General features: G+C 42.2%; 1 protein-coding gene and 1 long non-coding RNA gene across 3 annotated transcripts in view; both read right to left on the reverse strand.

Annotated features, from left to right (window-relative positions):
- Nucleotides 1-7,060, reverse strand: part of lgi3 (leucine-rich repeat LGI family, member 3) — a 14,303-nt gene extending 7,243 nt beyond the window's left edge. The window contains exons 1-3 of one of the 2 annotated variants that reach the window (XM_061985824.2): nt 6,735-7,060; nt 4,517-4,588; nt 4,009-4,080 (exon numbers count right to left, since the gene is read on the reverse strand). In XM_061985824.2, coding sequence (XP_061841808.2) covers nt 4,009-4,080; nt 4,517-4,588; nt 6,735-6,934 — 344 coding nt within the window. In that variant the 5' untranslated portion in view covers nt 6,935-7,060. Of the gene's footprint in view, nt 1-4,008; nt 4,081-4,516; nt 4,589-4,771; nt 4,914-6,734 lie in introns of those variants that run through there. The other variant, XM_061985825.2, reaches the window with a different exon arrangement.
- Nucleotides 7,061-35,428: 28,368 nt separating this feature from the next.
- LOC140679220 (uncharacterized) lies at nt 35,429-50,930 on the reverse strand. The gene is made up of 3 exons (XR_012050732.1): nt 50,666-50,930; nt 35,624-35,726; nt 35,429-35,491 (listed from the first exon to the last, which is right to left on the reverse strand). It is a non-coding gene; the product is annotated as an uncharacterized lncRNA (long non-coding RNA).
- Between the last annotated feature and the right edge of the window lie 17,483 nt (nt 50,931-68,413).

A 68,413-nucleotide genomic window follows, 5' to 3' on the forward strand; every position in this document is an offset into this window, starting at 1 on the left:
AACTCCCCTGACCTTAGCCCCATAGAAAATCTGTGGGGTATTGTGAAAAGGAAGATGCAGAATGCCAGACCCAAAAACGCAGAAGAGTTGAAGGCCACTATCAGAGCAACCTGGGCTCTCATAACACCTGAGCAGTGCCAGAAACTCATCGACTCCATGCCACGCCGCATTAACGCAGTAATTGAGGCAAAAGGAGCTCCAACCAAGTATTGAGTATTGTACATGCTCATATTTTTCATTTTCATACTTTTCAGTTGGCCAACATTTCTAAAAATCCCTTTTTTGTATTAGCCTTAAGTAATATTCTAATTTTGTGACACACGGAATTTTGGATTTTCATTTGTTGCCACTTCAAATCATCAAAATTAAATGAAATAAACATTTGAATGCATCAGTCTGTGTGCAATGAATAAATATAATGTACAAGTTACACCTTTTAAATGCAATTACTGAAATAAATCAAGTTTTTCAAAATATTCTAATTTACTGGCTTTTACCTGTATATATATATTACACATATATATATACACATGTATATATATACACATATATATACACATATATATATACATATATACATACATATATACATATATATATACACATATATATATATATATATACATACATATACATATACACATACATATATATATATATATACATATACATATATACATATATATATATACATATATACACATATGTGAATGTGAATGTTGTCTGTCTATCTGTGTTGGCCCTGCGATGAGGTGGCGACTTGTCCAGGGTGTACCCCGCCTTCCGCTCGATTGTAGCTGAGATAGGCTCCAGCGCCCCCCGCGACCCCAATGGGAATAAGCGGTAGAAAATGGATGGATGGATGGATATATATATACACATGTATACATATATACATACATACATATATACATACATACATATATATATACATACATATATATATATATATATATATATATATACATACATATATATATATATATATATATATATATATATATATATATATATATATGTGTGTGTTTGTTTTTTGATACTTTTCAAAATAAAGGGTACCACAAACAATTTCATTATTGAATTTATTTTAACAGAAAATCTTATGATACATTAAACAAGATAGTAAACATACTAGACAACTTCTGTTTTAGTAGTAAGTAAGTGAACGGGTTATAAAGCTGTTAATTTGGCTGCTGACAAAGTCATTAACATTTTGTGTCATTTCCCATTGTATCATTTTGGCAAAATGATGAGGGACAAGCATGAATTGATTATTATTCTACTTGTTTATTTAACATTAATATCTGGTTACCTCCTGTTTTAACATTTTCCATCTAAACTTGTCTTGAGATGTAATAAGCAATTATTATTCCGTTGTTTGATACTACAAATTTGGGTATCGCTCTGATACCAAGTAGTTACATGGTCATACATTCGTCAAATCCTCCTGTGTCTACAGACATATTTCCTGGCTTTATAAACAATAAAAAAGACAAAAGATTTTGTGATTGTAAAAAGTAATGATTGTAGTATTGACTACGTACAACTCTTGTACTTGGTATCGTTACAGTCAATGTTGGTGTAGATCCAGTCCTTTGTTTACATTCAGGAGAGCTAGCTTGCTGTTAGCGGTTAGCTATTGTTTCCTCCTACGGTGTGTAGTGAAGCTTGTTTAACTATTCCTCGTCATGAAGTGATAATGATACTTGTCAGAAATGTAGTTTATTGGTCTCCATGGAGGCAAGGATAAGTGGTTTAGAAGTAGCTAAAACATTGTGTGGATGGACGTTAGCCACTAGCTAGTAGCTAGCCACTAGACTATTTGAGATTTCATTTGATTTCTTTTAAATGCCTCGCAATCGACTGACACACCCGCCGCGATCGACTGGTAGCTCGCGATCAATCTAATTGGCACCACTGCTCTAGAATTTCACAGGCTTTTTTGTGATTTTCTTGGCCCAAAATGCCTGAATTTGCGGCATCTTCTTCAGAAAATTGCAGCAAAATGCAATAACATTGAAACAACTTGTGATTTTTGAGAATTGGTTGTTATTTTTTTAAATGTTCCTTGTCACCTTAACCTCAACAAGCACATAATTACAAGAAAAATTGGAAAAAACATACTGCATTGATGTTTTACTCATTTTATACCGCACAGACTAAAAAGTAGTCACGAGATGGCAGTAAAAGTACATACTCATGGCTCATTGTAAAATGTTTGTTTTAATTCCTTAGAACTAATATTTGTATTAACAGAAAGAAACTTATGTAATAGTTTATTTGGTGCTCTGACGCAGCTCACACACGGTTTCAGACATTCTTTGTGTTTGTTTTACGCTTGAAAAATGTCCACTTTAAACATTTTTGTTTGTTACAACACATTTACCCGGCATGTTAAGAGCATTTGTGAACTGTTAAAAGCATTCTGTAGCGCACATTGTTGTTGATGAATGAGAGACGATAAGTTATTATCATCACACTTCAACATCTCTAATAGGTAAATTGCTTTTTGCCAGGTCAGCATTGTAAATGACAACATGTTCCTCATTTCCTTATCCTGGATAAATAAAAGTGAAGTAAATCTATAAATAGGAAGTGAGGATGCTGGTGTGTGATCTGACTTTACCCAGAAGGCTTAGTGCTGTAGACAGGAAGTGGAAGCAGGTCTGAACTACGCAGGAGAGTAAAAATGTTGCAACAAAAAGTTGATATATTGTTACATTTTCTTGAAGAAACAAACAAACGTTTTAATAACCAGTTGACGTGCGTGTTTAGAGACTAATTAATTTGGCGAAAATGACACTGATTGGCCAAAAGTTTTGATCAGGACACAAAATCCTGGAGAGAGTGACTTATGTCTCTGGCCCAGCATGGGAACATTACATCTTATCACCAATTATGTCCATTGGAGGATCACGTCATTTATCTGAAATGTCCAGGTGGTTGTTCAGTATCAAATCAAATCAACTTTTTATGAGAAAGAAGGATTCCATGAACATTCTCAGCAGGCAGCACTGAACATGTGATTTCTCCAGGAGAATATTCATCTTTATCACCCTGTTTACATTTGCATCATGACAGGATTCATGGTCACTTTTTATTACAGATTCCTCTACTGCAGAGGTGCCAAAGTCATTTGAGCTCAGGGGCCGCATTGAGGAAAATCTATTCCCAAGTGGTAAAATCATGGCATGATAACTTCAAAGTAAAGACAACTCCAGGTTGTTTTCTTTGTTTTACTTTGGCCAAAAATAGAACGAGCAGAGTTATCTCACCTTCTGAGTAGCCCCTGTTTTACTAAGGGTTTCTAATGTTGTAGAATAAATATTACAGTTCAACATTTCTGTCAATGAAGATTTGCTTCAGCCTGCGACAGTCATTTTACCATCAATCAATCACCGACTTAAACAAGTGGAAAAACTTATTGGGGTGTTACCATTTAGTGGTCAATTGTACGGAATATGTACTTCACTGTGCAGTCTACTAATAAAAGTTCCAATCAATCAATAGTAGACTAGTATAGCTAATATAGACACTCACGTCATGTGTTGCCTTCATTATAACACTTATATACGGCTTTTCATTTTTTGCGGCTCCAGACAGATTTGTTTTTTGGTCCAATATGGCTCTTTCAACATTTTGCCGACCCCGCCTTAGACTATCAATCTGATGAACTCTGAAATAACTCTGAAACTAATTAGTCAATGGGAAAGTACTTACTCATGCTCACCTCATCTTTTTGCTTTGCTCTATTCACCACTGCACTATTATTGCTTAGCCTTGTATATATTAGGTAAATACTTCTTTATCATATTAGTGATTCCTTTTTTTTTTTTTTTACAATGAACAACCAAGTACAACGTACCAAGTCAAATTCCTTGTGTTTTAACATATTTGGCCAATAAAGCTGATTCCGGTATTTTTCAAGTCAGATGGCATTTTTGTCGTGACATCACATCCTCAGTCAGTGTACCTTTTACAACATTGAAGGTACTTGCTGTTACTCACAGGTACTGCAGATGAGAGAGACCTGCAAATGCATCGTCAGAAATTGTGGTGAATGTGTTGGAGTTTAATAGCCTGCAGACAAAATGAAAATGATGTGATTTTTTTTGCAGTTTTGTTACAATGCACAAACTCCATCCACGCACGGTGGAATATGACTGTAATTATTATTATTATTATACAATAGAGGACAACAAGTCGTCTATTCAATTCAATCCACTGAGCCATCAATGGATTCCAAAATATTAGGATGGATTGAATGACAAGTTGGAGCAAACAAATGCAGACTTGCACACAATAATGAGAGCCACATTGATGACAAACAGACTTTTGTCAGAGCACAATGGAGGGAGTCAGTTGGAGACGACACCGACACTCTACTCGCATTACTGCTACGTCACCACTCTTTTTAATCACCATTCATTTCAAGTTGCAAGTATTACAAACAATTAACTATTAACGGATATTGAAAAATGAACAAAGTGATGTTTGCTGTGGTCAGAATACTCACAAGAATTGAAGCATGTGAAGGTGTGAGAACGCTCCCTCGGGGATTGTGGTCAATGCTGCGTTTACCATCGTCCTGCGCAGTAAAACAAGGATAGGTGTTAGCATAAGTCCGGGCCGTCTCAAGTGTTTGTTTTTAAATCAAATAAACCTGACCCCAAAAAAACTACATCGTAAAAATGGGGAAAATTGAGCAAATAAGCACAAAGTAAAGAGAAGAGACTGAAATGTAGATGCTAATAATCAATAGTTGTTTAACCTTCCATCCATCCATTTTGTACTGTTTGTCCCTTTTGGGGTCACAGGGGTGCAGGAGCCTATGCCAGCTGCACTTGGTTGGAAGGCAGGTTACACTCTGGACAAGTCGCCAACTCATCACAGTTGTTGAACATTTCTACAAAATTAAACAAATATGTAAAAACATCAATGTAGTAGAAATAGCTTAGCTATCCTTGACTGGGAATGGGTACCTTTCAAATGTAATTGGATACTGTACCAATTGCTGCTACCTGGAAACCAATTTGTGCTGCTTTTGTGTGTGTTCAAATGTGTTAGTACATGTTATTGTTGAAAAAAAAAAAAAAAAACTTTTTGTTTTTATTTAACATTCAACCAGCTGAGCTGGACTGTTCAGTTGTTAGATTGTTTTCTTACACTTCTGTGTCTCATTTGCAAGTGCTGTACTGTACTAAGTAGACTTGTACTAAGTAGACTTGGTATGCAGTTGCAATTCTAAGACGTTAGATGGCAGAAGTGTACAAAATGTTGCCTTAATCAGATGAAAGTCTTTGCTATTAAGTCTTTTCATTTTCCATCCATCCATCCATTTGCTACCGCTTAATCCCTTCGGGGTCGCTGGAGCCTATCTCAGCTACAATCGGGCAGAAGGCGGGGTACACCCTGGACAAGTCGCCACCTCATCACAGGGCTCTTTTAATTTTAAGTATTGTATTTATTACACACTAGCTGTTTAATTGTAACGTGCATCCTCTGTGTTTTATTAAAATCACTTTTGCTAATTGGTAGCATGTCTAAGGCAAATCCAATGTAAATTAGCATCAAGCTAGCACATTTTGAAAAACAGTCCCCCTGTACTTTTGAGCTTCTTCTTGCTTTGTTGCATAGAAAATTGCAACATTACCCTGAAGCTCTGAGTACTTGTTTACCGGCCAAGTGCTTGAGCCGTTGCTAAAGCTGCAACCCGACGTGACGTAACACACAAAGTATCGAACAAAATATGGCACTGTTTCATTCATGTGAATGGATACCTGGTAGTACCAATGGACTATGGTACCTATAAAAGTCATGAATCTAACATACGCTCTGATACAGATTGTACTGACTCTACAAGTGTGATGTCATAATAGCATTAAAGGTAAAAAGTGTTTCAATCCCAATAGAATTGTAGAATGGTTAAGATATTAAACTGTTTCTTTTGTCCTTGTAGTTTAAATGTCAAAAAGATTTAGGTATTTTTTTTACAATTTTACAGGGTCGGCCGACTCTTGTCCAGGGTCTTCCACCCGAGTGCAGCTGGGATAGGCTCCAGCCGCCCCCTGCGACTCCGAATTGATATCTCAACCAGGGGCAGCACGGTGGAGCAGGTGTTAGTGCGTGTGCCTCACAATAAGAAGGTCCTGGGTTTAATTCCCGGGCTCTGGGTCTTTCTGTGTGGAGTTTGCATGTTCTCATTGCATTATGACTGCGTGGGTTCTACTCCGGCTTCCTCCCACCTCCAAAGACATGCACCTGGGGATAGGCCCCTCCCACCCCCAAAGACATGCACCTGGGAATAGGCCCCTCCCACCTCCAGAGACATGCACCTGGGGATAGGCCCCTCCCACCTCCAAAGACATGCACCTGGGGATAGGCCCCTCCCACCTCCAAAGACATGCACCTGGGGATAGGCCCCTCCCACCTCCAGAGACATGCACCTGGGGATAGGCCCCTCCCACCTCCAAAGACATGCACCTGGGGATAGGCCCCTCCCACCTCCAGAGACATGCACCTGGGGATAGGCCCCTCCCACCTCCAAAGACATGCACCTGGGGATAGGTTGATTGGCTACATTAAATAGTCCCGAGTGTGTGAATGTTGTCTGTGTGTGTTGGCCCTTTGATGAGGTGGCGACTTGTCCAGGGTGTACCCCGCCTGAATGCAGAAAGCTAATCTAATGCTATTGCGCTGACAACAACAAAATGTTGTATAAGTGCAAAACTCACAGAGAAATGATCCCCGGTGGGAAGGTCTTTGGTATGGCCTTGGTATCCACACAGAAGGCACTGTCTTTGGTGCACGAGCAGGTCGCAGGACAACGTGGCATCTTGGAGGCCTTTTTTGTGTTGGAGGATCCTGGCTGGGCGAGAGAGAGACACAGAGCCACCAAGTAGATCAGACGGAACCATTTCGGTCCAAAGTCCATCTTTCAGGAGGAAAAGAAAAAGGCAGGCAGTTGGAGCAGCAGAGCAGACGATGAACACACAAGCCTGAGACCAATGTCGAGAGCAGAGTTGAGAGAAAGGGAAGGGTGAGGGAGAGGAGCAGGGAAGAGGTTTCTCTGCAGATTCAGCGGATCTGTGCTGTGTGCTCCAACAGAGATTTAAAGGCAGGAATGATGAGAAAGGATGTTTCTTGCTTGCACATGAAGCATGAAGGCAGCGCCACTGACACTCAATTATTTACCATCACTCTCAGACGGAGGGCTAAGAGCTGCAAGTATCAGTTTAGTTCATGGTATTAAAACCACATTTGATTGGAAAACAAATCAGAATCCACTTGCCAGCAAGCTAAATTCAGCATTAGTAAAAGAGCTTAGGCAAACATCCAAATGCATGCCCAGCGAGCCTCACTGCTGCAGCCAAGAGATTATTCATCACAATCACAATCACAAACACTTTAGTAATCCCACAGAGTTTCAGCACAATCCCATTCAAGATCAGACAAACATTACAGGGAGACATAATAGGATCAAACATTACAGGGAGACAGAACAGGATCGAACATTACAAGGAGACAGAACAGGATCAAACATTACAGGGAGACAGAACAGGATCAAACATTACAGGGAGACAGAACAGGATCAAACATTACAGGGAGACAGAACAGGATCAAACATTACAGGGAGACAGAACAGGATCAAACATTACAGGGAGACAGAACAGGATCAAACATTACAGGGAGACAGAACAGGATCAAACATTACAGGGAGACAGAACAGGATCGCTGACGGCTCTGCCAACTTCCGGCGCCCCTTACAAAAAAGGTGAGAAACAGGTAAACGCTGGGGGGAAGGGGGATTCAGTCTAAGCCTGGGCCCCTGGAGAGGGGGTCCAGACTGAGGCCAAGGAAAAAAAAAAACATATACACTGTGGTGGCCTCTGCGATGTTCCACGTCATCGTCTGCTGGGGTGGGGGGAGCATGGCCAGAGACAGGAGCAGACCCAACAAAGCAACCAAGAGAGCCGACTCCACCCTCGGTCGCCCACCAACTCTCGGCCAGTGTCCAGTCCGCATGGATGAGCGAGGATACGTCCAAGGAGACCGAGGTGTCCGATACCTGCTCATTCAGCCAAGACACTGTGAAGCTTGTCCGTCCCGGAGCTCAGCACCAGCTCCGCAGTCCTGTCTCTTCATCCACATCTCCTCCAGTCCCTCCAAACGGACTCTGGTGTGGCAGAGACCCAGCAGCTGGTCTCCATGGCCAAAAGGCTCTCGGGAAGGCAGATCCAGAAGTTCACAAAAAAGCACCGCAGAAGTCAGGAAAGTGCCAGCCCTTGTCACACAGTCCCAAAGGGTCCCCAACCAAAAGGCAAACCCCCCCCCCAAAAAACCCACATGAAAACAAGAGGGAAACATCTGGAACACAAAAGGATGACACCAGAGCACAAAGCTCCTGCCACCAGCAGCCACTACAGAGGCACCATCTTGGGAAAAATCAATGAATAAAATAAAAATGTTCAAACAATGACAATGTTGTTGCATGTTACTGTCCACATGCGGCCTGCACTGAGCTACATACATATTTATTTATATCTATAAACTTTTTCAGCTTTTTTGACAGCCGTGCCCAAACTTGAAAGGGCCAGTTGGACTCAAGAAGGACTCAAAGGGACAACTCCATCCTTTTTCCTTGTGATTTATTGATGTTTGATTTGAAGCAATAAAATAAAGTGGCTTATTGGTGTAAATGAATGGATGAACAGCATGAATAGTCAAATAGCTTGATAACCTTAACCAAACAGAAAAAAACCACACATTAGTGTTTCATAAAATACAACATAATACATGCTTTGCTTTTCTTTCAAATCAATCCAACCAAAATTAATTTCCACTGATAGGGCCTAGGTTGAAGAATAACAATTAAATAAAACATTTCCAACAATATGAATGAAATTCAATGTAAACAATCCATCCTAATTATAAGAATACATTTAAACATCACTGATAACTTTTTAAATTAAACTCTGTCACAAACCTGGGGGTAAAGTTTGACTCAGATTTTAAATTCGAAAAACAAATCAGCAGCGTCGTTCAAAAAAGCTTTTATCAATTACGCCAAATAGCGAAAGTGAAACCGCTTCTATCAAGACATGATCTTGAGAAATTAATCCACGCTTTTATCTCGACTCGTCTTGACTACTGCAATGCCCTGTATGTTGGCATTAGCCAGGCCTCCCTCGCCCGCCTGCAGCTCGTGCAGAACTCTGCTGCTCGTCTGCTAACACAGACCCGCAGACGTGAGCACATCACCCCTATTTTAGCGTCCCTTCACTGGCTCCCTGTGCGTTACCGAATACATTTTAAACTCCTTTTATTTGTTTTTAAATGTCTAAACAACCTCGCGCCAACCTATCTCTCCGACCTCCTTCAGCCTTACTGCCCCACCCGATCCTTAAGATCAGCCGATCAGCTGCTGTTGACGGTCCCTGACACAAGGCTGAAGCTTAGAGGTGACAGAGCTTTCGCCGTTGCTGCTCCCAAGCTCTGGAACGACCTACCCCTGAGTGTTAGACAAGCCTCCTCTCTTCCTGTTTTTAAATCTCTCTTAAAAACATACTTTTATTCCATGGCTTTTAACACTGAGTGATATCCATCCTGCAATGGCGCCCCATAATACACCTGCTGTGATCCTGTTTTTATGTTTTTATGTTTTTATTAATTCTATTTTAATTATTTATTTTTTATCGTGTTCTGTTTGTATTGTGTTGTGTTTGCTCGGTACTCGTTTTATCTTTTAACCTGTTCATTGTACAGCACTTTGGCTACCCCTGTGGTAAATTTTAAAATGTGCTCTATAAATAAATAAAGTTGAAATTTACTTTCAGTCAACTTAAACAATTTGGTAAACATCAGTGAAATGATCTTCTTTAAACATTCTCCTCAGTACAAAACAAACACTTCTCTCCTTTGGTTTCCTCACAAGTTGCATCTTCTGAGTCCAAACAGGAGCTGCCTTCCTTCCTCTTAGCAGCATGTCAAAGACTGACTGACTGAAGCTCAAACATTGAAGCATGTGCTCTGAGCAGGTGAACAGGTGAACAGGTGAATTCAATCAAAGCAATCTGTTGGAGGCAGGTGGAGATGTTCAGCCCTCAGCTCTCACTGTTGCCCCTTCAGGCCTGGAGTGTGCTCTACAAGTCAGTGCTGCTCTGTACTTTGACTTGACATACGCCTTCAGGCTTATCAGGACCTACATAGATATTTATATGCCTTCAGGCTTATCAGGAGCTACATAGATATTTATACGCCTTCAGGCTTATCAGGAGCTACATAGATATTTATACGCCTTCAGGCTTATCAGGAGCTACATAGATATTTATACACCTTCAGGCTTATCAGGACCTACATAGATATTTATACGCCTTCAGGCTTATCAGGACCTACATAGATATTTATACGCCTTCAGGCTTATCAGGAGCTACATAGATATTTATACGCCTTCAGGCTTATCAGGACCTACATAGATATTTATACGCCTTCAGGCTTATCAGGACCTACATAGATATTTATACGCCTTCAGGCTTATCAGGAGCTACATAGATATTTATACGCCTTCAGGCTTATCAGGAGCTACATAGATATTTATACGCCTTCAGGCTTATCAGGACCTACATAGATATTTATACGCCTTCAGGCTTATCAGGACCTACATAGATATTTATACACCTTCAGGCTTATCAGGAGCTACATAGATATTTATACGCCTTCAGGCTTATCAGGACCTACATAGATATTTATACGCCTTCAGGCTTATCAGGACCTACATAGATATTTATACGCCTTCAGGCTTATCAGGAGCTACATAGATATTTATACGCCTTCAGGCTTATCAGGAGCTACATAGATATTTATACACCTTCAGGCTTATCAGGCACGTCATCACGGCCGCCATCTTCAGCAGTTGTGGCGTCAGACAAATACAAAGTAAAAGACAAAGCATCAGACTTGTCCTAAAATGCCAAACTTTTGTGACACTTACATTTCACAGGTAAGAAGTTGTTTTAGATAATAAACTGATATAAATGTGTTGAATTTGATTCATCACTTCAATTAATCAAAGTTTATTTATATAGCCCTTAATCACAAGTGTCTCAAAGGGCTGCACAAGCCCCAACGACATCCTCAGCTCAGATCCCACTTTTAAAGGAGAACTGCACTTTTATTGGAATTTTGCTTATCATTCATCATATGTAAGACAAGAACATGTTTTTCTTTTTTTTATGCATTCTGATTCGTAAAATTGGGCAAGTACGAGGTGGCTAACAATGAAGCTAATGGACATACTCTATTGCGCTCATTAAGCTCTCTAAAAAAAACCTCCAACAATATTTCACTTACATGTCGTGACCTGAATATTAACTAACTATTAGCAATATTGTTATTATCAGCACCAACACAAACTACTTTTAGCGGCGCTGTGATCACATAGAGCTAACTAGCTAATTTTCAAGGTAAAAGCTAATTTTCAAGGCAAAAGCTGATTTTCAAGGTAAAAACTGATTTTCAAGGTAAAAGCTTATTTTCAAGGTAAAAGCTGATTTTCAAGGTAAAAACTGATTTTCAAGGTAAAAGCTTATTTTCAAGGCAATGGCTGATTTCCAAAAATCAACTTTTACCTTGAATTTCAGCTTTTGCCTTGAAAACCAGCTTTTAACTTGTAGGGTTCCACAAGGCTCGGTATTGGGACCTCAGTTATTCATACTTTATTTAATTGATATGATTTCAGTATGTAATAAATGGAAATGTATTATGTTTGCAGATGATAGAAATGTATATTGTTCAGGAGAAGACTTGAAGGAAGTGTTGAGGATAAGTCAATAACATCAACAAAGCTCACCTTTGTGTATTCACACACAGCATACAACATTTGATGGACAAAATGAGACAAAGAAGGAGTGGCATAAAACACGTCTTTCTATGGCAGCGTCAGAGAAAGTTATACATGTAAACAAACTGTTGAGTCACAGTCCACACAATGGTGAGTTCACGGGCTACTGAAATTAGTAGGACAAAAGGGTGCTGGCCAAATAGTGTCATCAGTGCAGCAGACACACAAACATACTCAACTGTGGTAGTTCTAACAATTAGGAAGTTTGTGTCATGTGTGTCCTCCTACAGAAACCATATTACAACAAAAAGTATATTTTTCACCCCATTTTTTTCCATTTCCATACATTTTTGAAAAAGCTCCATGGAGCCACCAGGGCGCCGCTCAAGAGCCACATGTGGCTCCAGAACCGCGGGTTGCTGACCCCCGACCTAGAACAAGCCAATTTTTACATGTAGAAAACGTAAAAAAACCCTGTTGTCTTCCAAAAAAGTGCAGTTCCCCTTTAAGACCCAGCTTTTATCTCAATCAACTGAAATCTGCAGTGTCCTCACTTACGGATTTTTAGTGTGGTTTGCTAGCTGCACTAAAGCCAACCATCAGGCCCTCCAGCGAGTGGTTAAAGCGGCGGGGAAAATTACGAGGACGATACTCCCAGAGATGAGTGCCATGTACACAACTCGCTGCCTAAAGCGAGTACACAACATCCTGAAGGACAGATACCAGCCAGCACATGGCCTCTTCAACCTGCTACCCTCTGCAAGGAGGTATAGACCAGGACCAGCAGAATGTCTCAGTCTGTATCTTCAGGCTGTGAGACTGCTAAATGAACATCTTATTACCTCACTCTGAGTCTTCACCACCTCAATAATTGTGCTGTGGACATTGCATTGCTGCAACATCAACGTAACACCCAGCAGACATCTGACTGTTCTTACCCCCACGTCCCTCTTATCGTGATCTTCCTGACAATGCTAAACTGTAAACTATTGTCAACCTGCACTTCAATGCAGTTTCTATGGCGCTGGACAAAGCTCAAACTAAATCTCATTGTCATGTATGACTCAAGTCTTATTATGACAATGACAATAAAGGAATTGATTGATTGATTGATTGATTGATTGGAACACAACTCTAGTAAACTTGTCGAGTTAATAAAACAGTAAAACTGTAGTTTGTTGTTGTTGTTGTTGTTGTTGTTTTGTTTTTTTACTGCATACTTGCCAACCTTGAGACCTCCGATTTCGGGGGGTGGGGTGGGCGTGGTCGGGGTGGGATGGGGGCGTGGTTGGGGGCGTGGCTAAAAGGGGAGGGATATATTTACAGCTAGAATTCACCAAGTCAAGTATTTCTTATATATATATATATAAGAAATACTTGACGTTCAGCGAATTATATATATATATATATATATATATATATATATATATATATATATATATATTATATATATATTTTATTATATATATATATATATATATATATATATATATATATATATATATATATATATATATATATATAAAATAAATACTTGAATTTCAGTGTTCATTTATTTACACATATACACACACATAACACTCGTCTACTCATTGTTGAGTTAAGGGTTGAATTGTCCATCCTTGTTCTATTCTCTGTCACTATTTTTCTAACCATGCTGAACACCCTCTCTGATGATGCGTTGCTGTGTGGCACGCACAAAAGTGCTTTCATCAAATGCACTAGATGGCAGTATTGTCCTGTTTAAGAGTGTCACAACATTGCTGTTTACGGCAGACCAACTGCTTTACGGTAGACAAAAACGTGACTGCTGTTGTTGTGTGTTGTTACTGCGCTTGGAGGACGTTAATGAAACTGCCTAACAATAAACACACATGAGAAACCAAGAACTCGCCCTCCATCATTCTACAGTTATAGCGTCATTAGGCAGGTACGCTTTTTTATATTGTGGAGGACCTGAGTCCACCTGAATTTCGGGAGATTTTCGGGAGAAAATTTGTCCCGGGAGGTTTTCGGGAGAGGCGCTGAATTTCGGGAGTCTCCCGGAAAATCCTGGGAGGGTTAGCAAGTATGTTTTACTGATTAAATGGCGATTTGTGAGAAAAATTAAAATCTTTTTTTTTCTTCCCATTTTGTTGGTAAATGTTCCACATATTGAAAAACAAATGCTGACAGGTATGCCCTCCCTACCTCCCTCCCTCCATCCCTCCCTCCATTAAAAATGACACATGTCAGTGTTAGGATTCTCCCTTTTAGACATCATTTTGTTCTGAGGCTGTCTAAAATGAAGAAGGGTGACTGGAACTGACGTTTAACAATTGATTCTGCAAAACAGGAGTAAGTACAAACAATAGGGATGAGAAGATGGAAAGAGAGTGAATGAGGTGGAAGAAGTCTCTGTAAAGATGGCTACCTTCTTCATCGTCCTTTTCTATAGAACCAACTAAAACCTGAAGGTGAATCATCAGTGAATTATCAGTGAAGGTGAATTATCAGTGGGCTTGTTAAAGTCCTGGTGCAGTTTGAGGAGGAATTTCCACAAACAGCCAAATAAAATACATGCCCTGTCAGATATCAAAACATAATTGGGGAGAATTGATGACAGAGAATAGTTTTTATTCTTATGTGAGACAAGAACACATGTTTTTCTTTTCTTATGCATTCTAACTGGTAAATAAATGATAGCAAAAGTCAGCCAACAATGGAGGCACATGATTCATTATCATTGTGTCTGAGGAAAACTCTAAAAAAAAGCATACACAAAACAGCAAGAATACTCCATTTGTATCTCATGGCCTGAATAGTAACCTAGTCTTAGAAATGAGCGTTATTACAAGCGCTAACATTAAGCAACTACTTTTAGCAGCGCCGCCAACACAGAAAGAGAACTAGCTTATGCTGCTATATTGACATACTGTTATGATCCGTTAGTTTGACTCCCTCAGTTCTGTTTTCAGCACCCCTGGGTTTGTGTTTTGGTCACCTGCTGAATTTCACCTGCCTCTGATTAGTGGTCTGTGGTCTGGAACAATGCAACCAATATTACATACAGATAATGTGTCATATCAATTAAATACACAGAGGACATAAGTCAAGGAAATTAAATATAGCTACACATGAGGCATAATGATGCAATATGTACACAGCTAGCCTAAATAGCATGTTAGCATTGATTAACTTGCAGTCATAGATTGACCAAATATGCATGATTAGCACTCCACACAAGTCAATAACATCAACAAAGCTCACTTTTGTGCATTCACACACAGTATAAAACGTTTGCTGGACAAAATGAGACAAAGAAGGAGTGGCATAAAACACGTCTTTCTGTGGCAGCATCGGAGAAGGTTGTACATGTAAACAAACTACGATGAGTTCAAGGATCACTGAAATTAGGACAAAACGGTGCTGGCCAAACCGTCTCCTCAGTGAAGCAAGTTTAACATAAACAGTGAAGGTTTGTGTCATGTTTGTTCTTCTACACAAAATATATTCAAACAAAAAATATATTTTTTCCATTTTCACACATCTCCGAAAGAGGTCCAGGGAGCCACTAGGGCGGCGCTAAAGATCCGCGGGTTGCTGAGCCCCGACATAGACAAGTGTGCAGACTGTACACGTTGTAGATAGTGCCATAATCCTGTGTTTATGAGGCATGGTGAACATCACCAAGTGTGCAGACTGTACACCTTGTAGATAGTGCCATAATCCTGTGTTTATGAGGCATGGTGAACATCACCAAGTGTGCAGACTGTACACGTTGTAGATAGTGCCATAATCCTGTGTTTATGAGGCATGGTGAACATCACCAAGTGTGCAGACTGTACACGTTGTAGATAGTGCCATAATCCTGTGTTTATGAGGCATGGTGAACATGCAGCGTCTAGAGAAGTCCCAATGTATCTGTGGCGGACCGCCAAAAAGGAATAAATGTATGAAAACACGGATATACTCACCAAATTAGTCTTTCTCCACCTCCTTGTGTCCATCCATTCATCCATTTCCTACCGCTTGTCCCTTACAGGGTTGCAGGGGGTGCTGCAGCCTATCTCATTTCTAACAAAAACAAAATCCCCATGCATTTAACAAATCCAATTTATTTTTCATTATTTAATTTAAAAATATATATTATTCATACACTGAATTAACATATGCAGAACTCTATATTTTATATTTGATTACACAAATCACAAAGTCCTGAATACTTTTATGTGGATTCTTTATTCCACATATATTGACTTTTTTAAACAAATGTAGTACTTTTTCTCTAACTATAGTCTTCACTTTTGCTCTACTATGATTGATTGATTTCTGCTTTATCTTATTATCTTTGACATCAGCACATACATGACTTATTATGTTTGACATTGGAACATACTGTACATGACTTATTATGTTTGACATTGGAACATACTGTACATGACTTATTATGTTTGACATTGGAACAGACTGTACATGACTTGGAGGCAGTGGTGAGCTGAAGTCACATTACCATGAATTGATTACATGGACCCGACTTAAACAAGTTTATTGGGGTGTTACCATTTAGTAGTCAATTGTAGGGAATATGTACTGTACTGTGCAATCTACTAATAAAAGTTGCAATCAATCAATCAATCAATTGGCCAGCCTGTCTTACCAGCCCGCCTATTTGTCTTGATGAGCCAATCAGAGACGTTGAACCATCAACATCTCTCTGTTCTGTAGTTTTCCCCCTGCATTGCTGTAATGTCTTTAGACACTAGATGGTGCTATTGCCTTCTGAAAAAACGGAACACTTCAAAACTAAAGTCTTGTAAGACGTGCAAGCGGATCCTCAAACCCATTATTTTAGAAAACGACAGAAACATTCATCTGAAACTTCATTTATAAACTACCAAAATAATGTAGACTATAGTTTAATTTCAATCAAACTTAGCTTTTTACTTAAAATTGAATATATACACAGTGGTGGTCAAAAGTGTTCATGTAAAGAACATCATGTCATGGCTGTCTTGACTTTACAATCATTTCTACAACTCTTATTTTGTTGTGATGTAGTGATTGGAGCACATACTTGTTGCTCACAAAAAACATTCATGAAGTTTGCTTTTTTTATGAATTTATTATGGCTCTACTGAAAATGTGAGGGTGAAAAGTATACATACAGCAATGTTCATATTTGCTTACATGTCCCTTGGCAAGTTGACCTGCAATAAGGCGCTTTTGGTAGCCATCCACAAGCTTCTGCTTGACCACTTGACCACTAAATTGCTGCAGTTCAGCTAAATGTGTTGCTTTTCTGACATGGACTTGTTTCTTCAGCATTGTCCACACCTTTAAGTCAGGACTTTGGGAAGACCATTCTAAAACCTTCATTCTAGCCCGATTTAGCCATTCCTTTACCACTTTTGAGGTGTGTTTGGGGTCATTGTCCTGTTGGAACACCCAACTGCGCCCAAGACCCAACCTCCGGGCTGATGATTTTAGCTTGTCCTGAACAATTTGGAGCTAATCCTCTTTTTTAATTGTCCCATTTAAAGCAGCAGTTCTATTGGCAGCAAAACAAGCCCAGAGCATAATACTACCACCACCATGCTTGACGGTAGGTTTGGTGTTCCTGGGATTAAAGGCCTCACCTTTTCTCCTCCAAACATATTGCTAGGTATTGTGACCAAACAGCTCCATTTTTGTTTCACCTGACTAGAGAACTTTCCTCCAGAAGGTCTTATCTTTGTCCATGTGATCAGCAGCAAACTTTAGACGAGCCTTAAGGTGTGGCTTCTGGAGCAAGGGCTTCCTTCTTGCATGGTAGCCTCTCAGTCCATGGCGATGCTTGACTGTGGACACTGACACCTGTGTTCCAGCAGCTTCCAATTCATTGCAGACCTGCTTTTCGGTGGTTCTCGGTTGACTCTTGATCATCCTGAGCAATTTTCTCTCAGCAGCAGGTGATAGCTTGTGTTTGTTTCCTGATTGTGGCAGTGACAAAACTGTGCCATGCACTTTATACTTAAGAACAATTGATTGATTGATGCTTTTGGGACCTTAAGCTGCTTTGAAATGGCTCCAAGTGACTTTCCTGACTTGTTCAAGTCAATGATTCGTTTGTTCAGATCTGTGCTGAGTTCCTTTGACTTTCCCATTGTGGCGTTTGTAAGCGAGTCTAATGACTGCATCACATGAGTCCTATTTAAATGTGCTCGGAGAAGTCAACAGGTGTCATCAATCATAATCACTCACATGAAGTTAAGAGGCTATGCCATGAAGCTAATTTGATTTGATTGTAACTTTTCTACATCACCAAAATTGATCATGTATGTTGCTGTATGTATACTTTTCACCCTCACATTTGCTCACATTTTCAGTAGAGCCATAATAAATTCATAAAAGAAGCAAACTTCATGAATGTTTTTTGTGAGCAACAAGTATGTGCTCCAATCACTACATCGCAACAAAATAAGAGTTGTAGAAATGATTGACAGCCATGACATGATGTTCTTTACAAGTGTACGTACACTTTTCACCACCACTGTATGTACACATTCACAAATGAGAGAAAAGTAACTAACAGATTATTATCATCAAAAAAGCAGTTTTAGATGATGTGTATCATTAGCCTACACATTGTGTTATTTTTTTCACCTTCACTATTTTTCTCATCAAACATCCTCCAGACTCATTTTCTGCTGCAGGAGATCTGCTCATCTTCATTTTCTAACACACACTTTTTTCTTTTTTAGACTAATAGAGAAAAGGTCATGGGAATTTATATCGCTCAGATTTATTTCTGTTTGTTTTCATAAATGATGTTGTCAATGAAAAGAGTGGAAGATTCCCAGTGATAATATGTCAATAATGTGCACATGATCATTTAGTGTGTGTGTGTAGTGGTTCACTCAGCAGCCAGTGTGTAGTGGTTCACTCAGCTGTCTTCTAAGCTGCCACCGTGGATTTAGTTCTCGTGTCAAAAAAACAAGAAAACCAGCCCATGGGAGTTATTCAATTGAAAGCAACACTTAACTCTGATTGTGTAGAAGTCCTAAAAATGGAATTAGCACACACAATTGGAAAGCAGATTGTTCAGCAACAGAAGTCAGCGCCTCTGAAAGGGCCAAGGAAAAACACACTTTTTTCTTCTGATTGTTCCTTAAGAATGTCACCATTGTTGCATACCAAAGTAAATGTACATGATGTAAAATCCCTTTCATTTAACTTTTGTAACACTCTCCAAATTAAACTTAAATGTGTGTCTTTTTAAGACTCTAAATCGGATAAAACACAAATTAACTTCAAATGTCCATTGGCCCATCTCAGGCATTTCTTAATGTTGTATGGAGTTCACTTATTGAATATGACTCATTGGAGGAACAGGACTTAAAGTAACAGGAGTGAGTTTTTATTTTTTTAATGAATCAATCCAACACAATAATACACAATAATACCATAATAATACAATTCCAAACCCGGCCCAGCAACATTCAGAATAGCAATCAAGAGCAATGGAGAGGACACACAAACATGACACAAAACAATCCAAAAGTAGTCAAACAAAAATGAATAATATCAACAACAGTATCAATATTAATAAGAATTCCAACATAGCAGTGATTAGAAATCCCTCATTGACATTATCATCACATCCATTTATTAAAAAAAGAAAAACATTAAAAAAATGACCAATAGTGTCTCAGTGACTTACACTTGCATTGCATCTCGTACATTTGACAACACATTGTGTCCAATATTTTACACAGAGATAAAATAAGTCATATTTTAGGTTCATTTAATAGTTAAGATTTGGGCCGAATAAAGCCAGTAGGGTCACATCATCTGCAAAAAGCAGAGACTTAATCCTGCAGGCACCAAACCGGATCCCCTCAATGCTCTGACTTTGCCTAGAAATTCTGTCCATAAAAGTTTTCAACTGAATCGGTGACAGAGGGCAGCCCTGGGAGAGTACAACCCTCACTTGAAACAGGTCCGACTTACTACCGGCAATTGGACCAAGCTCTGTCACGATCATACAGGGATCAGATTGCCTGATTGTGGAGGTCTGATACCCCGAACTGTCTGAGCACTCACCATAAGACTTCCTGAAGGTCACGGTCGAATGCTTTCTCCAAGTCCACGAAGTACATGTAGACTGGTTGGGCAATCTCCCATGAACCTTTGAGGCTCCTGCCGAGAGTATAGAGCTGGTCCACAGTTCCACTAGTAGGACGAAAACCACACTGCTCCTCCTGAATCCGCGGTTCGACTATCTGGCTTAAGTTCCTCTCCAGTACACCTGAATAGACCTTACCATGAAGGCTGAGGAGTGTGATCCCACAAGAGTTGGAACACACCCTCCATTTCCACTTCTTAAAGAGGGGAACCACCACTCCGGTCTTGCAATCCAGAGGCACCGCCCTCTCCACGCAATGCTGCAGTGTCTTGTCAACCAGGACAGCCCCAATGCATCCAGAGCCTTAAAGAACTGCGGCCGGATCTCATCCACCGAGGAGCTTTTTAACTACCTCAGCAACTTCAGCCCCAGAAATAGGAGAGTCCACCACAGATTCCCTCAGGCAGTACTTCCTCATAGGAACATGTGTAGATGGGATTGAGGAGGTCTTCAAAGCATTCCCTCGACCGATCCACAACATCCCGAGTCGAGGTCAGCAGTGCACCATCCCTAACATACAGGGTGTTGAGAGTGCACTTCCTCCTCCTTCTGGGATGACGGATGGCGGTCCAGAATCCCTTCGAAACCGTCGTTTTCCATGGCTTTCCCGAACTCGTACCGTTTCCGAGTTTATGACCATGCGACCACTGAAGCTGCACACCGCTTGGCCTGTCAGACCCACCAGCTGCCTCCGGAGTCCCACAAGCCAAAAGGATCCGATACGATTCCTTCCTCAGCTTGACGGCATCCCTCACCCAGCAGGTTCTGAGATTACCACCACGGCAAGCACCAACCGACCACCTTGCAGCCACGGCTCCGATCAGCCGCCTCAACAACAAAGACACGGAACATGGTTTTTTTGGACTCCATGTCCAGCGCCTCCCTTGTGACATGTTCGTAGTTCTTGCGGAGGGGGAAATTAAAACTCCCTCTGATGGAGACTTTGCCAAATGCTCCCGGTAGACCTTTACAATGTGTTTAGGCCTGTCGGGTCTGATCCGCATCCTCCCCCACCATCAGAGTCAACTCACCACCAGGTGGTGATCGGTGGAAAGCTCCGCCCCTCTCTTCACCCGAGTGTCCAAAACATGAGATGGCAAATCCGATGACACAAGTACAAAGTCAATCATGGAACTGTGGCCTAGGATGTCCTAGTGCCAAGTACACATATAGACACGCTAATGTTCGTTAGAGATAATCTGTGATGAGCACAAAAGTCAAATAATAAAAACCACTCGGGTTCAGATTCAGGGGGACGTTTTTCCCAAACACGCCTCTCCAGGTTTTACTGTCATTGTCAATGTGAGCAATGAAGAAGGGAATCACCTGGGGGAGCACTCGCTAGTACTCTTTCTAGTCAATCTAGAACTCTGTGCGTGAGCACAAACAACAGTCCTAAATGACATTCAAAATACATCATTCGGTCAAATGGGCATTTGAAGGCTTACAATGAGAAAAATATGTTTTCTGTTTTTATTCAGGACCAAAGTTGTTTTGGAGTTCAAGCAAAAAAGTAAAAGAAAAGATAATGCAAAAATGTTTTGTACATTCTTAACTCCTTGAGGACTTTTTTTCGTCCCACAGTATGGAATGGATTAAACGGCCTTATTCCTGGATGTATCTCGTGTGAGAGTAAGAGGGGGGTTGAATCATTTTTGCAATGAAGTCTGGTGAAAATGATGGAAAGCGCCACTCTACATAGCAACTGAGGCTGTGGTTTAAAGTTGGAATTGCCACAAAACACATTTTGAGATAACATGCCACTGCTGTCTGGCGGCTAAAGTGGATAGGCAAGGCAACTTTATTGATATAGCACGTTTACAACCATTTTTAAATTGGACCAAAGTGCTTTATGGGTTAAAAAGCATAGAGCAAAAAACAAAACAACAACAAACAAAGAACATAAACAATGAATGAGCTAAACAAGATAGTGCAAAAGCAATACAGTAAAAGGGTTCGAATAAAAAGTAAAATTGCAAGATAAAAATAATGAAATAATAAAAGTGCGAAAATTGAAAAAATAAAAATAAAAATAAAAAGTGCACACCCCCAATTCGTCAAGTTTCATGTGTCAGGTAAACCACGACGAATGGCGACAAATAAATTCCCTTCCTACTGTAGCGCTACCTAACTGGGACAAAATGATTTCCCAGTGTATTTGTTGACATCTAAAATAATTTGAAATACAAATCTTAAAATTGAGTTTAAAAAAAACCTGTTGGAAAAAATTCAGAACCATAGTTGTGGCCAAAAATACAACAAAAATGGGTTAATTTGATCAAGTATTCATATATTTTATTTACTGGGACGCAAACGGCCATAATTTGCTTTATTGGCCCTTATGATGTTTTTGTATGAATGATGAGCATTGCAGTGTACTCGTATTGTTTTACACACTTCCTGGGAAAGAAAGGAAGGGAATTAAAACGCTTTAACTAATTAATTGGGGAGAGCAAATCTCCACTGGTGCCGTCTCGTCTTCTGCAATCTTATCCCAGACGGTTTCCATGTCAACTAGCTCTCATTATATTTACCTGGCCCAAGAGACTTTTAGAACAGCTTTTGTATTTTCTACCTTTCACACATTCTAGTAACAATGTTTGCAATTGCTAACTTTTCTGAAGTAAAAGGAGCACAGAACTCTGTCATGTCCACTGTGGAATTCTGTTGTGTTTAGTAATACACATCAACACCAACTTCTATCTCTCCTGTTTGATGAAGCCTGTTAGAGGTCTCCCCTGGGTGATATATAGGTATAACCCTGGGTGATGTATAGGTATAACCCTGGGTGATATATAGGTATAACCCTAGGTGATATACAGGTATAACCCTGGGTGATGTATAGGTATAACCCTGGGTGATATATAGGTATAACCCTGGGTGATGTATAGGTATAACCCTGGGTGATATATAGGTATAGCCCTGGGTGATATATAGGTATAACCCTGGGTGATATATAGGTATAACCCTGGGTGATATATAGGTATAACCCTGGGTGATATATAGGTATAACCCTGGGTGATATATAGGTATAACCCTGGGTGATGTATAGGTATAACCCTGGGTGATATATAGGTATAGCCCTGGGTGATATATAGGTATAACCCTGGGTGATATATAGGTACAACCCTGGGTGAGGTATAGGTATAACCCTGGGTGATATATAGGTATAGCCCTGGGTGATATATAGGTATAACCCTGGGTGATAGATAGGTATAACCCTGGGTGATATATAGGTATAACCCTGGGTGATATATAGGTATAACCCTGGGTGATATATAGGTATAACCCTGGGTGATATATAGGTACAACCCTGGGTGAGGTATAGGTATAACCCTGGGTGATATATAGGTATAGTCCTGGGTGATATATAGGTATAACCCTGGGTGATATATAGGTATAGCCCTGGGTGATATATAGGTATAACCCTGGGTGATATATAGGTATAACCCTGGGTGATATAGGCAAGGCAAGGCAAGGCAAGGCAAGGCAACTTTATTTGTATAACGCTTTTCATACACAAGGCAGACTCAAAGTGCTTCACAGACAACAAAGTGAAATGAAAGAAAATAAAATAAAAGCAAAATTAAAATGCAGACAATAAAAATAAAACGTTAAAAGTTAAAAGATTAAAAGATTTAGCTGAAAGCTAAGGTGATTCTAAAAGTTTTGAGTCTAGTTTTAGAAGTGAAATATAATCCTCCTCCAATGATAAACAGTGAGGGTCACAGACAGGATAGTTTTTTGCAAAGATATATTTTGTGCTTCTCCTCAACCTCATTTTTCACCTCAACACGGAGCTGTGAAAGTGAATGAGGTGGAAAGCAGATCATCTGACATTTGCTCCAATAAATGTCCCTGAGATCATCTTTGAAAACAGTTTCAATAAGTCCCACAATAGACTATTTTGAAGTTGTTTTACAAGTACACTTTAATTATGTACAAGGACATCAGGATACTTTAGTAAGAATACAATGCAGTACTGCAATGTGGTGAAATATTGCGATACAGTCGTCCCTCATTTATCGCTGTTAAATGGTTCCGGGGATTACCGTGATGAATACATTTCTGCAAAGTAGAAATCATTCATGACAAATATTTTCATATTTTCATAGCTAGACCATAAGAAAAAACTGTAGATGATCTTTTTCAACACTATGAGAGCCGGGCTATATGTCCCGCTGCCCAGGCCTTCTGGATGCCCGTCTTGGTTGGGGCCTGCTGGATCTAGTCCCCGCGTCTATCGTGGCGCCTCGGTGCGTGGTTTGGTATTCTGCTGTGTTGTGTAGCGTCTCTTGGATCTCCTGCTTTCCTCTTCTACCATCCTAGTCACGTCCGTTGTGTCCTTGAGCAAGACACTTCACCCTTGCTCCTGATGGCTGCTGGTTAGCACCTTGCATGGCAACTCCCTCCATCAGTGTGTGAATGTGTGTGTGAATGTGGAAGTAGTGTCAAAGCGCTTTGAGTACCTTGAAGGTAGAAACCCATTCATCATTTATCATTATTGTCCTTTTTCCTCTCTCTCTTTTTCCTCTCTCTCTTTTCTCAAGGGTTGGCTTTGCCGAGGCAGTTGCTGGATGTTCCATCTCCATCGTTGCGGTCTTCCCATCCAGCTGCGGGGAGTCCCTGGGAACCACGGGGTGTGGCGTCCTGTCTTTCTGCCCGTGTGGGGAATGGTCTATCGCTGGCTTGGGGGCTGGCTGTCTCCTGCTTCTCCCGTACCTTGTCCTTTTTTTTTGCAGTTTTTTTGTAATATGCAAGTTGAACAGATTAGTCATTAAAATACTTCTATAAAATCAATATAATAATAATAATACATTTTAGTTGATTATAATAATAATCAAAAAAATGATAACTAAGTAATATATTCAGCAATATGAAATAACATTCACAACAAACTGTGACATCGAAGCCAGCAGCAATAGAGAACACAGGGAATGTAATTTATTTATTTATTTTTAAACAGTAGTTACACATCTAAAGGGACAAGTGGTAGCAAATGGATGGATGGATATTCTGCACAATATGAGCAGAAATTGATCATTGAAACACATTTGTGGACAGGTTAGTCTACAATTACAACATGGTTTTCTAGTAATTCCTGGATGCAAAAGTCCTTTATCAAATCAATCAGTCACTTAATATCCTTTATCTAACCAAGTAAAAATACTCATTGACATTAAAATCTCCTTTCCAAGAGTTACAGTTACAGAAATATATCTAAGAACAATAAAGACAGCAGCGTTCACACACCACAATTAAAAAAAATGAATTACTTACATACTGTATACTAACATAAAAACATGTGATAGGTCAAAACAATATAAAACATGTTTCAGTAAAAACAACTTAAAAACAAGTACAATGACCAATAGAAACAGTTTCTCGATCCTTTAAAATGGCCTGAAATTCCCTCAAAGAGATCAGCTCAGGTAGCCTCAGATCCTTTTGTCAGTTGTTCCATGACCATGGAGCAGAACATCTGAGGGCTACTTGTGTTGGCTCCAGGAACACAAATACAAAACAAGTCTTGTGACCTTCAGCTGGAGCGACTGGAATCTCCACACATACAATAAGATAAATAAAGGGGAGCCAGACCAAGAAGTAATTTATAAATAAAAAACATCCATTGAGAACATCTGCAAACTGACAAAGACAGAGAGTTTACCTTTGCATATAAAGTGCAATGGTTGCCACAACCAGTAATACAACGTAAGGCAAAGTGATACACACAATCCAGTTTTTTCAAATAAGTGTCTGGTGCAGTCATAAAAAGCAAGTGTCCATAATCTAGCAAAGACATAACAATGGTCAAAATCAAGTGTTTCCTAACCTGTAAGGAAAAACCAGACTTGTTTCTAAATAAAAAAAAAACATTTTTAAGTTTAGCCACAAGTTTTTCTATGTGAGATTTAAAAGACAAGTTGTCATCAATAACAATCCCCAAGTACGTAAATGTTATGACCGTTTCAAGTTCAACCTTATGAGCAGTTGATATTTTTGGAATGTTCAATGGCAATCGTTTACCATTTGAAAAGAACATCACCTTAGATTGTTCTGCATCAAGAACTAGTCTCAGCTGAGTGGACTGGGACTGAACAACATCAAAAGCAGACTGCAGGAGCTCAAGCAAGGGATGAACAATATACGACCACGTCACCTGCATAAAAATGATCATGGAGATTGTTTACATGGATGGAAAACTATAACAGACTAAAAATGGAACCCTGAGGTTGGTAAAGGAGGAGGACCCAGCAAACTGAACACATTGGTAATTAGAAAACCACTTCACTTTATGCTGAGATAGGCCAATCCTGTGCAGTCTGTCTGCCAAAATAATACAGCTATTTGTATGAAATGCTTTTGAAAGATCAATAAAAAGAGCTGCACAATGTTTTTTGCAGTCCAATGAGAAAATGAGGATGTTGCAGGTGACATCTTCTTAGGTGAAGTACAGCACAACCAAACTTTGCACATTTCCGTGAGGAATTTGATAACATTGATAGCATGAAATGTTGACAGGTGAAAACCCACTTTTACATTTTTTGGCCGCAAAATTAATAATAGCTATTAACTAGGGCTGTCAAAGTTAACGGAATAATAACATGTTAACTATAAGCTCCTTTAAATGCGCATGCGTTCTGACACTCGGCCCTTTCTGTAGTGAGGGAAAACATAATGCGCTCAGTTATTGTTGAGCCACAAGCTGGAAAATAGCAAGCAGAAATGAGAAAAGTGTACGTAATGGAAAGACCATGTCCTGAGCCCTGGCAAGTCGAGACAAGACTATTTTATCTTCCATCACCGTGAGACGACATCATTGAGGAAAACGCCTGCTGGCAGACTTTGTAGCTTGTAGAGGGGTGGAGCTTTTCCTCCGTGTTTGGATTACAGTTGCATGCATTGATAACATAAAATGTAGATTATTGCACGAACTGCATTAGTAAGAAGTCTGGACTCCCTTTATAATCGGAGACTTTCATCAAAACATGCTAAGACACCTCTTCTCAAACCGATCACACACTTCACAACAACCGCGCTACACGTCACATTCGGTCTTAAATGGTAAATGTGTTATACTTGTATAGCGCGTTTCTACATCCAAGGTACTCAAAGTGCTTTGATACTATTTCCACATTCACACACACATTCACACACTGATGCCATGTAAAGCCCTAACCGTGACCCATCAGGAGCAAGGGTGAAGTGTCTTGCTCAAGGACACAGCGGACGTGACACGGATGGCGGAAGCTGGGGATCAAACCAGAAACCCTGAAGTCGCTGGCACGGCCGCTCTTTTAAGCATTTAAGGCTCATTTTTAATAGCTCACTTAAAGGAACAAGTTGCAAAAGGTCATGTTGTGAGTTGTCCAGTGAAAGGTTGTACAAACACTTTCAAGTTCAAATCCTCATGTACCGCTCACATGTCTCGGAAACACAGGCATTTTGCAGATGCTAGATACATTGGCGCAGTGGTTCGCGCTTGTGCCTCACAGTGAGAAGGTCCTGGGTTCGATTCCAAAGCTAGGGGTCTTTGCATGTTCTCTCTGGGTACTCTGGCCACCTCCACCTGGGGGGTAGACTGATTGGTAACACTAGAATTGGCCCTATTTTGCTTTACGGTGAATTCTTGGCAACCACAGCTGCCAGTATTTTACCATAAATTCAATAGGTTTTTTTTGTAAACAGGTTAACAATATATCAGTTTTTTTCATAGTAATTTACCGTAAGCAAAAACAGTTATCAACTGTAAAAATACCGGATTCAACATCAACACCGTATTGTCCTAAACATCGTGACTGTATTTTTTTATGGCAGCTGCGGGTATTTTACCGTAAATTGGGTGAAGTTTTTTTACATTGCATAATGTTTGAAAAAATGTCATTACAGAAAATTAATTTTCCAGTCATGGTTATAAAAATGTTAAAAATATCTGTCGAGGGTACATGTATTCGATTAATCATGACTAATTTTGAGTGAACTATGAACAAACTGCGATTAATCGTGCTTAGATATTTGAATGGTTTAACAGCCCTACTATCAACTGATTGTTACTACTGTTTACTTGTATTCATCTCTATTGTATTTGGCATAATATGGAACACTTAAGACATCAAAACAATGTTGATTAAAACGGCTGTTTTGGTCCCTTGTTTACAAGATGGCATTTTGGAGCACAAAAGCAGGAGGTAAAACAAAAGTCTGAAGGTCGATGGCCTTTAAAACACATCTGTTGTCAAACATATCATTTATTCATGCTGTTGTGCTTCCATATAATGAGCTGGATAACTTTCTGTGACCACATAAACCCAAATTCTCGACACAAATATAAGCAGAGGATGTTAATAAAAATGATTACAAAATATTTTTGGCACAACAAGGTGTGCCGTATTCAACTTTCTAGAAGTTTGAGCTTTTTGCTGCTCCTTGTGAAGATTGAAAGTTTTGAACAATGTCGTCTGCACGTGAAAGTTATTTCTTTTACGAACAAACCTTCTCGGAACACACCAGTAAATGAGGTGACAGTTTGAGAGATGCACACAGCGGATACATTCCAATGGCAATTGGACAAAACAAGACAGCGATCCACCATCTATTATTGTCTGAGTGCAGGTCAGAGGTCACCCTGGGCCGAGAACGTGCAATCAGGGGATTTATTTTGCATGGCATTGCTTGTTTACAACCAGGTGGGGGCGCTGTTCTGTCCATCACTGCAGTTTAAAGGTGAAGCTGCTTCATAAACTGTATGTAGTAATATTTTACTGAGTAAAGTCAAATTGGGTATGTGCAATTATTTTAAACTTCTGCTATAATAATTTTCCATTTCCCTCTGGCAATCACGGACTGCTGCCAATCAAGCGTGTCGAGTTTACCCAAAATGTGTGTTTTTAAAAGAGGACCCAGGCAGGCTTCGCTAATTCCACAATTCCTTTCAGGTAGGGATGGGAACCTTTCACATTTGAAGTACAAAAAGTACAGTACCAACTCCCGGTACTTGGGAATCAATACCCACACTCAACGGTATACATTTTTTGGTACTTTTTTGTCTGTTCATGTGTTAATAAATTCTATTTTTTAATAATAAAATCTCACTTATAAATGAGATGATTATGATAATTGTGTTGTCCAGTTGTTTTTTCTTGTATTCTTGCACTTCTGAGTATCATGGGCAAGTATTATAGACTAGACTTTACATGCACTTGCAATTCCAAGACGTTAGATGGCGGTAGTGTATCGACTACGGTGTGTTGCCTAGCTAGTGTCAGGCTTGGACGGAGGAAGGGACTCAGATGCAGAGAGGTGATTCCAAATAAAGCTTTTATTTTGAAATACTCTTTAAGCCTCCAGAGCCGAGTAAATTCAAATACTATGAAATACAAAATACTATCGACAAAATGTTCCAAAAGGGAAAAACCGAAAATCACTCCAAAAAGGAGGAATACAAAAATAAGGACGATATAATTAGCACCGTATCTGTTATCAAAAAACTTTAACAAAAAACGCTCCAAACAGGAGGAAGAAAATAAAGACTATAAAACTTAACTACTCTAATCAATGTAAACAAAAAATCACTCAACAAACTTTGAGGAAAAAATCTTTAAGGAAAAATTATAACTCACCACTGCGGTAGAAAAAGGTAGGATAACAAAAGTCTCTCTGAGGGAGGAAAAAGTTAAATCAAAATTACAGCGTGGGAAATTCTGGAAGCAAGGACGTAGACGTGGGACAAGGCAAGGCATGGACATGAACATGAACATGGAACGCAAGACAGGCACGAAAGCTCGAGACAATCTGGCACAGAACAAGGGGAGGCATGGGCTTATATGGAACATGAGGGTAATGGGAAACAGGTGGAAACAATCAAGGGTCAGGAATGACGTCAGACAGGTGACACAAGAGGAAGGACCCGTGATCGCGGTGTGACAGCTAGGAAGTAGTCTTTGCCATGGAGCTTAATGTCAGTCTACTCTAATGTTGCAACCTACAAAGTGTTTGTACTGTAAGTATTGTACTTTTGTGTGTGTATATATATATATATATATATATATATATATATATATATATATATATATATATATATATATATATATATATATATATATATATATATAAATGGATGGATGGATGGATGGATATATAGGAAAACACACACAGGCTATATCATCCCTACAAGCCTGTTTCACAGGTTTTGAGCAGGGTAACCTGGGAAACAGGCTTGTAGGGATGATATTGACTCTCCCACCCCCGTCTCCATTGTGGACTCCTTCCGTTTCTTGGGCACCACCATCACCCAGGACCTCAAGTGGGAGCCGACCATCAGCTCCCTCATCAAGAAGGCCCATCAGAGGATGTACTTGGGGCGGCATGGCATGGCGTAGTGGGTAGAGCAACCGTGCCAGGTGCTGGTGCAGTTTTACTCAGCCATCATGGAGTCCATCCTGACCTCCTCCATCACCGTGTGGTTCCCCGGCGCCACAGTCCAGGATAAGCATCGCCTGCAGCGCATGGTACGTGCTGCTGAGAAGGTGATTGGCTGCAAACTCCCATCCCTCCAGGACTTGTTCTCCTCCAGGACCAGGAGGTGTGTGGGTGGGATCACAGCTGACTCTTCTCACCCTGGACACAAACTATTGTCCCCTCTCCCCTCAGGCAGGAGACTACAGTCCATCCAGACCCACACCTCCCGCCACCTCAACACTTTTCTCCCCTCGGCCATCAGACACATGAACAATAACTCCAAACAGTAGCTCCTTTCAATTCCTTCTAAGTCTAGAACAAGATCTGATAGCTCAGTTACAGCTCTTGTTGTTACCAAATCTGTGTTCTATGTCTTTTATGTTGCACCATTGCACCAAGAAATATTCCTAGTTTGTGAACCCCTTCTCAAACAATGGCAATAATACCATTCTGATATAGCCTGTGTGTGTTTTCCTGACCTAACGTATATTCCGCTCTACTCCGGTATTGAGCACTGTGTAACGGATAAACCACAGAAACCTCAACTCTATATATATATATATATATATATATAGTCGAGGTTTCTGTGGTAGGTGGCGACTTGTCCAGGGTGTACCCCGCCTTCCGCCCGAATGCAGCTGAGATAGGCTCCAGCGACCCCCGCAACCCCAAAAGGGACAAGCGGTAGAAAATGGAAGGATGGATGGGTTTCTGTGGTTTATCTGTTATACAGTGCTTTGTTAGCCTTTAGCGAAAAAAAATCCATAGATTAGCCGCACCTTTGTATGAACCACAGGGTTCAAAGCTTGGGAAAAAAAGTTGCGGCCTGCAGTCCGGAGAATACGATAATGTTATTGGAAAAAATAACCCTGAAAAACATCGCAACTTTTGCTGCAACTCTTTCAAAAGGCTGGCAAATCATGCTTTTTAGTCTGCAAGAATCTCTGTTCCATCATGTGATGCTGACATGTTTGTGTTGGCAGCGTGATTACAGCAGGTGTTACCTGGTGTTGGCAGCGTGATTACAGCAGGTGTTACCTGGTGTTGGCAGCATGATTACAGCAGGTGTTACCTGGTGTTGGCAGCGTGATTACAGCAGGTGTTACCTGGTGTTGGCAGCGTGATTACAGCAGGTGTTACCTGGTGTTGGCAGCGTGATTACAGCAGGTGTTACCTGGTGTTGGCAGCATGATTACAGCAGGTGTTACCTGGTGTTGGCAGCAGGATTACAGCAGGTGTTACCTGGTGTTGGCAGCGTGATTACAGCAGGTGTTACCTGGTGTTGGCAGCAGGATTACAGCAGGTGTTACCTGGTGTTGGCAGCGTGATTACAGCAGGTGTTACCTGGTGTTGGCAGCGTGATTACAGCAGGTGTTACCTGGTGTTGGCAGCGTGATTACAGCAGGTGTTACCTGGTGTTGGCAGCAGGATTACAGCAGGTGTTACCTGGTGTTGGCAGCGTGATTACAGCAGGTGTTAGCTGGTGTTGGCAGCGTGATTACAGCAGGTGTTAGCTGGTGTTGGCAGCGTGATTACAGCAGGTGTTACCTGGTGTTGGCAGCGTGATTACAGCAGGTGTTACCTGGTGTTGGCAGCGTGATTACAGCAGGTGTTACCTGGTGTTGGCAGCAGGATTACAGCAGGTGTTAGCTGGTGTTGGCAGCGTGATTACAGCAGGTGTTACCTGGTGTTGGCAGCGTGATTACAGCAGGTGTTACCTGGTGTTGGCAGCATGATTACAGCAGGTGTTACCTGGTGTTGGCAGCGTGATTACAGCAGGTGTTACCTGGTGTTGGCAGCAGGATTACAGCAGGTGTTACCTGGTGTTGGCAGCGTGATTACAGCAGGTGTTAGCTGGTGTTGGCAGCGTGATTACAGCAGGTGTTACCTGGTGTTGGCAGCGTGATTACAGCAGGTGTTACCTGGTGTTGGCAGCAGGATTACAGCAGGTGTTACCTGGTGTTGGCAGCGTGATTACAGCAGGTGTTACCTGGTGTTGGCAGCAGGATTACAGCAGGTGTTACCTGGTGTTGGCAGCGTGATTACAGCAGGTGTTACCTGGTGTTGGCAGCGTGATTACAGCAGGTGTTACCTGGTGTTGGCAGCGTGATTACAGCAGGTGTTACCTGGTGTTGGCAGCAGGATTACAGCAGGTGTTACCTGGTGTTAGCAGCGTGATTACAGCAGGTGTTAGCTGGTGTTGGCAGCGTGATTACAGCAGGTGTTAGCTGGTGTTGGCAGCGTGATTACAGCAGGTGTTACCTGGTGTTGGCAGCGTGATTACAGCAGGTGTTACCTGGTGTTGGCAGCGTGATTACAGCAGGTGTTACCTGGTGTTGGCAGCAGGATTACAGCAGGTGTTAGCTGGTGTTGGCAGCGTGATTACAGCAGGTGTTACCTGGTGTTGGCAGCGTGATTACAGCAGGTGTTACCTGGTGTTGGCAGCATGATTACAGCAGGTGTTACCTGGTGTTGGCAGCGTGATTACAGCAGGTGTTACCTGGTGTTGGCAGCAGGATTACAGCAGGTGTTACCTGGTGTTGGCAGCGTGATTACAGCAGGTGTTACCTGGTGTTGGCAGCAGGATTACAGCAGGTGTTACCTGGTGTTGGCAGCGTGATTACAGCAGGTGTTAGCTGGTGTTGGCAGCGTGATTACAGCAGGTGTTAGCTGGTGTTGGCAGCGTGATTACAGCAGGTGTTACCTGGTGTTGGCAGCGTGATTACAGCAGGTGTTACCTGGTGTTGGCAGCGTGATTACAGCAGGTGTTACCTGGTGTTGGCAGCAGGATTACAGCAGGTGTTAGCTGGTGTTGGCAGCGTGATTACAGCAGGTGTTACCTGGTGTTGGCAGCGTGATTACAGCAGGTGTTACCTGGTGTTGGCAGCATGATTACAGCAGGTGTTACCTGGTGTTGGCAGCGTGATTACAGCAGGTGTTACCTGGTGTTGGCAGCAGGATTACAGCAGGTGTTACCTGGTGTTGGCAGCGTGATTACAGCAGGTGTTAGCTGGTGTTGGCAGCGTGATTACAGCAGGTGTTAGCTGGTGTTGGCAGCAGGATTACAGCAGGTGTTAGCTGGTGTTGGCAGCGTGATTACAGCAGGTGTTACCTGGTGTTGGCAGCGTGATTACAGCAGGTGTTACCTGGTGTTGGCAGCGTGATTACAGCAGGTGTTACCTGGTGTTGGCAGCGTGATTACAGCAGGTGTTACCTGGTGTTGGCAGCGTGATTACAGCAGGTGTTACCTGGTGTTGGCAGCGTGATTACAGCAGGTGTTACCTGGTGTTGGCAGCGTGATTACAGCAGGTGTTACCTGGTGTTGGCAGCAGGATTACAGCAGGTGTTACCTGGTGTTGGCAGCAGGATTACAGCAGGTGTTACTTGGTGTTGGCAGCGTGATTACAGCAGGTGTTACCTGGTGTTGGCAGCAGGATTACAGCAGGTGTTACCTGGTGTTGGCAGCAGGATTACAGCAGGTGTTACCTGGTGTTGGCAGCGTAGTTACAGCAGGTGTTACCTGGTGTTCGCAGCGTGATTACAGCAGGTGTTACCTGGTGTTCGCAGCGTGATTACAGCAGGTGTTACCTGGTGTTGGCAGCAGGATTACAGCAGGTGTTACCTGGTGTTGGCAGTGTGATTACAGCAGGTGTTACCTGGTGTTGGCAGCGTGATTACAGCAGGTGTTACCTGGTGTTGGCAGCAGGATTACAGCAGGTGTTACCTGGTGTTGGCAGCGTGATTACAGCAGGTGTTACCTGGTGTTGGCAGCGTGATTACAGCAGGTGTTACCTGGTGTTGGCAGCGTGATTACAGCAGGTGTTACCTGGTGTTGGCAGCAGGATTACAGCAGGTGTTACCTGGTGTTGGCAGCAGGATTACAGCAGGTGTTACCTGGTGTTGGCAGCGTGATTACAGCAGGTGTTACCTGGTGTTGGCAGCGTGATTACAGCAGGTGTTACCTGGTGTTGGCAGCAGGATTACAGCAGGTGTTATCTGGTGTTGGCAGCAGGATTACAGCAGGTGTTACCTGGTGTTGGCAGCGTAGTTACAGCAGGTGTTACCTGGTGTTGGCAGCGTGATTACAGCAGGTGTTACCTGGTGTTGGCAGCGTGATTACAGCAGGTGTTACCTGGTGTTGGCAGCGTGATTACAGCAGGTGTTACCTGGTGTTGGCAGCGTGATTACAGCAGGTGTTACCTGGTGTTGGCAGCGTGATTACAGCAGGTGTTACCTGGTGTTGGCAGCGTGATTACAGCAGGTGTTACCTGGTGTTGGCAGCAGGATTACAGCAGGTGTTACCTGGTGTTGGCAGCAGGATTACAGCAGGTGTTACCTGGTGTTGGCAGCGTGATTACAGCAGGTGTTACCTGGTGTTGGCAGCGTGATTACAGCAGGTGTTACCTGGTGTTGGCAGCAGGATTACAGCAGGTGTTACCTGGTGTTGGCAGCAGGATTACAGCAGGTGTTACCTGGTGTTGGCAGCGTAGTTACAGCAGGTGTTACCTGGTGTTGGCAGCGTGATTACAGCAGGTGTTACCTGGTGTTGGCAGCAGGATTACAGCAGGTGTTACCTGGTGTTGGCAGCGTGATTACAGCAGGTGTTACCTGGTGTTGGCAGCGTGATTACAGCAGGTGTTACCTGGTGTTGGCAGCAGGATTACAGCAGGTGTTACCTGGTGTTGGCAGCAGGATTACAGCAGGTGTTACCTGGTGTTGGCAGCGTGATTACAGCAGGTGTTACCTGGTGTTGGCAGCGTGATTACAGCAGGTGTTACCTGGTGTTGGCAGCAGGATTACAGCAGGTGTTATCTGGTGTTGGCAGCAGGATTACAGCAGGTGTTACCTGGTGTTGGCAGCGTAGTTACAGCAGGTGTTACCTGGTGTTGGCAGCGTGATTACAGCAGGTGTTACCTGGTGTTGGCAGCGTGATTACAGCAGGTGTTACCTGGTGTTCGCAGCGTGATTACAGCAGGTGTTACCTGGTGTTGGCAGCAGGATTACAGCAGGTGTTACCTGGTGTGTGCTGATCTACAGGATATTGATTCCTGTAAACAAATGATCAGGTTTGAATGAATTCCAAATGACAATAAGAAGGTGGCTTGATAGAGGAAGAAAGAAGAAGACTTTGATAGAGGAAGAAAGAAGAAGACATTGTTTTCACACGGCGGCCCACACACCGAGGCTTGGTCCAAAAGCAAAGTATTACACAAGACATGAAGAAGGCGTTGAGTGTAGCAGTAATGGACTCTGCTTGGACAGCTGCTCTCTTGGGGGAGGCCCCTGGTGGAATATCAAAAGGGAATATCGGGTTCAACTCTTGACATGGAATGATTCATTAACACCATGCTCATGCTGCAATTCCCACGAGACTCGGTTTCACAAACACCGACACTTACAGTAACCGTGGTAACGGCTTTTTTCTCAAGCATACAAGGAAGTCTTGTATGATGAGACTGAGGAGAGGAGAGTGGGTGTTTGTTTGCTCGCTGATTCTCTTGATTAGGAGCTACTCTAAATGGACTTTACACCTCTTGCACTGGGAATGTGAGGAATGTTTACACACCTTCTTACTCCCTGCAACAATGTCTGCATCAAACAAATGTAAGGAATGTTTACACACCTTCTTACTCCCTGCAACAATGTCTATATCAAACAAATGTAAGGAATGTTTACACACCTTCTTACTCCCTGCAACAATGTCTATATCAAACAAATGTAAGGAATGTTTACACACCTTCTTACTCCCTGCAACAATGTCTATATCAAACAAATGTAAGGAATGTTTACACACCTTCTTACTCCCTGCAACAATGTCTATATCAAACAAATGTAAGGAATGTTTACACACCTTCTTACTCCCTGCAACAATGTCTGCATCAAACAAATGTAAGGAATGTTTACACACCTTCTTACTCCCTGCAACAATGTCTATATCAAACAAATGTAAGGAATGTTTACACACCTTCTTACTCCCTGCAACAATGTCTATATCAAACAAATGTAAGGAATGTTTACACACCTTCTTACTCCCTGCAACAATGTCTATATCAAACAAATGTAAGGAATGTTTACACACCTTCTTACTCCCTGCAACAATGTCTATATCAAACAAATGTAAGGAACATTTACACACCTTCTTATTCCCTGCAACAATGTCTGCTTCAAACACGAATGAGAAATGGAGTGGTAAACCAATTGGGTCCATCACAGTCTGATGTGGTGGGAATATGTTTGAAAAGCAGGATGCACGTGCAGACTATTTGTGTGAATGAAATGAGGTGTGATGTACGCCACATTGAAGGCTGCCTTCAATCAGCTCAGTCAAGTCTTTTCTCTCCTAACAAACATGCACTTCTCTTAATGGCATAACAATACATATCCTCAGCACTGTGGGCTTTTTAGCTTCATTTTATTCCTTACCAGACTTAATGGGCCATAAGAAAAAGTGTATTTCCGAGTAGATAGTGATTTGGAAACATTAAGGAAGAACAGAATGGAGAAATTAAGTGTCACTATTGAGCTTGACTGTGTTTGTTCTTTAATGAGATGCTGACATCTGGTGCAAAGAAGAAGGGGCCATCATTAGCATATTGTTTGTTCATCACATGCATCCATGCATGCATTGTGCCTGATGACTTCCTGCAAGACAAACAACCAAACTGATGACATCCTGCAAGACAAACAACTAAACTGATGACATCCTGCAAGACAAACAACTAAACTGATGACATCCTGCAAGACAAACAACTAAACTGATGACATCCTGCAAGACAAACAACTAAACTGGTGACATCCTGCAAGACAAACAACTAAACTGATGACATCCTGCAAGACAAACAACTAAACTGATGACATCCTGCAAGACAAACAACTAAACTGATGACATCCTGCAAGACAAACAACTAAACTGATGACATCCTGCAAGACAAACAACTAAACTGATGACTTATATAAGACTTTTGGTTTTGGTTCATCTCTTTTCTGCTCTGCCCCCCTCTCCAACGTGGAGAGGTTATTAGAGACTTAGACTTAGACTTAGACTTCCTTTTTATTGTCATTCAAATGTAGGTGACCACAGATGTTGCGCTAGCTGTCCAAAGTCAGGACCCGGGTAGACCACTCATCTGTGCATCAGTTGATGATGTCTCTGCACTGCTGACTTGTCTCCACTCAAGATGATCCCCTGCTGGTCCCACTATGGACTGGACTCTCACACTATTATGTTAGATCCACTATGGACTGGACTCTCACTATTATGTTAGATCCACTATGGACTGGACTCTCACACTATTATGTTAGATCCACTATGGACTGGACTCTCACTATTATGTTAGATCCACTATGGACTGGACTCTCACACTATTATGTTAAATCCACTATGGACTGGACTCTCACTATTATGTTAGATCCACTATGGACTGGACTCTCACACTATTATGTTAGATCCACTATGGACTGGACTCTCACACTATTATGTTAGATCCACTACGGATTGGACTCTCACTAATATGTTAGATCCACTATGGACTGGACTCTCACACTATTATGTTAGATCCACTATGGACTGGACTCTCACTATTATGTTAGATCCACTACGGACTGGACTCTCACACTATTATGTTAGATCCACTACGGACTGGACTCTCACACTATTATGTTAGATCCACTATGGACTGGACTCTCACACTATTATATTAGATCCACTATGGACTGGACTCTCACACTATTATGTTAAATCCACTATGGACTGGACTCTCACACTATTATATTAGATCCACTATGGACTGGACTCTCACACTATTATGTTAGATCCACTATGGACTGGACTCTCACACTATTATATTAGATCCACTATGGACTGGACTCTCACACTATTATGTTAAATCCACTATGGACTGGACTCTCACACTATTATATTAGATCCACTATGGACTGGACTCTCACACTATTATATTAGATCCACTATGGACTGGACTCTCACACTATTATGTTAGATCCACTACGGACTGGACTCTCACACTATTATGTTAGATCCACTACGGACTGGACTCTCACACTATTATGTTAGATCCACTATGGACTGGACTCTCACACTATTATATTAGATCCACTATGGACTGGACTCTCACACTATTATATTAGATCCACTATGGACTGGACTCTCACTATTATGTTAGATCCACTACGGACTGGACTCTCACACTATTATGTTAGATCCACTACAGACTGGACTCTCACACTATTATGTTAGATCCACTATGGACTGGACTCTCACACAATTATGTTAGATCCACTATGGACTGGACTCTCACACTATTATGTTAAATCCACTATGGACTGGACTCTCACACTATTATGTTAGATCCACTATGGACTGGACTCTCACACTATTATGTTAGATCCACTATGGACTGGACTCTCACACTATTATGTTAGATCCACTATGGACTGGACTCTCACTATTATGTTAGATCCACTATGGACTGGACTCTCACACTATTATGTTAGATCCACTACGGACTGGACTCTCACTATTATGTTAGATCCACTACGGACTGGACTCTCACACTATTATGTTAGATCCACTACGGACTGGACTCTCACACTATTATGTTAGAACCACTATGGACTGGACTCTCACAATATTATGTTAGATCCACTACGGACTGGACTCTCACACTATTATGTTAGAACCACTATGGACTGGACTCTCACACTATTATATTAGATCCACTATGGACTGGACTCTCACACTATTATGTTAAATCCACTATGGACTGGACTCTCACTATTATGTTAGATCCACTACGGACTGGACTCTCACACTATTATGTTAGATCCACTACAGACTGGACTCTCACACTATTATGTTAGATCCACTATGGACTGGACTCTCACACAATTATGTTAGATCCACTATGGACTGGACTCTCACACTATTATGTTAAATCCACTATGGACTGGACTCTCACACTATTATGTTAGATCCACTATGGACTGGACTCTCACACTATTATGTTAGATCCACTATGGACTGGACTCTCACTATTATGTTAGATCCACTATGGACTGGACTCTCACACTATTATGTTAGAACCACTATGGACTGGACTCTCACACTATTATATTAGATCCACTATGGACTGGACTCTCACACTATTATGTTAGAACCACTATGGACTGGACTCTCACACTATTATATTAGATCCACTATGGACTGGACTCTCACACTATTATGTTAAATCCACTATGGACTGGACTCTCACTATTATGTTAGATCCACTACGGACTGGACTCTCACACTATTATGTTAGAACCACTATGGACTGGACTCTCACACTATTATATTAGATCCACTATGGACTGGACTCTCACACTATTATGTTAAATCCACTATGGACTGGACTCTCACTATTATGTTAGATCCACTACGGACTGGACTCTCACACTATTATGTTAGATCCACTACAGACTGGACTCTCACACTATTATGTTAGATCCACTATGGACTGGACTCTCACACAATTATGTTAGAACCACTATGGACTGGACTCTCACACTATTATATTAGATCCACTACGGACTGGACTCTCACACTATTATGTTAGAACCACTATGGACTGGACTCTCACACTATTATATTAGATCCACTATGGACTGGACTCTCACACTATTATGTTAAATCCACTATGGACTGGACTCTCACTATTATGTTAGATCCACTACGGACTGGACTCTCACACTATTATGTTAGATCCACTACAGACTGGACTCTCACACTATTATGTTAGATCCACTATGGACTGGACTCTCACACAATTATGTTAGATCCACTATGGACTGGACTCTCACACTATTATGTTAAATCCACTATGGACTGGACTCTCACACTATTATGTTAGATCCACTATGGACTGGACTCTCACACTATTATGTTAGATCCACTATGGACTGGACTCTCACACTATTATGTTAAATCCACTATGGACTGGACTCTCACACTATTATGTTAGATCCACTATGGACTGGACTCTTACTATTATGTTAGATCCACTATGGACTGGACTCTTACTATTATGTTAGATCCACTATGGACTGGACTCTCACACTATTATGTTAGATCCACTATGGACTGGACTCTCACACTATTATGTTAAATCCACTATGGACTGGACTCTCACACTATTATGTTAGATCCACTATGGACTGGACTCTCACTATTATGTTAGATCCACTATGGACTGGACTCTCACACTATTATGTTAGATCCACTATGGACTGGACTCTCACACTATTATGTTAGATCCACTATGGACTGGACTCTCACACAATTATGTTAGATCCACTATGGACTGGACTCTCACACTATTATGTTAAATCCACTATGGACTGGACTCTCACACTATTATGTTAAATCCACTATGGACTGGACTCTCACACTATTATGTTAGATCCACTATGGACTGGACTCTCACACTATTATGTTAGATCCACTATGGACTGGACTCTCACTATTATGTTAGATCCACTATGGACTGGACTCTCACACTATTAACTAGATCCACTCCAAACTTCTCAGAAAGTGAGATAAGTCCTAGAAATGACTGTCTCAGAATGACCAAAGATATAGATGTGTGTGTCCAAGTTACAGGAAACTTACAATCTTTGCAAGCTGGGTAATGTTTGCTGTGGTCTGGAACAACATGGCACACAAACATCTATCTGAAATGCAGCCAATATTACATACAGATAATGTGTCATGAAACATGGAAAAATAAACTAAATACACATAAGTAAAGGAAATTAAATGAGCTCAAATATAGCTACAAAAGAGGCATAATGATGCAATATGTTCATACAGCTAGCCTAAATAGCATGTTAGCATCGATTAACTGGGGGTCATGCACTGACCAAATATGTCTGATTAGCACTCCAACAAGTCAATAACATCAACAAAGCTCACCTTTGTGCATTCACACACAGTATAAAACGTTTGGTGGACAAAATGAGACAAAGGAGTGGAAGATTGTACATGTAAACAAACTGTTGCGTCACAGTCCAACGGTGAGTTCAAGAAGCGCCGAAATTAGTAGGACAAAAGGGTGCTGGCCAAATAATGTCATCAGTGAAGCATACACACAAACATATTCAACTGTGGTACTTCTAACAATTAGGAAGGTTTGTGTCCTCCTACAGAAACTATATTACAACAAAAAACATATTTCTCACCCCATTTTTTCCCCATTTCCATACATTTTTGAAAAAGCTCCAAGGAGCCACCAGGGCGCCGCTAAAGAGCCACATGTGTCTCTAGAGCCGCGGGTTGCTGACCCCCTCTTATACAAACAAACATAAGACCACAAGTTCAGTTTTATTGTATTTTGTTTCAAAAAGGACAAAAAGAAAGTGCAGCGTAAATGACAATTTCTTTCCAAGAGCACATTGAAGTCTTTTTTCAGCAGCGTTGTGCTTGCAGAAGTCACATTGAAGCAGTGAGCTGTGTCATGTGACCTCAGTGAGATGTGTCATGTGACCTCAGTGAGCTGTGTCATGTGACCTCAGTGAGCTGTGTCATGTGACCTCAGTGAGATGTGTCATGTGACCTCAGTGAGATGTGTCATGTGACCTCAGTGAGCTGTGTCATGTGACCTCAGTGAGCTGTGTCATGTGACCTCAGTGAGCTGTGTCATGTGACCTCAGTGAGATGTGTCATGTGACCTCAGTGAGATGTGTCATGTGACCTCAGTGAGCTGTGTCATGTGACCTCAGTGAGCTGTGTCATGTGACCTCAGTGAGATGTGTCATGTGACCTCAGTGAGCTGTGTCATGTGACCTCAGTGAGCTGTGTCATGTGACCTCAGTGAGCTGTGTCATGTGACCTCAGTGAGATGTGTCATGTGACCTCAGTGAGATGTGTCATGTGACCTCAGTGAGCTGTGTCATGTGACCTCAGTGAGATGTGTCATGTGACCTCAGTGAGCTGTGTCATGTGACCTCAGTGAGATGTGTCATGTGACCTCAGTGAGCTGTGTCATGTGACCTCAGTGAGATGTGTCATGTGACCTCAGTGAGATGTGTCATGTGACCTCAGTGAGATGTGTCATGTGACCTCAGTGAGATGTGTCATGTGACCTCAGTGAGCTGTGTCATGTGACCTCAGTGAGATGTGTCATGTGACCTCAGTGAGCTGTGTCATGTGACCTCAGTGAGATGTGTCATGTGACCTCAGTGAGCTGTGTCATGTGACCTCAGTGAGCTGTGTCATGTGACTTCAGTGAGCTGTGTCATGTGACCTCAGTGAGATGTGTCATGTGACCTCAGTGAGATGTGTCATGTGACCTCAGTGAGATGTGTCATGTGACCTCAGTGAGATGTGTCATGTGACCTCAGTGAGCTGTGTCATGTGACCTCAGTGACATGTGTCATGTGACCTCAGTGAGCTGTGTCATGTGACCTCAGTGAGCTGTGTCATGTGACCTCAGTGAGCTGTGTCATGTGACCTCAGTGAGCTGTGTCATGTGACCTCAGTGAGATGTGTCATGTGACCTCAGTGAGATGTGTCATGTGACCTCAGTGAGATGTGTCATGTGACCTCAGTGAGATGTGTCATGTGACCTCAGTGAGCTGTGTCATGTGACCTCAGTGAGCTGTGTCATGTGACCTTAGTGAGCTGTATCATGTGACCTCAGTGAGATGTGTCATGTGACCTCAGTGAGCTGTGTCATGTGACCTCAGTGAGCTGTGTCATGTGACTTCAGTGAGCTGTGTCATGTGACCTCAGTGAGATGTGTCATGTGACCTCAGTGAGCTGTGTCATGTGACCTCAGTGAGATGTGTCATGTGACCTCAGTGAGATGTGTCATGTGACCTCAGTGAGATGTGTCATGTGACCTCAGTGAGCTGTGTCATGTGACCTCAGTGAGATGTGTCATGTGACCTCAGTGAGATGTGTCATGTGACCTCAGTGAGATGTGTCATGTGACCTCAGTGAGATGTGTCATGTGACCTCAGTGAGATGTGTCATGTGACCTCAGTGAGCTGTGTCATGTGACCTCAGTGAGCTGTGTCATGTGACCTTAGTGAGCTGTATCATGTGACCTCAGTGAGATGTGTCATGTGACCTCAGTGAGCTGTGTCATGTGACTTCAGTGAGCTGTGTCATGTGACCTCAGTGAGATGTGTCATGTGACCTCAGTGAGCTGTGTCATGTGACCTCAGTGAGATGTGTCATGTGACCTCAGTGAGATGTGTCATGTGACTTCAGTGAGATGTGTCATGTGACCTCAGTGAGCTGTGTCATGTGACCTCAGTGAGATGTGTCATGTGACCTCAGTGAGATGTGTCATGTGACCTCAGTGAGCTGTGTCATGTGACCTCAGTGAGCTGTGTCATGTGACTTCAGTGAGCTGTGTCATGTGACCTCAGTGAGATGTGTCATGTGACCTCAGTGAGCTGTGTCATGTGACCTCAGTGAGATGTGTCATGTGACCTCAGTGAGATGTGTCATGTGACCTCAGTGAGCTGTGTCATGTGACCTCAGTGAGATGTGTCATGTGACCTCAGTGAGATGTGTCATGTGACCTCAGTGAGATGTGTCATGTGACCTCAGTGAGATGTGTCATGTGACCTCAGTGAGATGTGTCATGTGACCTCAGTGAGATGTGTCATGTGACCTCAGTGAGATGTGTCATGTGACCTCAGTGAGATGTGTCATGTGACCTCAGTGAGCTGTGTCATGTGACCTTAGTGAGCTGTATCATGTGACCTCAGTGAGATGTGTCATGTGACCTCAGTGAGATGTGTCATGTGACCTCAGTGAGCTGTGTCATGTGACTTCAGTGAGCTGTGTCATGTGACCTCAGTGAGATGTGTCATGTGACCTCAGTGAGCTGTGTCATGTGACCTCAGTGAGATGTGTCATGTGACCTCAGTGAGATGTGTCATGTGACCTCAGTGAGCTGTGTCATGTGACCTCAGTGAGATGTGTCATGTGACCTCAGTGAGATGTGTCATGTGACCTCAGTGAGATGTGTCATGTGACCTCAGTGAGATGTGTCATGTGACCTCAGTGAGATGTGTCATGTGACCTCAGTGAGATGTGTCATGTGACCTCAGTGAGATGTGTCATGTGACCTCAGTGAGATGTGTCATGTGACCTCAGTGAGATGTGTCATGTGACCTCAGTGAGATGTGTCATGTGACCTCAGTGAGCTGTGTCATGTGACCTCAGTGAGATGTGTCATGTGACCTCAGTGAGATGTGTCATGTGACCTCAGTGAGATGTGTCATGTGACCTCAGTGAGATGTGTCATGTGACCTCAGTGAGATGTGTCATGTGACCTCAGTGAGATGTGTCATGTGACCTCAGTGAGATGTGTCATGTGACCTCAGTGAGATGTGTCATGTGACCTCAGTGAGATGTGTCATGTGACCTCAGTGAGATGTGTCATGTGACCTCAGTGAGCTGTGTCATGTGACCTGGACCAGTGATGAGGACTGCTTGTCATCGGGCGTGTCTACCTGCAGCATTTTGACATTTCTTCTTGGCCGAGGTTATCTAAAGCCCGGAGGATTTAATCCACCGTGTCAAGGATCACTTTCACTTGCCTGGTGAAAAGACTACAACAAGACAGCCCAGTTTGTCCTCCACTCAATTGTGTTGTGCGTCCACACAATCCACCCTGGATTCCACACCATGATGATTGTGTTGTGCGTCCACACAACCCAGCCTGGATTCCACACCATGATGATTGGTACTCAGAGACAACAATTGAGCCACAGAATGTCATTTCCTCTTTCAGTGAATTGTACTTGCTTCAAGTTCAGTCCAATGCATTTACAATTGTGCATTTTCCTTTGGAAAAGCAGCAGCAAGTGCAAAGTTGTGTTGCCTGGATGATGTTGCAGTGCACTTTGATGCAAGCACGTTTGCACTGCTAATATTTAAAATAGCAATCATTGACTTTTAATATCTAAGTGAGGAATTGGCCAAAGTTGATGGATGTTAGTTACAATGCCATCCATCTTCCTTCCGCTTAAAGGAGAACTGCACTTTTGTTTTTTAGAATTGTGTCTATATATTAAGGAAGGAACAGGGTGGACATGTCCCCTGCACTTATTTAAAAGACAGTTCAGTTTTAGTCCCCTGCACTTTTTAATGTCCAACAATAATGTGACACTATTGAATGGAAACAAGTCAAACACTTGTGCCAGGCGGAAAACAGCAGCTCAGACTGAAGCCTGTCCATTTAGACAAGCTCATTGATTGGCTCTCTGGCACTGCCAACATGAAGGCAGCTGACTAATCAACAGTCAGATGGCAGATCAGAGCGAGTGGCGATCATTCACAGGAGATCAATATTTGTCATTCAAAAACAATTTGCTGTGATGATGTTAAACTGAGACCTTCCAGTTTATCTCTATATGCCTTCTTGTGTGCACACCCTGCAGCACGCTTTCTTTTGTCTTTTTGCTGAGTCCAAGAATTCAAATAGCATTCTTACCTGCACCTTGCCTCCTGCCTGTCCTGAGAACACGACCGTCGCCACGAAGCCAACAAATATGAAGACCGTATGGACCTCTTCAGTCAAATTGACTTGGGCAAAATAAGAGGAAGAAAGCAAGAGGAGTCTAATTTGCAGCGTTGGAATGAATCATTCTGACCTTGAGGAAGAAGTGTTTGATGGATATCATCTCAAACACTCAAGCCAAATGTGATCCCCAAAAACTGGAACACCCTTCAGGGGATAAAGACTAAGTCAGAACTCGCGCAAAAGCAGAGAAAGAACAGCAGACCTGGCGCTCAAAAACCAGGAAAAAAGAAGGCACGCTGCGAGTATTCTATTTTGCGTCCTCTTCTACTGATGCTTTCCTGAAGATGCTTGAGGAAATGAGAAAACCCAGGCTATGGTGTCTCTGGACGAGGGGATGGAAGAGCATGAAAGTCTGGAAACAACCATTGTTTGATATTTGTTTTTTGCTCATAACGTTGACCATATCAGTTTTAAAGTAATCCTGGACCAGGGTGACAAAAACATAGAATTAAATGATCAAAATAAAAGTTTGACATGCCTTTATCCACAATGTCTGTGCGGGGAAATTGGTTCCGGTCGTGTAGATGATGTCACACCAAGGAGGAGCGGCATATCAAGTCCGGCGATGTTCCAAAGACAGTTACTTATGTAACCGTTACTCAAAACTAATTGATATTACTGGAAATGAAAGGGACAAGCGGTAGAAAATGGATGTCAGATTTATTTTCCGGAGCATCAAGGGAAATGTTGGTGATCTGGATGCTATTGGTCCTTTAATGTTACAGAGCCACTCGAAAAGGCCGTACAAAATATGCAGTTTTATCACACAGCAGAAAGCCACAATGTGGATGGAGCCTACACTTGGCATGTGGACTGTACACTTGACATGTGGACTGTACACTTGGCATGTGGACTGTACACTTGACATGTGGACTGTACACTTGACATGTGGACTGTACACTTGGCATGTGGACTGTACACTTGGCATGTGGACTGTACTCTTGGCATGTGGACTGTACACTTGGCATGTGGACTGTACACTTGACATGTGGACTGTACACTTGACATGTGGACTGTACACTTGGCATGTGGACTGTACACTTGGCATGTGGACTGTACACTTGACATGTGGACTGTACACTTGACATGTGGACTGTACACTTGGCATGTGGACTGTACACTTGGCATGTGGACTGTACACTTGGCATGTGGACTGTACACTTGACATGTGGACTGTACACTTGGCATGTGGACTGTACACTTGGCATGTGGACTGTACACTTGACATGTGGACTGTACACTTGACATGTGGACTGTACACTTGGCATGTGGACTGTACACTTGGCATGTGGACTGTACACTTGACATGTGGACTGTACACTTGGCATGTGGACTGTACACTTGACATGTGGACTGTACACTTGACATGTGGACTGTACACTTGGCATGTGGACTGTACACTTGGCATGTGGACTGTACACTTGGCATGTGGACTGTACACTTGACATGTGGACTGTACACTTGGCATGTGGACTGTACACTTGGCATGTGGACTGTACACTTGGCATGTGGACTGTACACTTGACATGTGGACTGTACACTTGGCATGTGGACTGTACACTTGGCATGTGGACTGGAGTGGGAATCAAACCTTCATTCCTCTACCATAAGCTGTCTCCAAAGGTGTTTGAGAGGATTTGGCAGCACATCTAACCTCAAAGTACGTGTAAGCACACAATCCTGGAACCTCCACATCCAGCATCTTACCTCCAGGAAGATCTGAGACTAATCACCGTGACAACAATCACTTTTCATCACTAAATCATTTCTGCACAAACGGTCTGAAAGCATCTCAGGGAAGCTTTTCATCCTCATCTTTCATTCCGACCTGACCGCAGTTTGTCGCCATAACCCACTTTAGTGGGCAAATGCTCGCATTGGACGGCGTCTGCCACTTTGGAGAGGTGTCATGGATGAATCCCGGTCTTCACTGTTGAGGGCAGATGGCAGACAGCATGTATGGCATCATGTGGGTGAGCACTTTGCTGATGTCAGCATCGTGGATTGTGGGGGCCATTGTGGGGGCGGGGTCAAGGCAGGGGTCGGCAACCCAAGACGTTGAAAGAGCCACATTGGACCAAAAATACAAAAAAAACATCTGTCTGAAGCCGCAAAAAATTAAAAGCCTTATATAAGTGTTATAATGAAGGCAACACATGACGTAAGTGTCTATATTAGCTATATTAGCCTACTATCAAAATGACTTTAAAAGTCTTATATACTGTAAGTCTTATAATGAAAACAACACATGATGTAAGTGTCTATATTAGTTGTATTAGCCTACTATCAAAATGACTATGTGTCGCAGGCTGAAGCAAATTTTCACTGACAAAAATGTTGAAATTTAATATTTATTCTACACATTTTTACAACATTAGAAACCATTAGTAAAACTTCTCACAGGATGAGATAACTCCTGGAAATGACTGGCTCAGAATGGCCAAAGGTATAGATGTGTGTGTCCAAGTTAAAGGTATAGATGTGTGTGTCCAAGTTAAAGGTATAGATGTGTGTGTCCAAGTTAAAGGTATAGATGTGTGTGTCCAAGTTAAAGGTATAGATGTGTGTGTTCAAGTTAAAGATATAGATGTGTGTGTCCAAGTTAAAGGTATAGGTGTGTGTGTCCAAGTTAAAGGTATAGATGTGTGTGTCCAAGTTAAAGGTATAGATGTGTGTGTCCAAGTTAAAGGTATAGATGTGTGTGTGTCCAAGTTAAAGGTATAGATGTGTGTGTCCAAGTTAAAGGTATAGATGTGTGTGTCCAAGTTAAAGGTATAGATGTGTGTGTCCAAGTTAAAGGTATAGATGTGTGTGTCCAAGTTAAAGGTATAGATGTGTGTGTCCAAGTTAAAGGTATAGATGTGTGTGTCCAAGTTAAAGGTATAGATGTGTGTGTCCAAGTTAAAGGTATAGATGTGTGTGTCCAAGTTAAAGGTATAGATGTGTGTGTCCAAGTTAAAGGTATAGATGTGTGTGTCCAAGTTAAAGGTATAGATGTGTGTGTCCAAGTTAAAGGTATAGATGTGTGTGTCCAAGTTAAAGGTATAGATGTGTGTGTCCAAGTTAAAGGTATAGATGTGTGTGTCCAAGTTAAAGGTATAGATGTGTGTGTCCAAGTTAAAGGTATAGATGTGTGTGTCCAAGTTAAAGGTATAGATGTGTGTGTCCAAGTTAAAGGTATAGATGTGTGTGTCCAAGTTAAAGGTATAGATGTGTGTGTCCAAGTTAAAGGTATAGATGTGTGTGTCCAAGTTAAAGGTATAGATGTGTGTGTGTCCAAGTTAAAGGTATAGATGTGTGTGTCCAAGTTAAAGGTATAGATGTGTGTGTCCAAGTTAAAGGTATAGATGTGTGTGTCCAAGTTAAAGGAAACGTCAGGCTGTCTTCTTCTAATGGATTTATTAGAATCTTTGCAAGCTGGGTAACGTTTGCTGTGGTCTGGAACAACATGGCACACAAACAACTATGATAAATGCAGCCAATATTACATACAGATAATGTGTCATGAGACATGCAAATATAAATTATATACACAGAGGATAAAAGTAAAAGATATTAAATGAGCTCAAATATAGCTACAAATGAGGCATAATGATGCAATATGTACACACAGCTAGCCTAAATAGCATGTTAGCATTGATTAGCTTGCAGTCATGCACTGACCAAATTTGTCTGATTAGTACTCCAACAAGTCAATAACATCAACAAAGCTCACCTTTGTGCATTCACGCACAGTGTAAAACGTTTGGTGGACAAAATGAGACAAAGAAGGAGTGGAAGATTTTACATGTAAACAAACTGTTGTGTCACAGTTCACACTATGGTGAGTTCAAGAAGCGGTGAAATGAGTAGGACAAAAGGATGTTGAGCAGCAGACACACAAACATATTCAACAGTGGTACTTCTAACAATTGTGTCATGTTTGTCCTCAAACAAAAAAACATACTAAAACAAAACTATTATATTTCCCCCATCTTTTACCATTTTCAATCCTTTTTTAAAAATGCTCCAGGGAGCCACTAGGGCGGCACTAAAAAGCTGTGGGTTGCCAACCTTTCTTATGGTATGGGCAGTTATGGAAATGAAACACACGTGGATTTTATTGATGGTATTTGAAGTGCCCAGAGATATTGTGATGAGATATCGAGGGCCATTTGTCTGCCATTTAATCCAAGACCATCAACTCATGTTGCAGCATGATAATGCTGATGATAATGCATGATAATGCATGATAATGCATGATAATGCATGGCCCCACCATGCAAAGATGAAAAGACATCTGAACTTGCCAGGCCAGCCTGCTCACCAGACAAGTCACACATTGAGCATGTTTGAGACGTTGTGAAGCACCATAAATGACAGCATGTTCCACTTCCTGCCAATATCCAGCCATTGAGGATTGGACCAACATCCTCCAGGCAACATGATCCATGCAAATGACTGCGTGGGCCAAATAGTGCTCACACCAGATGCTGCTGAACCCCAATACAGTCGTCCCTCATTTATCACGGCTAATTGGTTCCAAGCCTGACCGTGGTAAAGCAAGGTTTGAAAGTGGGAGTATAATTGTTGTACCTGGAGGGTGTGTTTATCAAGGCTTTCATCACGGCCACTAAGCACACCTACCTTGTCACATTCTGGACAATTCCTCGAAGTTGAACTGGGCCTCCAACTATAAGTTCTGCAAAAACTTGGTCAACTTGACATTGGCCGCGTCGTCAGCATTGGCTGTTTCCCCCGATGATGTCATTCCATACCCTCACGTCAAAGACTCACTCATGCGGAGTTGTGGTGTTGATGTGGAAGATGACGTGCACCAACACAATCCATGAATAGTAACACCAACCATGCACATGCCTTCATTTTAAACATTTGTTCTGAACTTCCTTTTTTGCTTGGATGCTCAAATCCAGAGCTGGAGCCATTTTTGTTGCCCAAAAGTCAAATATCATTCTAATTAAGCATCATTTGCAGCACCTATCGGGCAGCTTATTTCCAAAACTACAAAAATGGTTAAGAACAGATGTTGAGTTCCAGTTGAAGTCGGAACTTCCAAGTTTCTAGTTTTACTGAAACGTCCCCCTGAGGTTGGATTTCCTACTCGGAGTCCTCATCACCCTTCTGTGATATCCATTATTAGCAATGCTAATGCTGACCATTTGTGCAGCCCTAAATCAGCCATATGTAATCAAGTCTGTGGATGTTGTCATTCATCATAAAGTCTATGGATGTTGTCATTCATCATAAAGTGTATGGATGTTGTCATTCATCATAAAGTGTATGGATGTTGTCATTCATCCAGGTCTTTGTCATCTCAGGACATTCAACTGGACTCTCTTCTTTTGTCTTACAAAACACAAAAGCAGTGAAGTTGTCACGTTGTGTAAATGTTAAATAAAAAGAGAATACAACAAATCCTTTTCATCCATCCATCCATCCATTTTCTACCGCTTATTCCCTTTGGGGTCGCGGGGGGTGCTGGAGCCTATCTCAGCTACAATCGGGCGGAAGGCGGGGTACACCCTGGACAAGTCGCCACCTCATCGCAGGGCCAACACAGATAGACAGACAACATTCACACACTAGGGACCATTTAGTGTTGCCAATCAACTTATCCCCAGGTGCATGTCTTTGGAAAATCCTTTTCAACTTATATTCAATTGAATAGACTGCAAAGACAAGATATTTCATGTTCGAACCGAGAAACTTCATTTTTTGGGGCAAATAATCATGAACTTAGAATTGAATAGCTTGTTTGCATCTCAACAGTTATTTTTCTCACTACGAGAGGGAGAAACCATCCTTGCCCAGGAACTCCCTCCTAGTATTTCAGTATAAATATTTTGGGTTTTGGCACCAGCCTCTGGACTAGGTCTGAGCAGTCTAAGTCTATGAGCATGAACTGATGAAGTCTCTAGACTAGGTCTGAGCAGTCTAAGTCTATGAGCATGAACTGATGAAGTCTACTTGGATGAGAGGCCAAACGTCTTCCAAGACAGTCCAGTTGCGATCCATTAAATGCTCTGAAGTCCATATATAATGTATAGTTGGATATTTATAAATGATATTGCCACCGTAAAATTTAATTTGGAATAAATGACATTTGTGTCATGTGTTGTATACGCTCCAGCAATATGTTTCATGTTCATCCACCAGCTTTGAAGGGTGCAGAAAGAGTGAAAACTTTTCAATAAATTGTTAATATCAGATTAGGAAAGCACAAGTAAAGCTTTAGATGGATAGATAGATAGATAGATAGATAGATAGCTAGATAGATAGATAGATAGATAGATAGATAGATAGATAGATAGATAGATAGATAGATAGATAGATCAATCAATCAATGTTTATTTATATAGCCCTAAATCACAAGTGTCTCAAAGGGCTGCACAAGCCACAACGACATCCTCGGTACAAAGCCCACATAAGGGCAAGGAAAAACTCACCCCAGTGGGACGTCGATATGAATGACTATGAGAAACCTTGGAGAGGACCGCATATGTGGGTAACCCCCCCCTCTAGGGGAGACCGAAAGCAATGGATGTCGAGTGGGTCTGACATAATATTGTGAGAGTCCAGTCCATAGTGGATCTAACATAATAGTAAGAGTCCAGTCCATAGTGGATCCAACATAATAGTAAGAGTCCAGTCCATAGTGGATCCAACATAATAGTAAGAGTCCAGTCCACAGTGGGGCCAGCAGGACACCATCCCGAGCGGAGACGGGTCAGCAGCGCAGAGATGTTCCCAGCCGATGCACAGGCGAGCGGTCCACCCCGGGTCCCGACTCTGGACAGCCAGCACTTCATCCATGGCCACCGGACCTGTGCCCCCCCACAAGGAACAGGGGAGCAGAGGAGAAAAGAAAAGAAACGGCAGATCAACTGGTCTAAAAGGGGGTCTATTTAAAGGCTAGAGTATACAAATGAGTTTTAAGATGGGACTTAAATGCTTCTACTGAGGTAGCATCTCTAATTGTTACCGGGAGGGCATTCCATAGTACTGGAGCCCCAATAGAAAACGCTCTATAGCCCGCAGACTTTTTTTGGGCTCTGGGAATCACTAATAAGCCGGAGTTCTTTGAAGGCAGATTTCTTGCCGGGACATATGGTACAATACAATCGACAAGATAGGACGGAGCTAGACCGTGTAGTATTTTATACGTAAGTAGTAAAACCTTAAAGTCACATCTTAAGTGCACAGGTAGATAGATAGATAGATAGATAGATAGATAGATAGATAGATAGATAGATAGATAGATAGATAGATAGATAGATAGATAGATAGATAGATAGATAGATGGATAGATAGATAGATAGATAGATAGATAGATAGATAGATAGATAGATGGATAGATAGATAGATAGATAGATAGATAGATAGATAGATAGATAGTACTTTGTTGATTCCTTCAGGAGAGTTCCCTCTTGAAAATGAAAATGAGTGGATGTGGCCATCTTGATTCTGACCCCATAACTGGAACACTCATAACTGGGCTGTGACGTCATTCCCAGCTCCGAATTCCAACTTTCGAGTTTGATGGACACCAGCATGAGGGGAGGGTTTCATTTGCATTTCAATCTCAATCAATCAATCAATGTTTATTTATATAGCCCTAAATCACAAGTGTCTCAAAGGGCTGCACAAGCCACAACGACATCCTCGGTACAAAGCCCACATAAGGGCAAGGAAAAACTCACCCCAGTGGGACGTCGATGTGAATGACTATGAGAAACCTTGGAGAGGACCGCATATGTGGGTAACCCCCCCCTCTAGGGGAGACCGAAAGCAATGGATGTCGAGTGGGTCTGACATAATATTGTGAGAGTACAGTCCATAGTGGATCCAACATAATAGTAAGAGTCCAGTCCATAGTGGATCTAACATAATAGTAAGAGTCCAGTCCATAGTGGATCCAACATAATAGTAAGAGTCCAGTCCATAGTGGATCTAACATAATAGTGTGAGTCCAGTCCATAGTGGATCTAACATAATAGTAAGAGTCCAGTCCATAGTGGATCTAACATAATAGTAAGAGTCCAGTCCATAGTGGATCCAACATAATAGTAAGAGTCCAGTCCATAGTGGATCCAACATAATAGTGAGAGTCCAGTCCATAGTGGGGCCAGCAGGAAACCATCCCGAGCGGAGACAGGTCAGCAGCGCAGAGATGTTCCCAGCCGATGCACAGGTGAGCGGTCCACCCCGGGTCTCGACTCTGGACAGCCAGCACTTCATCCATGGCCACCGGACCTGCCCCCCCCCCCCCCCCAAGGAAAAGGGGAGCAGAGGAGAAAAGAAAAGAAACGGCAGATCAACTGGTCTAACAGGGGGTCTATTTAAAGGCTAGGGTATACAAATGAGTTTTAAGATGGGACTTAAATGCTTCTACTGAGGTAGCATCTCTAATTGTTACCGGGAGGGCATTCCATAGTACTGGAGCACCAATAGAAAACGCTCTATAGCCCGCATCTAATCACTCCGGCTGTCAAAACAGCTTGCCTTCACAGGCAGCCAAAAAGTGGCTTGAAGAAGGTCTGTAAAACATAATTTAGGCAACATTTTGACCAACGCACCACCATTACAAGTTATGTAGACCACAATTACAACGCACCACCATTACAAGTTATGTAGACCACAATTACAACGCACCACCATTACAAGTTATGTAGACCACAAGGTAGTCAGGTCAGGCTCATACCGCCATGGGTAAGATGTGCCCTTGTGCTACCTGCCGCATTCGGGCAGATGGGGCTGGTAAACCTGGTAAGGCAGTCCATCTAGGAGAAGGAAATCTCCAATCTCAAAACCACCACTGCCTTGCGGTCAACCCACTGGTGGGTAAGGCTAAGGGAGTAAAATCATGATCTGGAGTCCCGAATGTGGTTTGACGTAGCGTCATTCCAGCAACTGTATCCACACTCGTCGCTCCCTTGGACCCACCAGCCACGTGGAGAGGGGAGCTTGCTGTCTGGACAACAGCTTGCCCTCCAAAGTTCCATGCCCAGGCTATGTAGATCCACTGGAGAGCCCCCCACCCCGCCACCTTTTTGGATTTACCCCATCGTCTCCCAAGACAGAAGGATGACAACGACACCACAAGAAAGTGTTTTAAATGTAGATTCAAATGACAATATGACCTCTTTAAGACATTTTGTAACAGCCTTCTCTAGTGGCCAACCCCGAGACCAGATTTAGACAGAATTGTCAACTATTTTTACGAGAAATAGGCCTTTTGTCTACAGAAGTTTTACATATTAGAGTTCAGACAAATGTGGGGGAGGAGATCTTGCCCCAAGTGGAGGAGTTCAAGTACCTGGGAGTCTTGTTCACGAGTGAGGGAAGAGTGGATGGTGAGATCGACAGGCGGATCGGTGCGGCGTCTTCAGTAATGCGGACGCTGTATGGATCCGTTGTGGTGAAGAAGGAGCTGAGCCAGAAGGCAAAGCTCTCAATTTACCGGTCGATCTACGTTCCCATCCTCACCTATGGTCATGAGCTTTGGGTTATGACCGAAAGGACAAGATCACGGGTACAAGCGGCCCAAATGAGTTTCCTCTCCCTTAGAGATAGGGTGAGAAGATCTGTCATCCGGGGGGAGCTCAAAGTAAAGCTGCTGCTCCTCCACATGGAGAGGAGCCAGATGAGGTGGTTCGGGCATCTGGTCAGGACATACTTGCCAACCTTGAGACCTCCAATTTTGGGAGGTGGGGGGTTGGGGGCGTGGTCGGGGGTGGGGCGGAGGCCTGGTTGGGGGCGTGGTTAAGAGAGGAGGAGTATATTTACAGCTAGAATTCACCAAGTCAAGTATTTCATTCATATATATATATATATGTATATATATTAGAGATGCGCGGTTTGCGGGCACAACCGCGGAGTCCGCGGATTATCCGCGGATCGGGCGGATGAAATAAAAAAAAATTAGATTTTATCCGCGGGTCGGGGCGGGTCGGGTGGTTCAAATTATTAAAAAAAATTAGATTTTAAATAGATTCATACGGGTGGCAGTTAAACCAATTGGTAAATATATATACATAGTTAAATGTTGTTACCCACATACGAAAAACGAGCAGGCACCTGCAGCATATGCCACAACAGAAGAAGAAAAAAAAAGAGATGGACACTTTTACGGAGCGGAGAAGGGACGCCTCGCCGGGGGAAGGGGAGAGGGCCCCACCGGGAGCCGTAGCTAAGGCGATCCGCGAGAAGGGCCCGACGTACGTCCAGGGTCACCACCGCGCCCACCGCACCGACACCCCGCCTCGTCCGCCTTCGCCGCGGCCGGCGTCACGCGCAGCAGGTAAGCAGCTTACCTGCCCGCCACCCCCGTGGCCGGGGGCTCGTAACAGGGGTCACTCCGCGCGCTCCGCCCGCGCAGCTTACCTGCCCGCCACCCCTGTTGCCGGGGGCGCATAACAGGGGTCACTCCGCGCTCAGTGCGCTCACGAAAGGGGTGGGGCTCACCCTGGTTGATATAGACAGCAGCTAGGACGGTGGCCATAGAAGTTGGAACCCGCTAAGGACTGTGTAACAACCCACCTGCCGAATCAACTAGCCCTGAAAATGGATGGCGCTGGAGCGTCGGGCCCATACCCGGCCGTCGCCGGCAGCGAGACGCGCTTGGAGGTGCGCTCAGCGCGGCTCCCATATGATTGCGCACTGGTGTGCGTCTGGGTCGTGACAGCGTGGCACGCGAATGTCTGTGCTGCATTGGATCAGTCTCCTTTCTTTAACAGGCAAAAGCTTTATAACCTCACTAATGCCTTGCATCGTCTATATTAGATATATAACAACAGGCGGATGGCGGGCGGATGCGGTTCTGATCAAATGTTAGATCGGGTGGATTGCGGATGGTTGACGACTTTCTGATGCGGTTGCGGATGAAATAATTGCCTATCCGCGCATCTCTAATATATCTACATCCTGAAAATATGCAAACAAAACTGTGTTTAGATAATTGATACTTCAAACTTGCATAAATAAATCTTAAGGAATATAACATAACTTGGCGTCTGAGAGCTTCAAAATGCAATGAATAAAATGCTAAAGTTGTTGATAAACAAGCAATTATTTTAATAATTAAATATGGTCATTTTAAATGAATTATTATGATCATTTAAAATTAATTATTTCAAATATGTTTATTTTAATGTATAATTCTATGGCTGGATGTAATAAGGAGTCAGAAAAAATAAATACAATAAATTTTGATGTTTTCAGCAAAATATAGTAAAAATGTATTTATTTATTTTTTTAATTAATAAATATATTTATTTTTAGGTAAGATAAACATAATAATACAATGTATCTCTAGTCTGGATGATTTAGTTCTTGTCACCCTGTTGTCCTCCCGCCTCTTCCCTGAGGATGGCTCCATGAGCTGAGCAAACGCCTGGAGATGCCCTACGTCAACAACACGGTCGGTGCGCAGCTCGTACATCGCCGCCCTCTACTTCACCCTCAGCAGCCTGACCAGCGTCGGCTTTGGCAACATGTGCGCCAACATGGACGCCGAGAAGATCCTCTCCATCTGCACCATGCTCATCGGCGGTATGCCGGACGCCTCGTATGGAACAACGTGATTGGGCAGGCACGCTGTTTATATCGTGGGAAAGCGGACGTGAAAAAAGGCTGTCCTCACTCAGGTCCGCATGCAGGAGGCCACGCCCCCTCCAGCTCCGGCTGAAAATCGGGAGATTTTCGGGAGAATATTTGTCCCGGGAGGTCTTCGGGAGAGGCGCTGAATTTCGGGAGTCTCTCTGAAAATTCGGGAGGGTTGGCAAGTATGAGTCAGGATGCACTCGAACGCCTCCCTAGGGACGTCACGGGGAAGACCCAGGACACGTTGGGAAGACTATGTCTCCCGGCTGGCCTGGGAACGCCTCGGGATTCCCCGGGAGGAGCTGGACCAAGTGGCTGGGGAGAGGGAAGTCTGGGCTTCTCTGCTTAGGCTGCTGCCCCCGCGACCCGACCTCTGATAAGTGGAAGAAGATGGATGGAGTTCAGCCAATGAAAGATGGAGGCAAAAAGTAAAGTGTTGTGTTTCTATATTGGTTGAGTGTATTTGCAGAGGCTGAAGTGGGACGACACCAGATGTTAGTTTACACTCTCTCTCTCTCTTCTTATCATCTTCCTGTGCTGAGCTACACAGAACACACTTCCAGTCCCCACATCCATTCCCAAAGTCCATCTAAAAAAGTTATTTGTCTGCTATAAAGAGCTTATCTCTAATCTTTTCCTTTAAAACGTATTTCATGATTTTATATTTGTGTTACAAAGAGTTCTTTGGACAAATTGCAAGTAATTGTAATGTCAGATGTGTGGTATGGCAATTGCCATGGAATGGTTTGCCAAGCTTCTATATGATCATCGTGTGGCGTTGCTGACGTTTAACACTTGTGACTCATGTGAGAACACTTTGTCATCTACAGCCTTGCAGCTGAATCCACACGGCCACTTAAAGACACAGCTCAGACAATCAGACAATGTCATATCTCTAACTAATAAACACAAACATGGACAAGGTGATGTGTATTTACAATGACAAACACAGCTGTGTGAAGGTCAAGCTCAGAAAATGATTTATTGCAACTTAATCAGTCTGTGACATGTCCAACCTTCCCATTAGTGTAAATATTGTCTTACGTCTCCCCTTGAATCCAAATATGCTCATTTATCTCAATGGAAACATATCTTATCTTCATGTGAGCACACACAGGTGGAGAGTGCCGAGCACAGGAGGGCTTCAAATAAACATTTATACCTTCTTCAAATAGTATTCATATTATTATTATACAAAAGCCAAAAGCAGTGAAGTTGTCAGGTTGTGTAAATGGTCAATAAAAAGAGAATACAACAAATCCTTTTCAACTTATATTCAATTGAATAGACTGCAAAGACAAGATATTTCACGTTCAAACTGGAAAACGTTGTTATTTTTTGCAAATATTAGCTCATTTGGAATTTGATGCCTGCAACATGTTTGAAAAAAGCTGGCACAAGTGGCAAAAAAGAGTGATAAATTTGATGCATGCTCATCAAAGACTTATTTGGAACATCCCACAGGTGAACAGGCTAATTGGGAACAGGTGGGTGCCATGATTGGGTATAAAAGTAGCTTCCATGTCATTCACAAACAAGGACGGGGCGAGGGTCACCACTTTGTCAACAAATGCCTGAGCAAATTGTTTAAGAACAACATTTCTCAACAAGGAATTTAGGGATTTCACTACGCTCCGTAATATCATCAAAAGGTTCAGAGAATGTGGAGAAATCAAAAAAGGACATCAGTGTGTAAAGGATATCACCACATGAGCTCAGGAACACTTCAGAAAACCACTGGCAGTATCTACAGTTGATCGCTACATCTGTAAGTGCAAGTTAAAACTCTACTATGCAAAGCCAAAGCCATTTATCAACAACACCCAGAATCACCGTTGGCTTCGCTGGACCCGAGCTCATCTAAGATGGACTCATGCAAAGTGGAAAAGTGTTCTGTGGTCTGACCAGTCCACATTTCAAATTGTTTTTGGAAACTGTGGACGTCGTGTCCTCCGGACCAAAGAGGAAAAGAACCATCCGGACTGTTCTAGGTGCAAAGTGTAAAAGGCAGCATGTGTGATGGTATGGGGGTGTATTAGTGGCCAAGACATGGGTAACTTACACATCTGTGAAGGCACCATTAATGCTGAAAGGTACATACAGGTTTTGGAGCAACATATGTTGCCATCCAAGCAACGTTACCATGGACGCCCCTGCTTATTTCAGCAAGACAATGCCAAGCCACGTGTTACAACAGCGTGGCTTCATAGTAAAAGAGTGCGGGTACTAGACTGGCCTGCCTGTAGTCCAGACCTGTCTCCCATTGAAAATGTGTGGTGCATTACGATCTATGAATCTAAAGTGCTTTGAGTCACAAGAGAAAAAGTGCTAAATAATAGATTCACCTGGTCACAACATTAGATACATCCGGACATTCGCCGATAGACTCAGACTTGGACAAAAAAAGCTGCTCTTATTTGTTTTATATATTGGTTTATTTGTCAGAGACAATGCAGTGCACATTATTACACATATTTATCACAGCTAATGCCAAAATATCATGTGTGCCTTTAAGGTTTTTGGAAGAATGGTGGAAAATTGCTATAAACACACTCTGCAACCTTGTGAACAGCCTTCCCAGAAGATATAAAGACACTCTGCAACCTTGTGAACAGCCTTCCCAGAAGATATAAAGACACTCTGCAACCTTGTGGACAGCCTTCCCAGAAGATATAAAGACACTCTGCAACCTTGTGGACAGCCTTCCCAGAAGATATAAAGACACTCTGCAACCTTGTGGACAGCCTTCCCAGAAGATATAAAGACACTCTGCAACCTTGTGGACAGCCTTCCCAGAAGATATAAAGACACTCTGCAACCTTGTGGACAGCCTTCCCAGAAGATATAAAGACACTCTGCAACCTTGTGGACAGCCTTCCCAGAAGAGTTGAAGCTGTAATAGCTTCATATTGAGCCCTATGGGTTAGGAGTGGGATGGCACTTCAAGGTCATAGGTGAGTCAAGGCAGATGACCAAATACTTTTGGCAATATAGTGTAGATTGCAGTGGAGCATGTGAGTATGTACAGTATGTACAGTATGTACAGTATGTACAGTATGTACAGTATGTACAGTATGTATTGACTTTTATGGTTGTGGTTACATGTTAGTTGTTTCTTTAGGTCAGTGTTCAAACTTTCTATGAAAAGTTTCCAGTTTATGTTGTGTTTTTATTTCATACAGCAAACCATTCCAAAACTAAATCCATTTCCAGGAGAAACTTTACTGGCCAAATGTGGTTTTATGAGCGTCTCCCTGGCCAAACACTCGTCACGCCTTGTGATCACACTCCTATATTAGTTGTTGTCACCAAGGAGACAAAGTACAGCCATCATTTGCACATTTAAATATCAATTGAAGAACTTAATGATGCTGTCAAAGTTTGTGTTTGTGTGCAATGACACACTGGTGCCACATTGTTGTATTTGTGTGCAATGACACGCTGGTGCCACATTGTTGTATTTGTGTGCAATGACACGCTGGTGCCACATTGTTGTATTTGTGTGCAATGACACGCTGGTGCCACATTGTTGTATTTGTGTGCAATGACACGCTGGTGCCACATTGTTGTATTTGTGTGCAATGACACGCTGGTGCCACATTGTTGTATTTGTGTGCAATGACACGCTGGTGCCACATTGTTGTATTTGTGTGCAATGACACGCTGGTGCCACATTGTTGTATTTGTGTGCAATGACACGCTGGTGCCACATTGTTGTATTTGTGTGCAATGACACGCTGGTGCCACATTGTTGTATTTGTGTGCAATGACACGCTGGTGCCACATTGTTGTATTTGTGTGCAATGACACGCTGGTGCCACATTGTTGTATTTGTGTGCAATGACACGCTGGTGCCACATTGTTGTATTTGTGTGCAATGACACGCTGGTGCCACATTGTTGTATTTGTGTGCAATGACACGCTGGTGCCACATTGTTGTATTTGTGTGCAATGACACGCTGGTGCCACATTGTTGTATTTGTGTGCAATGACACACTGGTGCCACATTGTTGTATTTGTGTGCAATGACACACTGGTGCCACATTGTTGTGTTTGTGTGCAATGACACACTGGTGCCACATTGTTGTATTTGTGTGCAATGACACGCTGGTGCCACATTGTTGTGTTTGTGTGCAATGACACGCTGGTGCCACATTGTTGTATTTGTGTGCAATGACACGCTGGTGCCACATTGTTGTATTTGTGTGCAATGACACGCTGGTGCCACATTGTTGTATTTGTGTGCAATGACACGCTGGTGCCACATTGTTGTATTTGTGTGCAATGACACGCTGGTGCCACATTGTTGTATTTGTGTGCAATGACACGCTGGTGCCACATTGTTGTATTTGTGTGCAATGACACACTGGTGCCACATTGTTGTATTTGTGCGCAATGACACGCTGGTGCCACATTGTTGTATTTGTGTGCAATGACACGCTGGTGCCACATTGTTGTATTTGTGTGCAATGACACGCTGGTGCCACATTGTTGTATTTGTGTGCAATGACACGCTGGTGCCACATTGTTGTATTTGTGTGCATTGACACACTGGTGCCACATTGTTGTATTTGTGTGCAATGACACGCTGGTGCCACATTGTTGTATTTGTGTGCAATGACACGCTGGTGCCACATTGTTGTATTTGTGTGCAATGACACGCTGGTGCCACATTGTTGTATTTGTGTGCAATGACACGCTGGTGCCACATTGTTGTATTTGTGTGCAATGACACGCTGGTGCCACATTGTTGTATTTGTGTGCAATGACACGCTGGTGCCACATTGTTGTATTTGTGTGCAATGACACGCTGGTGCCACATTGTTGTATTTGTGTGCAATGACACACTGGTGCCACATTGTTGTATTTGTGTGCAATGACACACTGGTGCCACATTGTTGTGTTTGTGTGCAATGACACACTGGTGCCACATTGTTGTATTTGTGTGCAATGACACGCTGGTGCCACATTGTTGTGTTTGTGTGCAATGACACGCTGGTGCCACATTGTTGTATTTGTGTGCAATGACACACTGGTGCCACATTGTTGTGTTTATGTGCAATGACACACTGGTGCCACATTGTTGTATTTGTGTGCAATGACACACTGGTGCCACATTGTTGTATTTGTGTGCAATGACACGCTGGTGCCACATTGTTGTGTTTGTGTGCAATGACACGCTGGTGCCACATTGTTGTATTTGTGTGCAATGACACGCTGGTGCCACATTGTTGTATTTGTGTGCAATGACACGCTGGTGCCACATTGTTGTATTTGTGTGCAATGACACGCTGGTGCCACATTGTTGTATTTGTGTGCAATGACACGCTGGTGCCACATTGTTGTATTTGTGTGCAATGACACACTGGTGCCACATTGTTGTATTTGTGTGCAATGACACACTGGTGCCACATTGTTGATGATAAGGTGATAAGCAGCAATATGTGCATGCCAAGATAAGGTGAAAGTAATACTTTAGGTGGCTTTATTGTAGCCTGAAGCCTGAAAGTGTGGGCTCATTCCCTTCTGGCTGAGAGCCATAATAAGAAATAAGAAGGTCCACCTCGCTCCGACGACAAACTCCCTGTAGACACGCATCCAAAACTGCGTGCAAACTCACGGCAAAATGCCTGAACTGTGTGATTGATTGCTGTGGTGTTCTTTACACTTATAAGTCAGCAGTGTTGGGTTAGTTACTTTTGTATTATTCTACTGAAAACCAGTAACTAGTTACAGTTACTAGTTACTTTATTTCAAAAGTAACTCAGTTACTAACTCAGTTACTTACACCAAAAAGTAATGCGTTACTGTGAAAAGTAACTATTTAGTTACTTCTTTTTTTTTTAAAGCTCCCATTAATGCCCTTTTAGCCTTCATTTCAGTACTGTTATTGCACTGGACAATAATACAATCTGTTGATCAACTTGACATACATTTTTATTTTCCTTTTAACATAATGAATGAAAAACAGTGCAACATAAAAAGGCATTCCTCCTTTCTTTAAACTTGGACCAATGACCATGAATAAAAAACAAGTTAAAGTGCAACATAAGAAGGCACATCATCTTCCTTGAAACATAAAGGCTGACATCTGGAGTGATGCTGCTGTCTTCCACACTTGGAGCCATGGATTGTAGAATCCTTGTTTTCAGTGGCAGGATCATTGACACAGATGGTGAAGTTTCAGTGCTCAGTAGAGATGGAACACTTTTGAGGGGTTTAAGCACCTGGAGGACCTCATCTGCCACTCTCACATCACCATCAGACAGGGTGACATTTGTCTTCAGGGTGTTGTGGGTCAATCTGCCTGATGCTCCACCATGTCATAAGTGGAGTTCCACCTCGTTGGGGCATCATGTATGAGCTTATGAGTAGGCAGCTTTAGCATTTCTTGCTTTGTCTAAAGCACATGAGCAGCTGTTGTGCTTGGGTGGAAGTAGGAAACCTCCTTCCTGATCCTCCCAAAGAGGCGCTCCATCCTATTGACTGAGATTCCCTTCTGTGATGCCAAATTCACTACATGTGCAAAGCACCTATCTGTGGTCCCAGTCCTGCCTCATTCTCTGTCATTATTTGATTTTTGGCATTATCACGTGTGACTGGGATATCTTTATCTTCCATTCCTCCACTGCTTGTGTCAGTACCTGCGCAAGGTGACTCTCGTAGAGGGGGCGTGTCTTCTCATCTCCCAGTCTGCTGTGATGAAGTGAGCGCTTATAGTTCCCCTGGACGTCCACCCGTCTGTCATGAGCGCAACAGATGATGCTCGGGATAGTTTTTTCTTCTCCTGCTCATAAAGATCTGGCACAATCTTATCGCTGAAGTGGGTGCGCGACGGAATGTCGTAACGTGGTTCAAGCACGTTCAGCATGTGTTTAAAAGCCTCGTTTTGCACAACCGAATCTGCACTTATAAACACATCGATTCAATGGTGCGGGGCGTTCAAGCTCCTCCGTTACTCCGCTCGCCATGACCACGCTGTGTGTGGACTGAACGTGACAACAACTTTTTTTTGTTTGTTTTATTTATCAAACCGCGGATCACGTGTGTGCCTCATCCCCTCCCCACACCCAGACACACACACACATAGACCGCGCCTCTTTTCTTCTCTCCGGCTTGTGACAGAGGAAGATTCAGAAGAACGACACCACAGTGCTTCTGTTTCTAGCCGATACTACATCAAAAGTAACGTAAAATAACGCAGTAACGCATCATGTAGTAACGGTAACTGAATTACTGAATAAAAAAAAATAACGCGTTAGATTACTAGTTACCGCCGAAACTAACGGCGTTACAGTAACGCGTTATTTTGTAACGCGTTAGTCCCAACACTGTAAGTCAGAAAGTCTAAATTCATCATATGGTCGCCTTGGACTAGATGTGTGGTCATACTGTTGTCTAGATGTGTTGTCTAGATGTTGACTAGATGTGTGGTCATACTGTTGTCTAGATGTGTTGTCTTGATGTTGACTAGATGTGGGGTCATACTGTTGTCTAGATGTGTTGTCTAGATGTTGACTACATGTGTGGTCATACTGTTGTCTAGATGTGTTGTCTAGATGTTGACTACATGTGTGGTCATACTGTTGTCTAGATGTGTTGTCTAGATGTTGACTACATGTGTGGTCATACTGTTGTCTAGATGTGTTGTCTAGATGTTGACTACATGTGTGGTCATACTGTTGTCTAGATGTGTTGTCTAGATGTTGACTACATGTGTGGTCATACTGTTGTCTAGATGTGTTGTCTAGATGTTGACTACATGTGTGGTCATACTGTTGTCTAGATGTGTTGTCTAGATGTTGACTAGATGTGGGGTCATACTGTTGTCTAGATGTGTTGTCTAGATGTTGACTACATGTGTGGTCATACTGTTGTCTAGATGTGTTGTCTAGATGTTGACTACATGTGTGGTCATACTGTTGTCTAGATGTGTTGTCTAGATGTTGACTACATGTGTGGTCATACTGTTGTCTAGATGTGTTGTCTAGATGTTGACTACATGTGTGGTCATACTGTTGTCTAGATGTGTTGTCTAGATGTTGACTACATGTGTGGTCATACTGTTGTCTAGATGTGTTGTCTAGATGTTGACTACATGTGTGGTCATACTGTTGTCTAGATGTGTTGTCTAGATGTTGACTACATGTGTGGTCATACTGTTGTCTAGATGTGTTGTCAAGATGTTGACTACATGTGTGGTCATACTGTTGTCTAGATGTGTTGTCAAGATGTTGACTACATGTGTGGTCATACTGTTGTCCCATACCAATATTTTGGTAGCGGTACCAAAATGTATTTCAACACTTTTTGGTACTTTTCGATACTTTTCTAAATAAAGGGGACCACAAAAAAATAGCATTATTGGCTTTATTTGAACAAAAAATCTTAGTGTACATGAAACATATGTTTATTATTGTCATTTAGTCCTTAAATCAAATACTAGACAACTTGTCTTTTAGTAGTAAGTAAACAAACAAAGACTCCTAATTAGTCTATGCAGTAACATATTGTGTCATTTATACACCTATTATTTTCTACACATTATGAGGGACAAACTGTAAAAATGGATTATTAATCCACTTGTTCATTTACTGTTAATATCTGCTTATTTTCTCTTTTAACATGTTCTATCTACACTTCTGTTCAAATGTAATAATCACTTATTCTTCTCTTCTTTGATACTTGACATTAGTTTTGGATGATACCACACATTTAGGTATGGATGTGATACCAAGTAGTTACAGGATCATACATTGGTCATATTCAAAGTCCTCATGTGTCCAGGGACATATCACCTGACTTTATAAACATCATATACATTTTAAAAAACAAAAGAAGATGTTGTGATGCCAAAAAATATCAATGTAATCATAATAGTATCGACTAGATACTCTCCTGTACTTGGTATGTGTGCTCACCAACATCACACCATCACATTAGTGTGCTCACCAACATCACACCAACATATTAGTGTGCTCACCAACATATTTGTGTTGCCTTCACTGCAGACAGCCGCGTGTGCGACGCAGTAGTTAACAACAACGTGTGGCACAAGTAAGAGACACGGAGGAAAAAAGAAAGAGGATTAAAATAGTTGGAGGTGTTGGCATCAGTGGAAGCTGCACAGGGACATCATCACATGATGATGTTTGGATGGGGACATCATCACATGATGATGTTTGGATGGGGACATCATCACATGATGATGTTTGGATGGGGACATCATCACATGATGATGTTTGGATGGGGACATCATTACATGATGATGTTTGGATGGGGACATCATTACATGATGATGTTTGGATGGGGACATCATCACATGATGATGTTTGGATGGGGACATCATCACATGATGATGTTTGGATGGGGACATCATTACATGATGAATGTCACATAACAAGAAGATAGAGAAAAAGAAGAAGCTTATCCACTACGGGGTCGGCACGAACTACAAAGGCAAACTCACGCAATTTTGCAGGACTTATGCAGGTCCCAAATACAGATCAGCAGGTACCAGAAGGTAAGAAAATTTTCTTTGGCATAATATTGCGAAACAAAACAGCAGATAATACGTCTTACCTTATACACACAAACCATAATAATACTCCTATGTTGAAGCACAGTACAATCCATCAAGCGGTGTGGCTTCATAGCTTACCAAAGTCCTACTAAAACATGTTGATAGATTTGTGAGTACCGTGTGTAATGTTCTATATTTTCAATGGAACATATAAAATGTTGGTGTTGTTTACTTGAATCATAGTGCAGTCTACACGTATCTCTTATGTTTGACTGCCATCTACTGGTCACACTTATCATTTCACCATGAACCAAATAAGATTGCTTCGGGGTCGGTAAGCAAAACCAGAGTTATTTCGTACATTCGGCGCACTGTCGAGTTTTGAGGGGGGGGAAAGATTTTAAGTGCGTCTTATAGTTCATCAAATATGGTAAACATTATTTTCAGGAACCGGCTTTCTACTTGTGTCAGATAAATACAGCAAAATGAAGTGCATGAAAAATACAAGTGACTATAACGCTGAATTAGAGGAGCCCTGGGCGTGTTTCTTCACAATGAAATCCCCAGCAGGTTACACCGCTGATGGAAATCAGCCTTTGGCTACAATTTCTATGTTTTATTTTGATGAATGTGCATTGTATCATGTCACAACTTCCTATGAGGAGTGTTATTGTACGTCTATAAACAAGCTTATTGGTGTGGCAAGTGGGAGAAAATGCAGTCCTTATAAAGTATTTAATGTTTCTGTGCAGCCTGGTAGCAAATGCGTCACAGACCAGTACCGGTCCCTGGACTGGTGGTTGGGGACCACTGTACTAAAGAAAGTACTGTACTGAATTTGTCCTATGGTATAGTACAGTGATTCTCAAACTGTAGTGGTATGCAGGCTCTATCTAGTGGTACCCCAAAGAATCACTTGATTCAAGTACAGTGTTTTATTTTCCACATTTTCAAACACAGCGTTACTGTTCAAACTGTGTGTAATGTTTCTGTGGCAAACATGATTAAATACACTAGGTTTTAGTGAATACTTAAACCTACTACACTACTGTATTTGGAGAGCCATTGTTTTCATGAGGTGGTACTGGTACTGGTACTGGTACTGGTACCGGTACCGCACAAAATAAACACATGTATGCAATACCTAATCCAAAAATGTAATGATTTGTTTTTCACACTGAGTTAAACCAGGGGTCCCCAAACTTTTTGACTCTGGGGCCGCATTGGGTTAATAACATTTGGCCGGGAGC

The sequence above is a fragment of the Nerophis lumbriciformis genome, linkage group LG12, assembly GCF_033978685.3.
Source record: "Nerophis lumbriciformis linkage group LG12, RoL_Nlum_v2.1, whole genome shotgun sequence".
NCBI classification, from domain to species: domain Eukaryota; kingdom Metazoa; phylum Chordata; class Actinopteri; order Syngnathiformes; family Syngnathidae; genus Nerophis; species Nerophis lumbriciformis.